Below are 72,089 nucleotides of genomic sequence, written 5' to 3'. Positions count from 1 at the left end.
AACCTTGAAAATGTAGTTTTCTAAATTGGGAATAGGATTCCCGGATGGGATTAAAAAATTTTTGAAATTTCGCCCAACCTTCCTGCAGAGTTGGGCCATCCATATGATGGATCTCCCATCCCTTCAGCACACCAATACAGAATGGTGTGGTGTAGTGCACTGCCTGGGCATAAGGTCTCCACACAAAGCTGTCGAGAGAAGCCAACCTCACAGTGCGGTGTAGCGCACCGCCCGGGCATAAGGTCTCCACACAAAGCCATTGAGAGAAGCCAACCTCACGGTGCGGTGTAGCGCACCGCCTGGGCATAAGGTCTCCACACAAAGCCATCGAGAGAAGCCAACCTCACGCCAATCTTGTCCATCTTAAAGTTCTTATGTCTCTTAGCTTGGAGCCAGTGCTTCCGCCAGCACACCTCAAAAACCTTCTCCTATGCTTTGTCACCATCAAGAGTAGCAACATGCACATGAAGTGGATGCAGACGTTGCGGCATCATAGATCTCAAACTGCTCATAGAGGAACATCTAAAGGAATTGAGCAAAAACATAGCTCACATGCCTCTTGCAACTCGGGTCATTAAGTTGTTGAACAGTGTCATCCAGTTACTCGTACAGATAACAAAGAAACATTGACACCAACGAACGTTGATGTCCACTGGTAGCAAGGACAGCCAGGGGAGTCAATACAGTGTGGACACCATAATTGGGAATTCTTGGGAATAAGAAACAAGATGCCACATAGAGAATATACGCTTCCAAGTGACACTGTGTGCCAGCACCTCGCACCATGACATCCCTACCGCCACGAGACTCAAACCAATAGCCCATCCACTGATTCAATGGCATGGCAAAAGTTCCTCACACAACCCCCTCAATTCCGTAGGAATGGACTCAATGTGTTGCAAATGTTGTGTGGACACAGTACCTCCAACTATCAACGCCAACAAGGCTGCCACATCCTAGACTATGATAGTAAATTCCACAAATGCACCCACGAAGGTGTGGGTGTGCCAACACCAGTGACCTAGAAGATAGTTGACATACTTGACACCCTTTCGACCCTTGATATTTATGTAATAACCCACAAATATGAGAAGCCTGGCATCATGCAACATTAAAAAATACATAGGGTTCTCAAGAATGTTTTGCGTCTAGGCGGTATAACCATTGGGGGATTTCGAACTATAAGTTCGGGATTCCTGACATTTGTATGACATAGACACTTCAACACGGTCGTAGAGGCACATTAGCTCTGTACCAATGATAACATCAAAGGAACCACCCTCACCCTTGGACACGGGCATGGGAGGCCAGAAACACCTCCCACCATCGACCGCTAGGGCTGCCTCCCTTTCCACTAGCAACTCGGCAGTATTGACTTCCCTAACGAAAGCAGCAAAAAGGGAGTCTAGTTTTCCTTGACGAGCAGCCATGAGGAAGAAATAGATGTAGAACAGAGAAATGGGAAACAAGAGAAAAGGACAGTAACAACTTAGGGCACAAGAAACTCTATGAAACAATAGCAAAGGGAACCCCACGAAAACGATGGCAAGTGGTAAAAAGAAAACCAATGCGGTTACCCTTCCCTAATTTTATAGTGAGTACCCTTCCCTCATGCATGTAGAACACCAAACAATGCTAAAGAAGATGAAGGGATGCTTGTATGAGACCTGACATGATGCTTACCGAAAAAGCAACTTATACGATTTACAAAAACACCCTCTATGAGGCGGGACAGAATGGCGCATTAATTCCAATATAGCACCATGTCAGCAACCATAATCTCAAATATATCGAGTAAGTTGTTAGATAGTGTATGCCCTTAGCTCCAATCAGATTGATGTAAATTATGAAATTTATTGTAAATGAATAAAGTACATATTTGATTCATGTTATAGTGGTGTGTTTCTATGTAATACCCTTAAACTGGAGACTCATGAGACTCGTGTTAGTTTAGAATGTTCAAAGTTGTTGGATAAGTCTAGGGAGATTTATCTTGCTAAGGCTGACACTAATGTGCCCCAAGTGTTCGGGTGGCCTGTCTCAGCTGCCAATGTGAGACCCGAGGTACATGCAGTGTAGGTTTACTTGAAACCCTAAACCGGACAAGATTTCCAATATTGCACTAGACCTTGGTAATTAGTGGGCAAAATTGGAAAGTTACACCTGACCCCTAGACTCGATTATGATACTGCACTAGGTGTCAGATTGGATTGTCTTTGATATGCCAATCAGTGAGATCCTTAGCGGGGGTCAAAACCTGGGTATGTTGGGATAGTCTGAGAATTCATCCGAGTGGATGATCATAGTGACAGGATCAGCCCCTTCGTCGAACAAAGGTAATGCCCCTTTGTCGAACAGGATCAGCCCCTTCGTCAAAACCTGGGTATGTTGCAAAATATATTTTATATTCAAATATAAATATATTTGATGAACTTACAATTTATCTATAATTTTTGAGGACTTTAGCATGGATTTTTATGCCGGTTTTATTAATTTTTGCCTTAATTTAGCTTAATGCTAAGAATAGGTTCAGGGATAATCAATCCAAGAGAATGAAGGAAAAAGGCAAGAAAAGAAGGTTCAAAAAGACCAATTTCAGTCCAGCCCGGTCGTGGAAGCAAGAGAGAGCACTTCGGCCCAAAAAGAGCAAGTGAATTCCTTGAGAAAACCCCAGAAAATAAAGCCTAGCTATGAGGAGAATTCGGCCCAGCAAGGAAGGCCCATTTTTAGCCCAAATAACAGCCTAGAGTGTAGCCCACATGAGCTCAAAAGCAAGCTAAGTTGTAGCCCAAATAGCAGCCCAAAGGGAGCTAGGGGCGGCAACTTCTAGGAGTTTCTTGAAGAGAAGGAGGGAGCACTCTAGAAGGTTCTTGAGGGGTGTAATACACCCCATTCTAGAGGCTTCAAGAAGGGGCAAGAGCCCCTTGAAAAACTATATAAGGAGGCCTCTAGGAGGGGAGAAAGTTGTTCAATTGCTTGAGAGAAAGGCTCTCCCACTCTTAGAGGTTCAGCCACCTTGAGAGAAGAGAAGAGAAGAAGGCTAGGCGCAAGGAAGAAGAAGAAGAAGGGCTGAAGGAAGTTCAAGACAAGCAAGCTAGAAGAAGAAGGTGAGTTCGAATTGAGGGATTGTGATTCAAAGATTTTTTGTAATAAATCATTTGTAGTTTCATTCTCTTTTGATTTGAATTCAGTTTCTTAGTTATATGTTCTTTCTTCTTTCTCCTTGTTTCCATTCTTCCTTGATGTATTTCAGCTTGTAAAATTTCAGTTCAGCAATCTAATTCTTTTTGATTCATTCAAATGATCATGCATTGTACTTGAAGTTTCTTGAATAAGGGTGTGATTGCAGATCAATTCGGCCAACTAACCTTCAAAACTCAGATCTGAATTCTCAGATCTGAGATTGCAAGATCTGAATTGCTTGAAAGAGAATTCAGATCTGCAATTTTCAGATTGGGCGAATTAATCTACAGCTTGGAATTCCTAGAGTGCTTGAGAGAGACTCTAGGAATTCAGATCTACTATTCAAGAACTGAATTGAGTGCAAGGTTAGAGATAACTTGCACAATTCAGTTGGTGATCAATTCAGATTTGAATTGATGCCTTAGAAGTGTTTGAAGAAATGCATGCATGAGGATTAGATTCTTGCTAGAGATAGAAGAACCGTCACTCATGCATAGGATGAACATGCACTTGAGAGAGGCTGTTCATGACCTTGGGGTTTCACCAAACCAAGGCTCAATCATGATTCATTCGAATGATCCAAATTGATAGATTGCTGAATTCTGAGATTGACATTTACTGCTTACTCTTCTAACCTGAATTGAAGGCAATTGGACCAATGATTTAGATAGATTTTAATTTAGGATTTCTTAGCTTTCATTAGAGTTTTGATTTATTTGTTGATCAGATAAGAAATGTTCAATTTAGTATTGGTAATTGTTTCCTAAATCCTCGTGGGAACGATACTTCACTCACTACTTTATTACTTGAACGGCTAGTGCACTTGCTAGTGTCACAATGAGCCACACATCAATATATATACATTATGGTTTCAAAATGTTTGCAAAAGGTTTTAATTCCTGGGATCCATGTGAGTAGAGAGTGCAGCACTGTTCCTTGCAGCCGAGGGAGATGTCCTCTCTTGTCAAGCAATGTATGATCATTATGGGCTGAGATGTTAAGTGTAAGACCATTGAGGGTAATACCTGATGGACTAATCTTGCATCTGGCCATAGTCCCTGGGTTTTTATAAGGTGGCTTGGCCCAAAGACCACTTAGTGTAAGTGTTGGGCCCATTAGGAGTCTATGTGATGGGCTTCAGGAGGTTCACTGTCTTTTCAGTGAATTCGGCCAGGCCTTGTAACAGAGGCTGGGCTGAATCCATGTGGCTGATGTGTAGATCAATGTTTGGGTCCCATGCCATACAAAAAAGCCCAACTGGGCAACAAGTTGGAAGTAGTTTGAGCACTTAAACTTATTGGGTCTAAAGCCCATTTCGAACTGGCCTAGTTTGACTAGTTAAATAAGGGGGCGGATCTGGGATTAAATCAGCAGATAGGATAGGATCTTACCCTATCCACTCAGAGAGTCTAGATCTGAATTTAGATCTGGAAACCTCCTAATGAGATTAGGAGGGAGCTGATCTAATCTGCAGATAAGATAAGGGCTTATCCTTATCTCTTAAAGAGAAATAGGAAACTCCTAATGAGATTATGAGCTCTCTTTAAGCCTATAAAAGGAGGATTGGGCGAACCATTCAGTTCATCCTTAGCATCCCAAGCTTCTCAGAGATCATATCTCAGAGCACCCAGCGAGAAGACAGCAATAGTGTGACTGCGCCATCTTCTCCCTGCGTTTCCTCTAGCTGCCGCCATACTACCAGTTCGATCTCCTTCCTTTGTAGGAGCGAACAAGAGGTGTCTTGATATCAGTGTTTGGAGAAAGGCTGATCAGAAGTCGTACTCACTGCTTCCATTGAATTCTTGCTGAAGAATTCGGTTCATTGGATGGACCCTACTGATTCTGCTCCACCATTCACTGTGTCATCATCAGTGGGAGCGGTCTTTGGAGTCTTTCCTTGGGCGTGAACACCTTTGTTGGGAGATATTGCATCTTCGTATCAGGTATATCCCTCTCCTATAGTTTTGGTTCAGATCTGGTTCGGTACTTGGTTCAAGATTTATCCTTGAAAATGCAGATTTTCTAAAACAGGGAATGTGATTCCCATATGAGAGAGAAATTTTTGAAATTGCACCCTATCTTCCTGTAGGGTTCGGCCATCCATATGATGGATCTCTCATCCCTTCATAAGCAAACATCAATGCATGAGAAACCAGGACTCATTAATTGAGGTCTAATTAATGACAAAGTTGCTAATCATGACCGCCACGTAGGCAATCAGCAACAGCCATCCTTGCGCCCATCGGCAACATAACATGCTAACAGATCAATCATGCACCATCAATCGTATAGCCCGTGCGCCATCACTCAAGAGGGGCTTCGCCCCTACCAAGCTAGTAACAATAGAACTAACCGCTTGTACCTTTCCGCTGACATTAATCAAGGGGGCTCAACACTCCAATAGATAGCCCTCGACAAACGACCAGGAGAGCCAAAACTTTACAAAGCAAACACAAGTACCACCATTAGCAAAGGGAATCGGGTAGGACCAGCATCTCTTTCTCCCTTCTCCTGATGTCTTTTGTTAATTTTCTTCCTGTCAATGGTCAGGGGGGCTGGAACACACTCATAAAGCATAGCATTGACCATCAATAGGAAGCAAACTGCCAAAAGACAAGGGGCTAAGCCGTAAAAGGCAAGAAACCACCACTAAGAACACAAGGCACACAAGATTTGTACAAAGCCACACAACAGGGAAAATCCCCAGACCCAACGCTGCAAAACCCAAAGATGAAGAACAAGATGCTTATCGATAAGCTCCCACTTACCGATAAGCAGGGTAGCTAATGTAGGTATACAGTGTTCACTTAGACCCTCAAAGAACATCAAATATCAAAACTAACACCACTATAGGTATGTATAGCCCACCTAGACCCTCAAAGAATATTCATACACCAATAGTAACACCACATAAGCACTAACGAGCAGCTTGCAATCAACCTCCACGCTGCGATGAACTTATAGTACACCGCTACCTTTGTGATGAACCTACAACACATTAAGCAAAATCGTGATAAACCTATGGTCCACCAATGCTAGTCAATGCCCGAACCTAAATAAACCTCAGAAAGACTCGTCCAAGAAGATCCAAGCACACCTAAGTGTGCGGTGAAGTCACACTTGCTATGACGTGCGAAGAACTCACAACCTGCAAGCCCATTCTGGATGACGAGTTAGAAAAGACAATAGGCCGAGCCCATGGCGAGGCCAGCGTGTGCCTGGACACGCAAACCCACGACAGCAAATGACTTTGTGAACCGCCATATGGAATTGACTAAGTACCAACCATCGAACGGTGATGTCACCATTGCCACATAGGATTAGTCATGACGCGCAAAAAGGTAGTAGTGAGTAATGAGGGATCTCAAGGATAAGGAAAGTCAATCCTTGAGAAGATCCTCATGAGACATGTGGCAATACTCCAGTGGTGCATCCAATAATTGATAGCGAATCAAATATTCCCTTCCCCAATGCGGAGCGAATATCTTCATCTTCTACCTTTTAGGATCTTGGGACCTCCTCCATAAAAAGAGATCCTCCTCACATTAGAACTCATCTGATCCTAAACATTTACCATCCAGTACTCCCGAGCATGCCCTAACACTCCTATCATGCAATCCTAACTTAAGAACCTCGCTCTTCCTTCCTCATGGGGCCTTCCTCTGTCTTTCAAAGAGACCACTCCTCACCTCAGCCTTACACCCTGCCTACAACCACAAAGTTGCGTGCAAGCAACCCACTGTCAACCCTCATGTTGTGATGGACCCACAACACACCACAAACCCTGCAATGAGCTCACAACACTTATTGCAAAACTGCAATAAACCCGCAGTTCACTGAGTTCACTCGGTGCCCAAACCAAAGAAAACCACAACCAAACCCATCCAAGGGCTCCAGGCTCGCCCGAACATGCGATGAACATACATCCGCTAAAGCACATGATAAACCCATGGCTCACGAGCTCACTCGCGAACCAAACTGAGAGAAGCCCGGGTTGAGTCCTTGGAGAGGCCCATGTGTGCCCATAGCCACGTGGAACCTACAACAACAAAAGACAGTGAAATTTCACGTGGGGTCAATAAGACGCCGCCCGTCAAGCGGTGATGTCAATAATGCCACATCAATTAAATTATATCACGCTAGAGGTAGTAGCACACGTGAGTAATGAGGAATCTTGAGGAGAAGGAATGCAGATCCTCAAAAAAATCCTCATGAGACGCGTGGAAAAACCCTAGTGGCGCACTTAATGATTGACAGCAAGTCCAATATTTTCTTTCCCGATAAGAGACAAGCACCTTTATCTCCTACCTTTTAGGATCTTGGGATCTCCCCTCATAAATAGGGATCCTCTTTGTATTGAAATTCATTCGACACTCAGCATTTGACATCCAGTACTCAAGCACTCTCTCAAACTTTGATTCCTTACCTCAGCATCCTTAGCCCCAAAAGCTTATTTCCTTACTCACCGACCTCTCTTTGTCTTTCAAGTTATGACATGCAGAATTGATGTGCGCAATTAACAACAAAAACAAAAAGATACTAAAAAGTATTCCAAATAACAAGGGTAGAACAAAGAAATCATAGAATACTACAATGAGGTCCACATGCCTCCCAAACACAAGCAAGACTCTATCAATACCGTGGAAGATCCCATAGAGGAAATAAACATGGCTGTAGAAGGAGCAAAGAAGAGGCCATTATATATCCCAGCCAAGCTAGGATCTAAGGAGAAACAAAAATTACTTGACCATTTGAAAGGTACATAAACCTTTCCTTATAGAAAACACTAGGCATTCATTAAAACAAAACTAAACTATGTTTTATCTCACAGAGTTCCAGGATGTCTTTGCTTGGTCATACGACCAGATGCTAGGATTGGACTTGGCCCTTGTCAAACATTCGCTATGCATAGATCCGAAATTCAAACTTGTGAAACAACCACAAAGGATCTTCAAACTAGAAATAGCTCTGAAAATCAAAGAGGAGGTCGAACGACTTCTAAAAGTAGACTTCATCGAGCCCATTGCAAATCCATAGTGGTTAGCCAACGTAGTTCCACTCAAAAAGAAGAACGAACAACTAAGGTTAGTATCCGATCTCTAGTACACTAGTTTTTGATTATCAAAACAGAAATTAGCACACTAACTTCTCCTACCCATACCCTAGGTGTTGTGTCGACTTTAGAGGGTTGAACAAAGCCTGCACCAAGGATGAGTTCCCTCTATCGATTATGGATATCCTCATAGACTCAACGGAAGGAAACCAGTTCTTCTCCTTCTTAGATGCCTATAGTGGATACAACCATATCTATATTGACCCTGTAGATGCACCACACACAACAATCAAAATGCCAATTGAGAACTTCTGCTATAAGATGATGCCATTTGGCCTAAAGAATGTCGGAGCCACATACAAGAGGGCAATGACGAGCGTATTTCATGATATGATGCACAAAGAGATATTTCATGATATGATGCACAAAGAGATAGAATGCTATGTAGATGACATAGTGGTTAAGGAAAAGAAAAGAGAATACCATTTTGGAGTGCTTAGAAATCTATTTAATAGATGTAGAACATTCATCCTGAGACTTAACCCATTAAAATGTGCATTTGGAGTACAGTCCAGAAAGTTCCTAGGCTACAGAGTAGATCAAACCAAGATCCACCTAGATGAGGTCAAGATGAAAGCAGTTCTAGACTTACCCCCTCCAAACACTGAGTCTCAACTAAAGACCATCCTAGGAAAAGTCTCCTACTTTAGAAGGTTTAATGCCAGCCTATCATAAATAGCGATGCCGCTTTTAAAATTGACCAAGAAGTCTACTGAGTATAAATGGTCGACAAAACATCAGGATGCCTTCAACCAGCTGAAATAGACTTTGGCCAAAGCCCCAACCATGTCACTACCTAAGAGTGTGAAGGAAGGTGAAATCCATCATATGGATGGCCGAACCATGCCAGATGGTTGGACGAAATTTCAAAAATTTTCTTCAACCTTCTGGGAATCGCATTCCCAATTTTAGAAAAATTGCATTTTTGAAGGATTGTTCTTGCACCAAATCAGACCAAATCTGAAACCAAAAGGAAGGGAGAAGAATACCTGATGCAGATTCCACAAATGTAGCTCCCAGAGTGGTAGTTCACGCCCAAATTGAATCCTAAAACTAGCCTCCACTGAAGATGGCGCAGCTTGAGATGAAGTCAGTTCAGCAACGCAGTTTTTAGCAAAACTACAATCCAACACCTTGGATCGTACAAGGGAGGTGAGCACGAAATTATTCTGATGTTTTCTTGCAAAAGATATCATAATTCAAGACCGGTCAAGATTAGCCACAAGATGGATAACGAACTAGGGTTTCTAGGGAGGTAAGAGTAGAGAAAGAGAGAGAACTGAGAGCAGTTGTGCAACTGGAGTAGTTCACCCTCTCCCTTTTATAATCCTTAAGAGAGCACCTCTCCTAATCGAATTAAGAGATTTGTTAACCAAATCTTTATTTAGATCTGGACTCTATCATCAGATAAGTCTTATCCTCTTATGATAATGGGTGCTCCAAACCCATATTTGCTCAAGTCACATGACTATTTAAGCTAACATGTGACTTTTTGATTAATCTAATTAATCATGAGCTTTAAGCCCATTAAGCAAGTGGCTCACGTCCCTAGGTAGTTATTGGCCCATTTAGGTTCAATTTGTATGGCGTGGGACCCCAACAATGACCTAAAATAAGCCCACACGGGTTTAGACCAGCCTCTGTTAAAAGGCCTAGCCGAAGTCACTACTAAGCACAGTGAACCCCTGAGTCTATCAGTATGGGCTCTTAATGGACCAAACATTTACATTAAATGATCATTGAGTCTATCCATCCTATGAAGGCCCAAGGGCAATGGACTTAAATAGGATATAGCTGATCAAGTAAAATAACCCTCAATGGTCTCTTACACCTAACCTCTCAACCCATAATGATCAACCACTGCCCGACAGGGAAGGACCTCTCCCTTGGGTGCAAGGTGTAGTGTTGCACTCCCTACTCGAATGGGTCCTGACCTTTTTGCAAACACTTTTCTTAAAACACAATATATATTATCATATAAATATATTTTGCAAACACTTTTCTTAAAACACAAGTTTGAAATCGACTATCGGTGGTTTTGGTTTCCATCAGAGAGAGTGCAGTCCCGATCATTCACTTTGTTCGACAAAGGGGCTGATCCTATCACTATGATCACCCACTCGAGTGAATTCTCAGACTGCTCCAAGATACCTAGGTTTTGACCCCCAAAGAATCTCATTGATTGGCATATCAAAGACAGCCCGATCCAACACCCAATACAGTACCATAATCGATTCTAGAGGTTATGTGTAACTTTCCAGCTTTGTACATCAGTTTCCAAGGTCTAGGGCATAACTGGAAATTGGTTTGGGTTCAGTGCTTCAAACAAACACACACTACATGTGCTTCAGGTCCAGCCCTGGTAGCTAAGGGAGGCTGCCCCAACCTTCTTGGCAGCACATTAGTGTCAGCCTTGGCAGGATAAACTCCCTAAGTCTATCCAACAGCTGAGAACGTTTTAAACTAACACAAGCCTCATAAGTGTTCAATTTAAGGGGTAATTACACAAAAACACACCAACCATAACATAAAACAATTATGTACTTTTATTCATTTACAATCAATGTATCTGTACATTAATTTGATTGGAGCTAAGGGCATACACTGTCTAACAGAGTGGCTGAGAGTTCAAGGTGTACATCACATCGAACTCAGAGGTCGTAGGATGCCTATTAACCCAGGACAATGATGAGGGCGTTAAGTGTCCGATATACTATGACAGTAGAACCCTGAATCCAGTAGAGAAGAATAACTTCCACATGGAGTAGCAGTGCCTGGTGTTAGTATTTGCAACACAAAATTTCAGACACAACATCCTAGTCTAGAAGGTGAAGTTGATCGCAAGGAGTGATCCCATCAAATACTTCATAGATAGACCTCCACTCTTAGGAAAGCTGGTTAAGTGGACGATGCAATTGAATGAATATAATATCAGGTACACCCAACCAAAGGTGATTAAATGATAAGTGGTTGCAGTTGCCTTTCCTACCAACCCCAGGCACGATCTCTTATACCATGGCAACCCTAGGCGTGATCTTTTATACCTTGGCAACTCCAGGAAGGCCCTAACAACCCTAGGTGTGATCTCTTATACCCTGGCAGCCCTAGAGACAATCTCTTATACTCTTGCAACCCCAGCAGGGCCCTAGCAACCCTAGGCATGATCTCTCATATCCTAGATTTTGGGTTTTGCGCTTTTGCAAGGGATAAGGGAGAAAGGAGAGAGGTTTAAGGAGAAAAAAGAGAAGGGGAAATGGGAGAAGGAGAGAACTACTGGACCTAATCACTTTATAATATAGTATAGATAGGTAGATAATGCAAATCCATGTTTGGGCTTGGTTATGAAAAGCCCATATTATATTTTTGTCCACGTGGCCTTGTAGGGAACGTGGCAAAAACAAAAGACCAGACTAAGTCATGTCATGTTCAAGAGAAAGGGTAAAATGAAAATAGCGCGTAGTCAACCTTACATGAGCTGGCCGGAATATTTGAAAAGTATTAGAGAGAACGAATTTGTGTTATTTTTGGGGGTAATAAAAATAAATTTGTGTTTCGACAACGTATTAAGAGAATAGATTCCAAACATCCACTACTGCAAAATTGTGTTTGTTTGCTTAATTCTCTGGTCAACAAATGTGTAGGCTTACGGGTCATTGGATCAGGATGGATCCGCTCTAAACTAACCCATAAACCTGGCAATCGGGTCAGGTTGAGTTGGGTTAAGGCAATTTTCAAGTCATTTCAGCTTGCGTCAGTTTTTGGGTTGGGTTAGTAAAGGCTACACCTTTACCTTAAATATTCAGGTTAGAGTTGACCCAGGGTTAGGTCAATTGCTTTTACCAAGTCAAAGCAAAGAAATGGATTTAATCATCCGATTCAAATGGTTTGACCGTTTGAATTGTTCAACTATCTGGGGTTAACACCAGTTTGAAAATAGGTGGCCCAGTGTGGCTCAACTCAATCCAACCCAATTCCAATTTTTTTGGTGAGGCCAAGCCGATTTCTAGTTAAGGTCACTGCACAGGGTCGGTTCGGGTTTGCAGGTACCCGAAGGAAATTAATGAGCCGCATTTAATTTGATCAATCTGGGAATCCCAACAAGAATTCGATTTGAATTTAAAACGGGTAAAAGCAGGCATGAAGAAAGGACAAAAATTTTGTGGTATATTGATCGAATAGTGTGGTCAAGAGTTTCGCGTTCAGAATGATTCAAAATTCTCTCGTTTAAGCAGTCAAAATTTAGACTAGACTCGAGGTTTTATACCATCTAGCGTTAACTGGACAAATTAACCCAATAACAAATCTATATATGTATTCTCTGGTTTTAGTTGTTCATCATCATTGGATCCATTCATACTTCATTCATATCCTGCAACAGAGAAAAAAAACAGCTTACTTGTTCATAAGAAAAATGGAGTCTTTCAGAAGAAATCTGTTGAGAGTTTTGATCACTCTGATCATCTTGTTTCCAGTTCTATTCTTGTCTCTTGCAGCTTCTCGCCCTCTTGATGGAGGTGAGTGGTTAATTAGAAAGGAAGATATCGTGCTGCAACTTCAATCCCTAACAGGCCCAGTACCACCTTCCGGGCTTTCATGTACCACCACCCGACCAAACAACAAATGTCCATAAACTGAATGAAACCAACTTCAGATCCAAGTATGATATCCGATGACTCGTGTGCTTCACAGAACACTGAAGATGGACCGAAGCTCAAAGAGATACAGAAAGAATAATTTAATTAAATTTTGTTTTATTTACTTTTAATTTATTCTTTTCCTTTGCTTTGGGGCATTCCTCAAAGGGTTGTGCCAATGTTGTAATATCTTCATTTACGTAATTAGCACATTCATTTTGGATAAAAAAAAAATCAGAATCAATGCCAATATTTGATGTTCGAATCTGATTAACTTTCATGGCAGCACCTGACAATTTAGGGGTATATTTTGATTAGTCAAAGCTCTTCTATCTGGTATCACGTCTTTTCGGTATTGTAGATTGATTTACCATTTTGTATATTAATATTGGGCTTAATTTTTCTATGTTTTCTGGCCTAAAAATCTTTTTAAAGTAAGGGCTTTCTTCAATTGCTCCCTTAATTTATTGGGTAATCAGCCCGAAATGGTAGAGGTGTAAAGTGGGTCGTGCCGGATCGGCATGGCACGGCCCACGCAAAAGGTGGGACCTGCCGTGTTGGCCCATGGGCCATGCCTCCATCCTCGGTGGAAATTTTGGGGGTCGGCCCAGGCCTGGGCAGGGCTAGGATGCAGACCTTGCTAGGCTGGGCCACATGGCGGGCCTTGGGCCTAGGCTGAACCGGGCTACAATATTTTTTTTTATTTTTTTGTCTTTTTTTTGAAAATTTTGATTTCTTTTCTAAGTAAAATTGTAAAACTAAAATACTTAACTTTTCATGAACTTTGGGAATTGGAAACTATTTAAAAAATTAAGAAATGAGAAATCTTAGTTATCTAATACATAAATGAAAAAAATACTTAACCAAATTGAAAGAAGAATGATGGAATAACACATTGGAAGAAAAATAGGAATTTTATTTCATTTAATTTTGAATGGTACAAATTACAAATATAATGATTGGATCATTGGATACATGGATGAATAAAATATGAAAATAGAATAAATTAATAAAATATAAAAAATACAATCTAGTTACAAATTGAAAATACAAAATAACATTGTTAAAAAATTAAAAAATATACCAAATAAATTAAATAAAATTAAAAAAATTTACGATAATTTGAAAAAAAAAATTCTATACAAGTAGTCAAATTCATGAGCCATGATTCATGACTTTCATCATCTGCTTCGGGTGAAATATCCAGTGTAGTATCATGCCATCATTTGTCTTGTAATCTGTTTTTTGCATCTAGCCAATCCTTGAAGCAGAAGCACATCTCTATGCTTTCATCATTCTTGCAGCTTCTTTTGTCATCTAGCACCCTGGTACCTACACTAAAACAAGGCTGATGTAACTATATACACCGAAGGGGTTAGTAAATCACGTGCCATGGCAGTGAGAGCTAGATAATTTTTTGAATATTCACTCCACCATGCTAAAATATCAAAATTATTTGATCATTCACCTAAATTAGAAAAATTTGCTTGTAAATAAAAAATAAGTTCATGAACTTGTTGTAGAAGTAGCAGATTTCTGTCTTCTACTTATTAAATAAAAATTTTTCTCTTCTACTATTGGGCTCAAGGTCAGAAGTAGAACATGTCGTACAAGTGTTCAGATTCATATAAACTGTACATTTCAAATAATAAATTATGAATTTCTTCTTTTTATTTCCTATATCAATATTCATATTTTCACAATATGATTCAAGTAAAATATCTAAACCATTTTCCTAATCCTAGGGTCTAATATTGTAACTAAACAATAAAGGGGAGAAATGTTCTCCCAATATTTTTTAAATTTATTTTTCATTATTTCAACAATACATTGAAATTATGGATTATTTCTATATTTTGCAAAACAATCATTAATTACCATTAATTGATAAGGTAAATTACAACTAGTTGGATATTAAATTCTAGATAATTCATTAGTTGCATCATAAAAATGTTTTAAAAAATCTCTTATACAAACTGCTATTTCCCAATCTTCCTCAAATATCATATCATTAGACATTTTTGAATTTTAAAAATCAATAAGACTTTGTTTATGAGAAATACAAATTTCTAACATAGTATAGGTAGAATTTCACCTATGCTTTACATCTAATATAAAATGTTTATGTTTTAAATCATAATTTGACATAAATATTTAAATTCTTGTTTCATTAATGGTGTCTAATTTCATTAAAAATAACCTCCATGTTGGTCATGACATGCATATATATGACATACTCTCTCTCTCTCTCTCTCTCTCTCTCTCTCTCTCTCTCTCTCTCTTTATATATATATATATATATATATATATATATATATATACACTAAAACAAAGCGGTCAAGAAATTTTCTCCTTTTTTTTGAACTTTTTAGTTTTTACTCCATGTCATTTTTGGAACAACCAATGAGATGGACTTTCCCAATAACCTAAATAATCTCTTCTCCTAAACTACCTCCCCCACTTTTTCCAAAATTATCTCTAATTCCCATTTAACTTCTAAATTATCTCTAAATGCTAATTATCCCCAAAATTATCTCTAATTCTTATTTATCCTCTCCCCTACTCTTTATCTATATCTATCTAAAGAAAGCTTTGATTAAAAAATTTAAGAATTACTTAAATATTCTAATAAAGTTATATAATAAGTTTAAAATATTTATTAAAAACACAAAAAAATAATTTTATATTTTTATGAAATATATCACGAAATTATGTACTAACAATTTAAATTATTTTTTTTCTAGATTATCAATTTAAATGTTTTTTAAATATATAAAAATATGTAATATCTTTAAATAAATAAAATTCAAATAAAATTTAAAAAGCTTATTCAATGTACAAAAATAATTATAATATAATACTGAAATTAAAAATAATTTAATATATTACAAAAATAATAATGAAATTATGTAATAATAGTATAAATTATAATTTTATGGATAATTAAATTCAATAAATAATTAATATTTTAAAAGTTAAATATTTTATAGATTATTTACGTAATTAAATAAACAAATATTTTAAATAAAAAATATTTAACATAACTATATTTTAAATAGTTAAAATAAAAAAAATAATGTAATAAATTTTAAAAATTCTAAAAAGTAAACAAATAATTATAACATAATATTGAAAAATAATAATTTAATATTTTTACATAATATTGTAAATAATTAACTTCACTTATATCAAGTAATAATTTGAGAAAATAACTTTCAAAAAAATTAATATTTACAAATAATAATTTTAAACTCTTAATATATATTTATTATATAATTTATTTCCAATGATTATGTATAAATTTATTTTGTTTTGTTATTTAACAGAAAACTTTCAATAATTATTGGATATTAGATTACTATTATTGAAATTTTTAAATTTAATTTATTATACTTATTGTATTTATTATACTTTTGTTATAAGTTATTGATTAATATTTATTAGAGATTAAACTCTTATTTGAGATTATACTATTTATTGACTAAGTTAATATATTTTTAGTACTTATTGTATTTTTGTAATTTATGTAATTATTGTACTTTTCATTATCAATATAATTTCAATAATTGTGTATTTTTTCTATAATTTTTCAATAATTATCAAAGATTAAACTATTGTTATTTATCAGAGATAAGACTGCTAATTTAGCTAAAATAATGAGTGTTCATGAATTGGTTCAATTTGGCCGTAGGCTATTTGGCCAACCAAATTGACCTAGTTAGGTTAGGGAGTTGGTCAGCTAAAACCGACTAACCTTTAGTGAAAACTGACCCACTCAAGTTGTATCAGTTTGGGTCAATTTATTGGTTTGGTCAGTCTGTTCAAAAGACTTAAACTTAAAATTTTCATTTAATTTTAAAAATTATAGTGCAATTATTAAAAAATAAATTTAAAAATTAGATTTATGATATAAAACAATTTAGACTAAGAAATATGGAAAATTTTCCACTTTTTTATATTAAGAATTATATTTAAAATATAAAATATTAATATATATCCATGGTTAGGTCATTCGATTTTGGTTGGTTTACAAATGGCCAAAGTGAAACTGATCCAACTTGGTCGAATTGGGAAGTTTTTGAACGAAAAACCAACTTGGGTCAAGTTAATTAGGTTGGTTGGTTTCATCAATTCGATAAATAAACCTAACTGAAATTAATTATTTTTATTTTTGTATTATAAAAATTTTATTAAAAGTAGTATATAAAATATGAATAATTATTAATTATTTAAAAAGTTAAAAATATAAAACAATTATAAACTCTTATGTGTTTTGTTCGGGTCATGGCTAAGCTGGTCCTGAGAGACAAGTGGCCGCCCAGTCATCGCCAGGCCACATCGGCATAGCTCGACCGATCTACACTATTATTGTGGCCCATCTTATCCTTTCAGCCACATCAGCTATACATCACATGGATGAGCACAACTACGGATAAAGAGGAGTAAGGAAGACGACTCCACTGGGGAATGGGACTCTATCCCGAATACTTCGGCGGCTAACCTCATCCCGACAACCCCGGAAGCCCAATTTGACCAGAACATGAATCTCCAACTATAAAAAGGTACTCCATGCTAAAGGTAAGGGTTCCCAACTTCTGACACCCATACTATTACCCTGCTCGGACTAGCACCTACGTAGCTTGGCCCGACCATCCACTACTTCATACTGACTTAAGCGTTGGAGTACCTTACCCAAGGATAACTCCTCGGGCCTCTGACTTCTCCTTTCTTGATCACAGGTCTTGAAGCGTGGCTTCGTCGTTGTAGCTTGCCCCTGCCCTGTTAGCAAAGACTATCTGGTTGCTCTCCTCAATTTGTGCACTCGGATTGAGCAGCATCAGATTGGCGTCGTCTATGGGAAACACACAAAAAGCCTTTCCCAAAAATCCTTCCTTCCTCACCACACAATCAAGAAAGTGATCAAGATGCCTAAGAACCAGCTTGAATGATCAACAGGTCGATCCCCATCTCAGGAGTCATGACATCGCAACCCTCCACATCAAGAAATTCCATAGCCACCAGTCGCGATTGATCCTATGCAGTTTCGAGCAATGCAAGAGAAGGTCAACAAGATCTTCGAAATAATGCAGAACCTAGGATCCGTGGCACCGCTCAATAAGACCATCCCCCCTCATGCCCCGACGCATACAAAGGATGATCCTCGCCTCAAGGACCCCAAAGCACTCCAGGTGGACAACGGTGTAGTGCAGACCAACCAAGAAAAGCAAGATACAACAAGAAGGCCGGCCCCCTCCATCCGCTCTCACAATAGGATGCACCAAACCACACGGATCCCCGCCAAAGAAAGGCTCAGTAGACGAATGCCACCCTGCATGGTCTCCTTCGTCAAGTCTAACTCCTTGAAAGACTGCACCACACACCCTAAGAAGGAAAGAGCAACGTACACCGCAGCCTCGGACCCTAGGGATAATGAGATTTGAGAACTCTAACAGCGCTTGGAAGAGCTGGAGTGCAGCCAAGGCCAGAGAAGTACGGCTCTGGTTGTAGATCAGCCCGTGCAACCAGCTGCGCCAATTGCCAAGGAACCACCTTTCACTCAGGAAATTGTGGACGAGGTACCTCCTACAGGATGGCGAGCACCTCAGCTTGACGAGTATGATGAAAACAATGGTCTTGCCGACCACATCGAGCCATTGAAGGCTCAACTAATGTTGCATGGGTCTTCCAAGGGCCTAATGTGCAAAGCCCTAGTGGCCACCCTCCAAGGTCCAGCCCTAACTTGTTATTCCTCTCTACCTCCACGCTCAATAGCATCTTAGGAGCAGTTGGAAACCTAGTTCCGTGCACAGTTCAGAACAAGTCAAAAGCACTAGAAGACCTTGGCCAGCCTCATGCTGGTACTACAGAGGAAAGTCGAATCTCTCAGGAACTACCTGGTGAGATTCAACAAAGAGGCACTACAAGTCAAAAACCTGAATCAATCCATGGCAGTCACCGCTATTCAACATGGCCTCCACCCATCGCCATTCAACTTCTCCATCTCCAAGAACCCTCCACAAACCTTGGCTATGTTGATGAGCCATGCACAGAAGTACATCAATGCAGAGAAGTCGCAAACACAGCTGCGGAATGAGGAAGAAAGGCCCGACAAGAAGAGGAAAGATATTGAGGAGCGGATATCAAAAAAATTAGACCAGGACCATAAGAGGCAAGATTGCCGACCCGATCATAGACCACAAACACCCCCGCCGACCTATTGGAACTTCACACCGCTCAATATACCGCGGTCTGAAGTCCTTATGAAAATTCGTGACCGCAATTACATTTGTTGACCTAAGAAGATGAAAACCATAAGCAACAAAAGGAACTGCAACAAGTATTGCGAGTTCCATAGAGATCATGGCCACGACACGGAGAACTATTGCAACTTGTGCAACCACATCGAAGACCAAATCAGGCACGGGTACCTTGGCGGGCTTGTCAACAAAAGCGAGAAGCTGGCATAGGAAGAACAACGTGTGGAGAATGCTCAAACACCGCTCAGAGCCCCTCCTACTAGTGTGATCCACGTCATATAAGGAGGAATCACCGTAGGAGGGGAGAGTAGCTCGAGGCACAAGAAGTATGCACAACTGTGCAAGATCGAAAACCAGGGGCACAAGAAGAAGCGTGACCAATCTATCATATTCACCGACGATAACCTTTGGGGGGTGTAGACCCTGCATGAAGACGCCTTGGTAATCACAGCCGAGGTTGCCAACTTCAAGATACGGCGGATTCTGGTTGATACAGGCAGCTCCGCCAATGTACTCTTCAAGGACGCATTCAAGAAGCTCGACAACAACAAAGAGCGCCTCACCCCCGTCAACACTCTCCTGATGGGCTTCTCTGGGGAGTCCCTCCTGCCCATTAGGAGGATAACCCTTCTCATACTGACCAGAGATGGTGACTTTAATGTGACAAAAATGGTGGACTTCATTGTGGTTCGTTGCCCCTCTTCGTTGCCCCTTTGATATATATATATATATATATATATATATGAAACATTATAATTTAAAAATTTTAATTGTTTTAAATAAATTTATTTAAAAAAGTACTATTATCTTAAAACATTTTGGGGATTGGGTCTCCACGGGGAACCCATCACCGTCAAGGATCAGGGATGGGGGTTAATTTCAGAATTGGGGTTGGGGATGCAGAATATGATCCTCGCCTCGTTACCATTCCTACACACCTTATAGTTTTACATATTTACTTAAACCTACGTTATAGTTTTCATTTTACTAAAACATCCCATATATTTTACAACTTATTTACTTAATCAACCTTTCATTAAGGAGTGTTTGTTTTGCCATTAGGCCCATGATTTTTATTCCAAAAATACCCTTAACACTTTTTGTATAAAAAATAAAATTGACCAAATATAGCCAATAGAGTGGTTGCTAGTGTCTATTAAGGGAAAAATAGTATTTTTATTTTTATTTTTATTTTACTTTGATTAAATTTATTTAAATGAACATTAGGGTCAACACTATCATTTTCCACTATCATCTAATTGAAGATTGATTAAATCCATTGCAAATTGTAAGTGGTGTTTTAGTAAAATGCTAACTATAGGGTAGATTTTAGTAAATCCATGAAACTATAAGGGGTATTTTAGTATATGACCATTTCTATTATTTAGCTTTCTCTTAATAAATCCCGTGCACAGGTCCTTGCTAATATATATATATATATATATATAGATAGATAGATAGATAGATAAATATAGATATTAAAACAAAGCGGTCAAGAAATTTTCCCCTTTTTTTTGAATTTTTTATTTTTTTATTCCATGTCATTTTTGAAACAACCAATGAGATGCACTTTCCCAAAAACCTAAATAATCTCCTCTCCTATAATTTTTCCTAAACTACCTCCCCCACTTTCTCCATACTATCTCTAATTCCTATTTATCTTCTAAATTATCTCTATTTCCTATTTATCTCCAAACTTATCTCTAATTTAGTAGAGAGTGTCTCTCCTAAATTATCTCTAATTCCTATTTATCCTCCCCCCTACTTTTTATCTATATCTATCTAAAGAAAGTTTGGATTATATATACTAAAGTTTACTTATATCAAGTAATAATTCGAGAAAATGACTTTCAAAATATTTAATATTTATTAATAATAATTTTAAACTCTTAATCTATATTTTTTTATAATTATATATACTAAAGTTAATATTTAGTGTATTTCAGTAATTATTTATTGTTTTTGTGATAAAATGTATTTTCAGTGGTTATGTATAAATTTATTTTATTTTTTTATTTAATAGAAAACTTTCAATAATTATTGGAGATTAAAGTACTATTAGTGAAATTTTTAAATTTAAATTGTTGTACTTATTGTATTTATTGTATTTATTGTATTTATTGTATTTTTGTTATAACTTATTGATTAATATTCATTAGAGATTATACTATTTATTGACTAAGTTAATATATTTTCAGTACTTATTTTATTTTTTTAATTATTATATTTTTTTCATTATCAATATATTTTCAATAATTGTGTATTTTTGCTACAAAATTTCAATAATTATTGGAGATTAAACTATTGTTATTTATTAGAGATGAGACTATTAATTTATGTGAAATTATGAGTTCCAAATCCCTAATTTTTTTTAATTAAAAGTTTGTTTTCAAAAAGGTATTTATTTAAAATGCAAATAATATAATATAAATAATATTATAAATAACATAATAATATTATATATTTAATAAAATATATATGCACACATATTTAATATATACCCTTTCGGGGATGGGGACAAGGAGTGAAGTCCATGCCCTACACAACCACACCTAGTCGAGGAGGCCGAGTACTCGATAGGGCATGGGGAAAATTGCAATCCCTATCCTTGGATTGTGTAGCCCCATAGAGCAATAAATTTAAAGTCCTATAAACCCTAACATTTTTTCCCATGCATCGTATGGGGGCCTGCTAGTACTATATTAAATAGTAGTATAGGCCATGTAGCAGCCCTCTCCTTGGTCCATTACCCTAATCATGGCTTCTCCTTAACTCTCTTTCCTTCCTCCCTTATCCCCTTCCCAGCCCTTCCATATGCACATGGCAAACCTCTCCTCTTCACTATAGTTCCACTATCACCCCCTCTCTCTCATGCTCCTAATCACTTAACTAATCCCCTCCTAAAATTTCTCCTAAACTATCTCTCCCACATAAAATTCCTCCAAAAGCACATCTTAATCTATCTTCCATGTCCAATTTAGCCACATGGCACCACTATCCCCTATTTTCTTCTAAATTATCACTGATTATCTCTAATTCATATTTATCTCCTAAATTATCTTTAATCTATTAAAGACTTTCTATTCTAAATTATTTCTAATTCATTTTTATCATCTCCCTCACTTTTCATCTATATTTATCTAAAGAAAGTATGAATTAAAAATATTAATCATTATTTAAATATTATAATAAAATTATATAATAACTTTAAAATATCCAAAACACAAAAAATAATTATAATAGATTAAATAATTTTCAGATTATCAATAATTTTATATTTTTATGAAATTATGTAATAAAAATAAAAATTATAATTATATGGGTTAAAAATTATGTAATAACAATATAAATTATACCTTGATGGATTAAAATTTTCAATAACAAAAAGTTAGTAGATTTTATTTCAATAAAATTTTAAAATATTATTTAAATATTTCAATGACTAAATATTTTAAATAACAAAATAGTGAAAATATCTGAATAATTATATAACAAAATATTTAATATTATTTAATCATTAAATAACTTTTTAAAATTTTCAATAAAATGATTATTTTAATTTTGTATAATTAATAAAACTTTACAAAATTAAAATATTTTTAAATGTTCCAATAAATAAATTTTTTAAATGAAAACTATTAAAAATAACTAAATAATTTTATAACAAAATATTTAATATTATGTATTAACTTTAAAATAAATAAAATTTAAATAATGAAAATTTTTAAATATTTTATTGTATCCATTTTTAGTTATTGTAATTATTGTATTTTCATTATAAATTTATTTTCAACAATTGTGTATTTTGGCTATTAGTTATTGGAGATTAAGCTATTGTTATTTATTGGAGATTTAACTATTAATTTTTTTACAAAAAAAATAACTATTAATTTAGCTAAAATTATTCATGGGTTGGTTTGGTTTGGTTGCAGATTGTTTGGCCAACCAAACCAACTTGGTCGGATTGGAGATTGGTCTCCCAAAACTAACCAACCATTAGTGAAAATTGGCCAACTCGAGTTGTATTAGTTTGGGCCAGTTTTTAGATTGGTTTGTTGGTTCAAAAGATTTAAACTCTAAAAATTATATTTAAACTTAAAAATTATAGCAGTATTATTAAAAAATAAATTAAAAATTTTAAACTTACAATATAAAATATTTTTGACTAAGAAGTATGGGAAATTTCACACTTTCCCATTTCGTAATTATTGTATTTACTGTATTTTCATTATAAATTTATTTTAAATAATTGTGTATTTTGGTCGGTCCACAAATGACTAAACTAAGATTGACCCAACCTGGTTGGGTTGGGAAATTGTTGGACCGAAGCCAACTGGAAATATTAGAAAACCGGCCATTTTGGGCCGAGTTGGTCAAGTTGGTCGGATTCATGGGTTTGATGAACAACCCTAATTGAAATTAATTATTATTATTTTTGTATTTCTAAAAAATTATTAAAAGTAATATATAAAATATAAATAATTACTAATTATTTAAAAACTAAAATATAAAACAATTGTCTACTATTATATGTTTCTATTGATTAACTTTCGCTTAACAAGACTTGTGCACAGGTCCCCACTAGTGAGATATATGAGCTTAAATTTTCAAGACCGGATCTCTTGAAAGCAAAAATCTGGTACACTCTGAGAGCACAGTATCTGATCGCACATAATGTTCAGGTAGATGCTATTCTCTTAGGCTATGTTTGGTTTGAAGGAAAAGGTAGGAAAAGGAAGGGAAAGGTAGGGAAGCCTTTACAAACCTTGTATAGGTTTCCCTACTTTTTCCTTCAAACCAAACACGGCCTTATGGTGTTTATATGATTTATGCTTTCAGGAGATCCAGGCTATAAATTTTCATCTAAGAAGTTCTATTTCTGGTAATTTGGTATTTTGGTTGCACCCTCTGAGGACATTCATTTGGTTTCACGATATCTAGCAAGAAATAAGCTAGAAACAAAAGATGGTGGAGATAAAAGGCTGAGAAGTATTGATTGCTTTTGCCATTGGTTCCTTATGTATGGTTACTTGTATATATTAGTAAACATGAAATTGTATACATCTTCAAATTTAGGAGGCATTCTTTATGTACATGTTCCTTTGGATAGAAAGCAAGCCAAGTACGATAGACACCGTTCAACATATTTTATTTGATCCAGCATTTTATCATTTCATCTTGCATACTGATGATTGAGGGAAAATCTATGGTACCGGAAAAATATGGTACAGGAAAAGCTTTGACCAATCAAAGCGCCCCCAATAAACTTTTCCAATATAATATCTTTCTGGTATCATAGTCCAAACCTTTAATTAAAGGCATGCAATGATTTGAAATAGTTTGTAAAACAAGCTTAATCAAAGATTGCAAACCAACCTAAGAGAAACATATGACACTCAATATATTTATTTTAGTTCCAAATTTATCCAAAATGAATTTCAAAGAAACAACTTTATTTTTCCTCCAAAATCCAAGTTAAGCGAATCCCCAAATACTTAGGCTATGTTTGGTTTGAAGGAAAATGCAGGGAAAGGAAAGGAAAAGACAGGGAAACCAAACATTTTTCTTCAAACCAAACATAGCCTTAGTGATCAATTGGCCCCATTTTAAGATCTCCTTAACAACTTGGAACCCTTTGAAGACATATTACAACTAAGTGTATTTTTGGCGAAAAAGTACCTATTTCATAAGTACTTATTAGTGTTTGAAGGTCTTTTTACAAACCATTTATGCTTATTTTAAGTATTTATTTGTGTCTCAGTATTTGGTGAACCTTTTATTCCATAAGTAGTTATATTTGCAGAAATGATAATTATAGCCCCAACTTAACAAAGGCATATATATTGAGTTTCACACACTTGAATATGTGAGAGCACTAAGAAATTTGTTGTTGCTCTTGGAGTTTGAATGGAGTAGATAATAGGTTTCTATCGCCCTTTAATTTGAAAATTACAGAAATATTTGGGGATATTTTTGTCTAAAAAAAAAGAAATAAGTATTTGTTGAATAAGCACTTAAAAAAAGTCACCCACTTCTTGCTTATTTTCAAAACACACACTTATTGTGAGCGTTTTTGCGAAATAGGAATTAAGCACTTATTATCCATTTATTGTATGGTGCCACCATTTAAAATAACTACTTATTTTTAAGTGTTCCCAAACAAGGATTGTGCCTGTTTGTTTCCTCTTAACTCTTATTTCTTAACAAGAAAATGGGTATTTGTTTCTTTTTATCTTATCTCTTATAGTGGAATCTTAAACTTTTTTTTAATAATACCCTCAATACACAAATAAAAGTTCTCATATATAGGTTTAAAATGGACATTTGATAATTTTTAGAACTCAAAACAACATTCTCTACACTCAGAGTTTAGAGAAAAGAAAAGTTCATTAATACCAATATATTTCTTAATGTAACTATTGCACTTTCAAATATTAGACATCACGAACAAATGCTAAAACACTGCAAAAAAATATGCTAAGAACACAAGTGTGCAAACGTGATTATTGTATAAACATGAAATAAAATATGCATGCCATTATTGTATAAACATCTGATCGAGACACATGTATGAAACACTGGTATATTCACTCATGGTCAGTAAAAATAAAAAATCTAGTATTAAGTGTTAACATGGTTAAACGTTGAAATTTCTTGATTATATCAGAAAACGTGCAGTCTAAGAAGAAGGTTGACCTAAACTCGGTGGATTAACTCATATTCAATGGAATAGCGTGTAGCCTCATGAGCTGACCATAATGCTAAAAATTTTTACAAATCTTCTCTTCATTTCTTTTTAAATTTTTTATCACTTTTTTCTTCTTTCACATAAATTGCCTGTAGTTTAATATAAAACCGAAATGATATAACCCGATACTACTTTCTTTTGGTATTTAAATGACCCGATACCATGAGCCACTACATATTAGTCCAAATAACACTCATTGGTAATTCTAAAATCATTTATTAGTTTAATTAGTTTTTAAGAAAATTATGGTCCAAATAACTAGGTCCATTTTTCAGTCAGATGATCTTAAGGATCGACCTTAATCTAGCTGCTGGTTCATCTCTCTTCTAACTCAAATTAAAATGGAAACGGGAAGAAGAAAAAGGGAATCCCCAATCAATTTAAATTGGGTCGGAGCTAATTTAATGGCTGTGTTTCAAGAACTGAGAGACCCACATATCCAAGTCTACGCAGATATATACTTTTATAATTTTTTTGTTTATTTATTTATTTTTCTTAATTTTTTTGGTTGATTCAAAACATGGAGAAGACCTGGCCTACTACTGTCTTTCATTCAATTGTTTTATCATTCAGACACTGAACCCTATTCTTTTACCCAGAAAATCCACATTATAAACAACCCAAGACCCGGCTTATTTGTTCAGAAAACAGATGGGTTATCATAGAAGATCTCTCTTCAGAATTGTTGCCATTCTCCTCATCCTAGTTTCAGTACTTTTCCAGACGCTTGTGGCGACAAGGCTTCCGGACGGAGATACAGTTCTTCAGCTTCAGTCCCTCCAGCGAGGCCCACTGCCACCTTCTGGGCGTTCAGGATGTACAAACAGACCCAACAATGGCGGTGGCATCTGTCCACCAATCAAATCCAAGAAAGTTGCAGGTCATGTCCTTGTTGCACCACCGGTGTTTCCCGGTGTGGTTTTCGACTTCGGCACTGCTGTTTCGGCCGATAACGAGACTCGCCATGAACACGAGGTGTCTTGATATCATCATGATATATTCGATCTATTCCAATACCCAAATGTTGAAGATGAAGAAAGTTCAAAAGATCCTACAGAATTATCATCATTAATTCTTTGTATTTCGCTCTCTTTTATTTTGATTCTTTCCTTGGCCCTATCAAAGAGTTGGGCGTGTTGTTAACCGGTTTTGATTTATGTAATTAATAGATAAGTGTTTCATTTAATTAATCATTTTAGGAAACAATGCCAACACCCAAACACAATACTGCTCAAAGCACTGCCTAGTTAGTAGTATAAGTTTCAACAAAAAGAAAGTTTCATGTCAAAACGCCCATATTGGTGTTTTGACATAAAATCGCATTACCTCTCTGAACATTTAAGCCCGAAATGGCAATTAATGAAAGTAACCAAACACAACCCGACTAAACCTGCTTCCAGAAACCGGTAAAACAAGGAACACTCTAGCCAGCTAGCTAGACTCCCCTTCTGATTCTTGTATCATTTTGTCTGCATATACTAAGGCTATGTTTGGTTTGAAGGAAAAAGTAGGAAAATGAAGGGAAAGATAGGAAAACCCATACAAGGTTTGTAAAGGTTTCTTTATCTTTCCTTTCCTTTCCCTACTTTTTCCTTTAAACCAAACACAGCCTAAAGGACCTATACACAATGCATGTTTTACATGCATGTATGATTTTTTTGGTAGAATTTATGTACGAAAATATGCACATTAGCATGCAATATGATATAACATCAAACTCTGCAATGTATACAAATATAGATGAATATATATTACAAGCATATTCAATGTTGACCGGTAAAGCACATAATCTACATCAAAACAATACAAGCTTCTGATCTGGTTAATCTGATGAAGTTTGGTTTTAGTTTATATACATTTCCGGTTTGGAAGGTTTGTGCCACATGAAGGCCCAGAAGGGGGTACTGGGCCTCTTTGGAGGGATTGAAGCTGAAGCACCCACTGATCTCCATCAAGAGGCCGCGCAGCTACAAGAGGCAAGAGAACTGAAAGCAAGATGATCAGAGTGATTGAAACTGTCAACAGATTTCTTCTGTAAGAGCTCATTCTTCTGATGAACAAGTTAATTAGCTTTTCTTTGGTGCAGGAAATGAATCAAGTATATATGGATGGATTTAATGATGCTTAATTGGAGTGTAGGATGATGAACAACTGAAACAAGAGAATGCATATATATATAGATATAGATCTGTTGGGTTTTTAGAAAACTGGGTCCAGTCTAAATGTTGACTACTGAAACAGAGAGAATGGTTAGGGGCTTAAGATCATTTCCTCGTTTTCAATCCTACTGAACAACGCGAAACTCTTGACCCCAATCGATCAATACGACCAATTAATACACAATTTTGTTCTCTCTTTGAAAACTTTTCAAATATTTGGGTCAGTTTGTGTAAAGGTTGACCACGCGCTATATATTTCCATGTTTTTGTTCTCTTTAATTAACATGACTCAGTCCGGATTTTCATAATCGAGACCAAACATGGTTTAGTGTTTTCAATTAAAATTTCATCAGAAAAAAAATGTTTTCGGAAACCTAGCTACTTTAGCCTATTCGATCAAATTGAATCTGATTTATAAGATTTATATAAGACTAATTGAAATATCAGATTAATTCAGATGTTATAAATATTCTGGGAAAATCTATGATGCGGAAGAGACATGAAAAGAATTTTGATTAATCAAAACCCACCTTAATTTTGATAAATAACAACTAATTCATTACCGCATTTATAATTGCAGTTGATTGATTACAAGTTTTTCCAATATCATGAGTCTTGTCGAACCCCAATTGAAATGTTGGGTCAAGGTCAGAATTGGACAGGAAAGCTTGTAAAGAAAATCAATTGAAAATGCCCTCAATTTTTAACTAATTAGGATTACATTGATCAGCGAGATGACTTTTATTTTTTTGAAGTCTGATAGGCAAAAGGCTTTAATTAATAGTGCTCAACAATACAATCCTCAAGAAAGATGGAGTAAAATGAATTGAGCAACAGAAGAATGATGAGATAAGAGCTTTGCAATCAGCAAAATGAACTGACCAGCGAGATGAATTAGAATTGCGATCTGGTTATAAATCTAACAGTTATTCATGCCGGATTAGCTTTGAGCCCCATTAACATTTTGTGATTTTTAAATTTTTAAAATAGAAAATACATATGAAGCTATTTAAAGCTCATCAACAACCAATTTAGGGCCCTTTTGGTATGTCTTTCCGTGCGGTCTTTCGGCTGTTTATAAGCTGGGAAGATCGAAAGTCGTCTATTTTCGTTTGGCACGCGGAAGATCTAGTTGCCAAAAGATGAGATACCAAAAAGACGCGAGAAGCCCATTTTGGGCTGATTTTGGGAAGCTCCAAATGAAGCTTTTTGCATCTTTCGCGTTTTAATCTCGCACGAAAAGACCCGAAACGATGCACAGAAAAATGCACGTCTACCAAACGGTCTTCGGGCTGCCCAGATCTTATGTCAAAAGCTCAATGTGTCTTTTGATTGTCAAAGCTAGAAGATCTTCTCAAAAAGACTTGCTAAATGGCCCATTAGTTAAGAAACTGAATGTAACGAGACGTAGGAGTATTCATGAGTCGGGTCAGGCCAGGCTTTGTACCTGTGACAAGGGATATGCATTGGCTCGGGTTCTAGGCCTAAAACATAATCTTGGGCCTGGGCCTGGCTTTGGGCATATAATATGCATATGAAAATGAAAAATATGGATACAAATAATGCATGGATAACGCTTTTGAAACACATAGATACAAATGAAAAATAGGGAAAATGCTTGGATAGGTTAGGGAAATACATGCAAATTTCATAGATACATTAATAACACTAAATTTAAGGTCAAAATAGCCACACCACAAATAATATAAAAACATATGAAAAATTTATAGATTAATGATATATAATAAGAAATATATTACAACTAATATAGAGGGAAGCATAGATGTCAAATAATTAATTGATAATGCATCAATCAAGAGTCCAACACACATATTATGTATGTGTTTGGAACCATGGGTGATTATTCACTAAACATTTGTACTTGATTTGTTTGCAAAACCGAAGAAAGCAGTAATGAAGCCGTTTATTGACACTTAGGCACCACTAGGCGCCATTAGACACCACATCAGCAAAACATTGAATAAACACCTACCCGATGGGGAAGCGCTAAAATAAAGCTTCCCCCAATGGTAGGCGTGCACATAAATCAAGGCCTGCTTTTGCAATTTCTATGCGTGCAAATCCACATAATGGGGGAATGCTGAAGTGGTGCCTATGTTGCAATGCTTATTCAATAAACATCCACGATTCCAAACACCACCTAGATAGATTTTTACAAATTAATGCATGCACAAAGTTATTATTTTGTTACTTTCTATTTTAAGTCCAAGGCACAAAAATATATACAACTATTATATTTTAATTATTATATCAATTCTTTTTTACTTTAATATTTTTACTTTTTAACATTAACAAAAAAATCAAGTAAATATTAAATTCATAAATGTTTGGTGAACACTATGTTCATTTTTGTAAACAACAAATATGTTATCAAAATTGTTAAAATTTCTAAGGAATAGATCATATGCAAATTTATAATTTTCAATTACTAATATAATTATTTCATTATCAATATTTCTATTTCTATATTCTTTTTGAAATAAAAATCATTTTTTGATATAAATGTAGATTAATAATTTAATAGATTCAATTTAATATTATATTCTTGAATATTTATAAACAATATTTATTTTTTGAAATAATAAATATGTTATTATTATTATTTAATGTAAATTAAAATAATAATTTATGATTTTTAAAAATATATAAAATTGTAAGATACTTATCATGTACAAATTTATAAATTTTAAGTACTAAAATAATTATTCTACTATTAATACTTTTATATAAATTTCTTGAGATTAAAAATCATTTTTAGATAAATGTGAATTTGATAGATTATTTATTCCATTAGTTTACAAAGTATCAACTTTGAATGTCATTCTTTTTAATTTTTAGTTGTTGTTAAAAATAAACATATGCATTCTCCCATGATCCATCCCATATTAATAAATTCAACTCATAATACATAATTACATATACCTTACAACAACATTATGCAGGTCAAGAAGGGTTGAATTCACCCCAAGTACCTTAACTATACTCATATAATCCCATGGCCCATTCCAATAGGCTATATCAAAACATACACATACACACACACACACATATATATGTAGAGAGAGAGAGATGATAGTCTGGTCATAAAATGATTATGCATGATGATCATCATGTATGAACTCCATTCTAGAAGCAAAATATATCTTAGAAAGAAGTCATTAATGGTTTATCATGCATGAACCATTCCATCATGTTTTATCATTTTGAGGATCACTGAGGCATACCTATATATATATATAGATAGATATAGATATATATAGAGAGAGAGAGGATAGTCTGGTCATAAAATGATTATGCATGATGATCATCATGTATGAACTCCTCCATTTTAGAAGCAAAATATATCTTAGAAAGAAGAGTCATTAATGGTTTAACATGCATGAACCATTCCGTCATGTTATATTCATTTTGAGGATCACTAAGGCATACCTAATTATATATATATATATATATATATATATATATATATATATATATATATATATATATATATATATAGTGGTAACCAAAGGAAAATGTATATCGAGTTACTTGATTGATGCATTACTTCCTTCACTTTCAACACAATGGGACGAACCCTAAAAAAAAATGCCACCTCCATTCTATTGCAACAGATCTCTCTCTGGTTGGATCCTACATCATTTTGGCTAAAAGGGTAGAGTGGCTACACTATTGCAATGACATACTAGGATCTTTTCACAAAAAAAAGCTTCAATGTTGTCAATGGCAAAAATTCATCGACTTCCTTGACCCGATGGTGTCAGGGATGGGGATTGCTTTGGTGGGGTAGGGACGAGGATTAATAGGAATCCACGATCGGGGTCAGGGTCAAGGATGGGGATAGAGGTCCCCACCCCGCCCCAACCTCAATTATATATATTAAATATTACTATATATATTAAATATTACTATATATATTAAAATATATTATTATATATATGATATTATTTATATTATATATATATATATATCAAAACATATATAAAATATTATTTATATTTTATAATTTTTATTTATTTTAAGCAAATTTATTTTCAAAAAATAGTGTTATTTAAAAAAAATTCAAGGATTCGGGTCCTCATCGAGGATCGGGGATGGAGGACAACTTTTATCCCCAGCAGGGATCGGAGATGAGGATTAATTTTAGAATCGAAGTCGGGTCGGGGACGTCATTGCCATTTGTAAAAATTCCTGCATATCCAATAGATTACAGAGTTCATCGGGAAGATCTTCAAGAAAATTTTCAAAAATAGTACTGACAAGAGTATAACCAAGAAGAAACAGACCTCAATCTTTGCATTAGCCAAAACAGTTTCACTAAAAAAAGTACAATTAAATAAGAGAAATCTAATTATTTACAGTACCCTCAAGCCTGAGCAGAGCTAAATCACGTTGAAAGGAATGCAATTCATTAATTACATCCCCACAACCATCCCTCCAATCGGTTTATGCTCAAAGTTTTTAGTATTTGGTTTGTAAAATAGTTTCCATTATGTTACTTGTAAACCATTTCTATTTGCCTATTCTGCAATATCTTGTTTTTCTCCTTTGATAGATAGATTAGAATAAAAAAAAAAAGAATTGCATTAATAAATAGCCTGTGGCAAAGCAATATAGTTTTTCCAATATATTGACAACTCTAGAAGTGCTTAAGTAATCCAATGAAAATAATCGACAACAAATTCACTCACTTTAAGTTAATTTAGATATCAAACATATTAATCATTAAGTAATGGTTTCGGAGATCTATATGCCCGGTGCTATATAACAGGAGGATCCTGCTTCAGAAGCCACCGTTGACTGATAAGCAAACTTACCAACAATTTGATCAAGTGCAAAGTCGATGAGTTTTGATTCAAAGTCCATGTCCAGAAGAATGTTCCTTGATTTGATATTCCTATGAAGTGTGGACTGTAATCCTTGTGAAGGCAAGCCAGTCCTTGGGCAGCTCCTACAACAATCTTCAATCTAATACTCCATTTTAATTGAAAGTCTGATCTACATATCAAATTTCCTAAACTCCCTCTTTGTATAAATTCAAATACCAAGAGAAGTGAATCATCATAATAGAAAAAAAAACCCAAAAGCTTTGTGATATTCTTATGCCTGATCTTGGCTAAAGTCTTGATCTCAGCCTTCAAAGTTTTCGAAGATTGACCTCTTACTTGGTAGTACATTCGGAGATTCCTTGTTTTCCAACTTCTTTGTATTGGTCGGCCATTGAGGTCTTTGAGTCTATACGTGCTGGGTCCAAGGACCCTAGTGATTTTGTATGGCCCTTCCCAGTTTGGTTCAAGCTTGCCTTCTCCCGGCATAGGCACAATGACTTTGCGAAGGATGAGGTCACCTGTTTTGAACTCCCATCTTCGAACTTTAGAGTCGTAATATTTGGCCATCCTCTGTTGTTTTGCTACCATCTTGACGTGCGCTCGGTCCTGTGCTTCTTCCACTAGGTCTACCTTTGCACGGAGGTACTCGTTATTCTAATCTTTGTCATAAAGCTCGATCCGGAGAATTAATGAGCTTATTTCCACAGGTACCATGGCTTCGACCCCATAGGTCAGGCTGAAGGGTGTCTCTCTAGTATCCGTCCGTGGAGTAGTCCTGTATGCCCAGAGTATGCTCGGCAGCTCTTCAACCCACCTTCCCTTGGCCTGGTTGAGTCGGGTTTTTAGACTGTGCAATAAGGTCTGGTTGGTTACCTCAGTTTTCCCATTGCTCTAAGGTCAATGTACGATGGTGGTTCGGTGGTCAATCTTCAGGTTAGTGCAGAAAGCTTCCAATTTTTGGTCGGTGAACTACATCCCATTATTTGTGATGAGGACCCATAGAATACCAACCCAGCAGACAATACCTTGCCAGAAAAAGTTTTGGGCATTGTGCGTGGTTGTGCATGCCAGTGCTTCGGCTTCCACCCATTTGGTGAAATAGTCCACTGCCACCAAGAGAAACTTTTTCTATGCAACCGTAGTGGGGAAGGGGCCGAGGATGTCCATGCCCCACTGCGTGAATGGGCACGGGCTAGTGATCAGCTTCAAGGGAACCATTGGCTGATGATGAAGGTTGGAGTGCTGTTGGCAACTGTCTTACTTTTGCACGAGTTGCATTGCATCTTGCTTCATGGTCGGCCAAAAGTATCCTTGTCGGAGTGCCTTGTGAGCCAAGGTTCAGGCGTCGGGGTGATCTCTATAGAAGCCTTCATGTAATTCTCGGAGGACATATTCAACCTTGGTAGGGGAAAGCCATTTCAAGTACAGGAGAGTTTGTGAGCGGCGGTAGAGTTGTCCCTAGATGTGGTAGTATCGGGCTGATCTATGCTGGAGCTTCTTAGATTCTGTCTTATCTTCTAGGAGTGTGCCATTCCAGAGGTACTGGATAATGGGACCCATCCAAGATGGCCTGTGCTGTATCGAGTGAGTACGATCATTGGTGCGATGCTCAACTGGGCCAAGGTGTCTACCCACACTGTCGAACTCAGGTCTGCTTTCAACGAACTAGCTAACTTCGATAAGGCATCTGCTCAGATGTTCTAGGTTCGAGGAATCTGCCTTTGGATGAGCTCTTGTACCTTCTGTAAGTAGCTCGCCATCGTAGGTGTCCGCGTCTTGAATTGGCCATGGATTTGGTTTACGACCAGTTGAGAATCGCTAAGCGCTTCTATCCTCCATGCACCGAGGTCCAGGGCAAGTCAAAGTCCAGCAATCAGGGCCTTGTACTCAGCTTCGTTGTTGGATGCTTTGAACTCGAACCTAAGGGTGTGCTCCAATACTGTGTTGTCCGGGCTGAGGAGGATGAGGCTGGCCCCACTGCCTTGCTGGTTTGATGAGCCATCCACTTGTAGAGTCCACACATGTGGTGCCAGGGCCAGGTCTTCGGTTGTGAAGGTGCATTCGGCGATGAAGTCAGCCAAGGACTGGGCCTTGATCATAGGTTGGGGTGCATAATCAATGTCGAACTCACTCAGCTCCACGCTCCATTTGATTAGGCGGCTAGATGTTTTTGGCCTTTGGAGTACCCGTTTGAGGGGCTAGTCAATGAGCACCCGAATGTTGTGAGCCTGGAAGTATGGTCTAAGCTTTCTTGCCGAGGTGACCAATGCTAGGGCTATCTTTTCCAGGTTGGGGTACTGGGTTTTCGCGCCACCGAGCACTTTGCTGGTGTAGTAGATCGGCCTCTATACCCGGTCTTCCTCCTTGACCAGCACCAAGTTGACGACCTCATCCCCGGCCGAGAGGTAGAGCAACAGCTCGTCCTCGGGGCTCGGTTTGGTGAGGAGAGGGAGCTCAGATACTGCTTCAGTTCTTGAAAGGACCGTTCACATTTCTCAGTCCATTGGAAGTCCTCCGAACACTTGAGGGCTTTGAAAAAGGGCAAGCACCGGTCTACGAATTTGGATATGAATCTGCTAAGGGCGGTTATTCTAGCGGTGAGACGTTGCACTTCCTTGTGAGTTTGAGGTGACTGCATGTGAAGGATGGCCCGTATTTTCTCTATATTAGCCTCAATTCCCCTTTGTATCACCATAAACCCCAGGAATTTGTTGGAGCCGACCTCGAATGCGTATTTGATCAGGTTTAACTTATCTTGTACTTCCTAAGGGTGCTGAAGATTTCCTTTAGGTCAGCAAGGTGATGCTCGGACTTTTTGCTCATCACAAGCATGTCGTTGACATAAGCCTCTACGTTTCGACTGAGTTGATCCTTGAAGACCTCATTCACCAGCTGCTGATAAGTAGCATTGGTGTTCTTGTGGCCGAAAGGAATCACCTTGTAGAAGTATAGCCTGCGGTCGGTGATGAAGGATGTTTTCTCCCGGTCGTTTGGGTACATCTGAATCTGGTTGTATCCTGAGAAGGCATCTATGAAACTCAGGAGTTCATGCCCTGCCGTTGCATCGGCAAGCTAGTCGATCCTCGGTAGGGAAAGATGTCCTTGGGGTAGGCTTTGTTTAGGTCGGTGAAGTCGATACATATTCTCCACTTCCTGTTGGCCTTCTTCACCATCACCACGTTGACCAACCAATCGAGGTATTTTACTTCTCAAATGAATCTGGCGTTAAGAAATTTATGCACCTCATTGGTGATCACTTGCCACCACTTTGTAGCGAAGCTTCTTTTCTTCTGCTTGATAGGTTGGTAGTGAGGTTCGGTGTTCAGGCGATGTGTGATTACTTCGAGTCAACCCCCGACATATCTGCTGCCAACCAAGCAAACACGTTGGTGTTATCCCTTAACAGTTGTAGCAGTTCTTCCCAAAGGCGGCTATCCAAGAGAGAGCCAACCTGGACTGTTTTCTCGGGGTCTTCTTCATTGAGTGGCACCTGGATGAGGTCTTCGACAGGCTGGCTGCACTACGTCTTTACCTCGTCCCGCAGATCATAGGCTTCAGCCAGTAGAGTCTCTATGGCGGGGCACGGGCCTCGGCAGGAGGTCAGGTAACATTGTCGTGCGGTCCTCTGATCTCCACGTGCTATTCCCACGCCATACTGGGTCGAGAACTTTACCGTGAGGTAGAAGGTCGTGAAAAACGCTCACAGAACGTTGAGGGTCGGCCTTTCAAGGATGAGCAGCGGACCACTATGAAGTCTACCATGACCGTTGCAGTGATGTCACCATCTCCGATTAGAAGGGGGAGGGTTATCCTCCTAGTTGGCATGAGGGACTCCCTAGAGAAGCCCATCAGGGGACTATTGACGGGGGCGAGGCGGTTCTTGTCGATGCCAAGCTTATCGAATGCTTCTTCAAAGAGAACGTCAAATGAGCTACTTGTATCAACCAGGATGCGTCACACCTCAAAGTTGGCTACCTCGGTTGTGATCACTAGGGCGTCATCGTGTGGGGTCTGCACCCTCGAAGGTTATCCCCTGTGAAGGTGATTGGATCGTCTCGCCTCTTCTTCTGTCCTCGGTTGTCAATTTCGCATAGACACGCATACTTCTTGCGCCCCAAGCTTCTCTCTTCTCTCACAGCGATCCCTCCTGATATTACGTTGATCACGCTAGCAAGAGGAGCTCGGGAGCCGAGCATTCTCTACGTGTGGTTCTTCCTGTGTTGGCTTCTTGTTCTTGTCGATGAATCCGCCGAGGTACCCGCACCTAATCAGGTCCTCGATGTGGTTGCGAAGGTCAAAGCAATTGTCAGTGTCGTGGCCGTGGTCCCTGTGGAACTCGCAATATTTGTCATGGTTCCTCTTGTTGCCTTGTGTTTCCATCTTTTAGGGCCACCGGACGTAGCTACGGTCGCGGATTTGCATCAGAACTTTAGACTGCAGTGTGTTCAGCGGCGTAAAGTTCTAATAGGTCGGCGAAGGTGTTCGTGGTCTGCGATCGGGCCGGCGATCCTGCCTCTTATGGTCCTGATCCGCTCTTTCTGACTTTTGCTCCTCTATGTCCCTCCTCTTCTTGTCGGGTCTTTCTTCTTCGTCCCGTAGCTGCGCTTGGGCTTCTTCCGCGTTGATGTACTTTTGGGCATGGCTCATCAGTGTGGCTAGTGTCTGGAAATGGTTCTTAGAGATGGGGAAGTTGAAAGGCGAGGGGCAGAGCCCATCCTGAATGGCGGTGACAGCCACAAACTAGTTCAAGTTCTTGACCTGTAGTGCTTCTTTGTTGAATTTTGCCCGATAGTCTCTTAGAGATTCTGTCTTCCTCTATTGCATTTGCATAAGGCTGGTCGAAGTCTTCCAATGCTTCTTGCTTGCTATGAACTGTTCTTGGAACTGTATCTCCAACTATTCCCATGACGTTATGGAGTGCAAGGGTAGAGAGGAATACCAAGTTAGGGATGGGCCCGTGAGGGTGGCCACAAGAGCTTTGCACATCAAGCCCTCGAAAGATCCATGCAACATCAGTTGAGCCTTCAGTGCTTCAATGTGGTCAGCGGGGTCGGTATTCCCATCGTATTTGTTGAGCTGAGGTGCCTGCCATCCTGTAGGAGGCACCTCGTCTACAATCTCTTGGACGAACATTGGCTCTTTAGCGGTTTGTACGGTTGGCTGCACGGACTGATCTACAGGCAGTGCTGTGCTTCTCTAAACTTGGCTGCGCTACAACTCATCTAAGCGCTGTCGGAGCTCCCGAATTTTGGTGTCCCTATTGTCCGGTACCGCGGTACGCATGGCTCTCTCCTTCTTAGGCCGTGTAGAGGGTCTTTTACCGAACTGGACTCAACGACGAAGACCATATGGGGCAACATCCGTTTGTCGAGCCTTTCTTTGGCAGGGATCCACGTAGTTTGATGCGTCCTACTGCAGTTGTCGGGTTCGAGAGAATGGGCTAAGGAGACAGACTTCCTTGTCGTGTATTGCTTTTCTTGATGGGAATACGCCCTTTTCTTGTTTGGCTGACGTGTTTTGGGGTCCTTAGGGCGAGGATCATCCTTCGTACGTGTCGGGGCGTGAGGGGGGCAGCCTAGTGGAGTGGTGCCACGGAACCCATCGTCTACATCATCTCAAGGATCTCATCGACCTTTTCTTGCATTGTTGAAATTGTGTTGGGTCAACTGTGGCTGGGGGCTGTGGGATTTCTGGGTGTAAAGGGCTACGTCAACAAGATTCCTGAGATGAGGATCGGCTTGTTGATCGCTCGGACTAGTTCTTAGGCATCTTGATCACTTTCTTGGTTGCACAGTAAGGAAGAGATTTCAAGAAAGGCTTCTTGTGCGTTTTCCATAGACGGTGCCAATCTGATGCTTCTCGATCCGAGGTGGTGCACGAACCAAGGAAGACAATAAGATAATCCTTGCCAATAGGGCAGAGCCGAGGTGAAAGGATGGACCATACTTCAAGACCAATGATTAAGAAAGGGAGTCAAAGGCCTGAGGAGTTATCCCCGGGTAGGCACTCCGACGCTCAAGTCAATGGAAGGTGGTGGGTGGTCGGGCCAAGCAATGAAAGTGCTGGTCCGAGCAAAGTAACAGTATGGGTGCTAGAAGTTGGAATCCCTTACCTTGAGCGGGAGATATCTTTTTATAGCCAGAGATTCATGTCCTAGTTGGATTGGGCTTCCAGGGTTATCGGGTTGAGGTTAACGCTGAGGTCATTGGGATAGAGTCCTATTCCCCAACGGAGTTGTCCTCATCCCTCCTCCTATCCTTGGTCATGCTTATCCGCATGACGTGTAGCTAACATGTCTGAGTAGATAAGATGGGGGGCTACGATAATAGTGTAGCACGACCAGAGCCACGAAGCTAGCTGGGCTGTGTCGGCATGGCCAGGGTGATCGGGTGATGACTGGGCGACCACGTGTTACCTAAGGCCAGCTCAACCTTGACCCGAACAAGATCTTATTCGTAAACAATAACCCACTTTATTTGCTATTTACTATTTATCTAATAAATCTATTTTAAGTTATTTATTTTTAAAAGTTAAATTAGGTTGCTTCCTAAAAGTTAAATCAAGTTTGTAATTAATAAAGTTTTTTTTTGAAAAATATCTTTTAAAAACAAACATAGGTTTATGGTAATCTTTTAATGGGTCCCACCATTTGTATTTAATAGATTGTGAATAAACATATGTTAAGCTAATAAATAACTGTCTATTGAGAATGTTTAGGAGTGAAATTACTCACTTTTTGAATCGTATTTCTTGAATTAATAGGATGCCATGTATCTAAATGGTGGTAGTGGATTATGGGCTTTACCAACAACTTCTAAGAAAATGCCGCATGTCTATCTTTTTCATAAAAATGAGAATGCCACATGTCTAAGTGATAGGGGGTTATAGTTTGGTAGTGGGTTGTGTGTGGGCTTTAGTAAGAGTTTCTTAGAAATTGCCACATATCTAGCTTTTTAGAAAATGAATAGGCCACTAGTCTAAATGGTGGGAATGGGTTGTGGAGTTTAACAACAACTTTTCAAAAAATACCAGGTATCTAGATTTCCAAAAAAAAAAAAGAAAATACCACGTCTAAATGGTGGGGGGCTCTAGCCCGAAAACCTTTATATATGTATATTAGATATTACATATAATAAAAGCCCTGCATTACACGAACCCAAGTAGCTCCTTGGGACTCTATAGATGAATAAAAACAGGATTAATTTCTTAAATTATCCTTATAATTTTTAGCTAATTTCTTAAATTATCCACTTTTTCTAACAACTACCTAAAACTTACCCTACCGTTAATATTCCGTCTAATAATATATACACATGACATCGCATGATCGTTATATTTTTAAAAATCCCTAATATACCCTTTTATGGTCGAAAACCCCTAAACCCTTCGTAGAGGTTTCTCCGACCAAACCCAGTTTCGGACCTCGTCACCAACTGCTGTGTTCAAACTGTAAGCATCTCATCACCGATTAAATCCGAGATCATCACCGACTGAACCCGAGATGAGGTAGTCGAGGCGAGGTGGGGGAGGGAGGGTTTGGCGGTGGCAACTGTTGTGTTGTAGTACCTCATCACCGACTGAACCAGAGATGCAGCGGCGAGGCGAGGTGGGGAGCTTGCAATTGAACAAATCGAATGGGATTTCTCTCTTCTTCTCCTTCTCTGCAATCAAACAAATTGAACAGGGATTTCTCTCTCTTCTTCCCCGTCTCTGCAATTGAACAAAACCGAACCCTTGTCCCCTGTCCTAAAGCGATTACAAGTTCTCTCTTCTTCGTCTTTATTTGTCTTCTCTACAATCGAACAAACCGAACAAGGCTCTCTCTCATTGTTGAAGATGCTAGATGTTTACAAGTTCTCTGATCAGGGTCAGAGCGAGAGGTGTAGGGGTGGGCAACTTCTGCCGGCAGTGCGATTTTGTCGGTGGTTCTCATCGGACACAAGCGACTGAGACTAACTCTGGAACCCTAGAAGGAGAACGAATTAGAAACCATGGTGAAGCTTGGAGAAGCTTCTTCACCTATAAAGAGTCATTCCAGAAATAATGGTGCAACTTCTAGAATAAAACTGATCGAATCATGGTGAAACTTCTTCACCTGTAACCATGATCGTCTGATCACATCTCAAATCAACGATACAAAGACTTGAATGGGCCTTTGTAAAGAGTCATTCCAGAAATCTCTTCGGACACATCAAAGACTATTAGCCAATATAATAACCTCTTCTCTTGTCATTAACGTGATCTCTTCCTCGATTGATCAGCCTTCTTTTCTATCCAAGTCAGACTACTAAACCCCTGTCCTAAAGCGATTACAAATCCCCTCTTCTTCATCTTCTATTCGTCTTTTCTACAACCGAACAAACCGAACGAGGCTCTTTCTCCTGCTTCCTTTCCATTGTTGAAGATGCCAGACGATTACAAGTTCTCTGGTTAGGGTCAGAGCGAGAGGGGTCGGGCAACTTCCGGGGGCGGTGCGATTTTATTGGTGGATCTCCTTTCTCTGACACAAGTGGCTGAGACTAACTCCGGCAAAACTTAGGAAACCTAGAAGAAGAACGGAGGAGCATCGAACTTCGGTGAAGTTGGAAACCGAGAAGAAGAATGAAGGAGATTTTGAATTTGATTTAAAGGCAAAATAGACATTTCAACGCTTAATCAATTAAGTAAAGGGTAGTTTAAGAAATTTACCCTAAAAAAAAGTAGTTCCTTGGGAAAGAGTTATTGGGTTTATATTTGGCAAACTTAACGGGCTAACCCTCGCGGCTCGCCCCTCTCGACTTTGGAGAAATAAGAATAACAAGGTCCTGCAATGGCAGTAAAAAATCAAATTCCTCCACAGTTCGACCTAAATGCGAAATGGGATGAATGCCTTGATCTAACCGTCCGTCGATTTGTCTACTCTTCCTTAGCTGGAGCTTTTGGCGGTCTCCTACTCTTCAGTAAGTTCTGATTTCTCCTTTTCTTCTCTTCTGCAAATGGTTTCATGCTGTTGATGCTTGAAAAATTCCAAATGTTTTTATTGGAGTTGTTTAGTTTTTAATTTATATTTCTCCATTTCATTTATGCTGGAATTTTGTTTTGGAATGATTTCCCCTCCCAATGGTTAAGCATTTTGATCGAACTTAGGGGATGAGATCCTTCCATTATCAACAGAAAAAAGGGCGAGGGCTTCTGAATGTCTTATTTCCAGTAAAGATGTAAATTCTTCTCACTTCTCAGTTACTTCCAATATGCAAAGTGCATTTTAGATTGCTTTCCAAATTATTGAGGATATCTTCCGCTTATGATATACATAGAAAGGGCTACTCATAGCAGGGGGTAGCCTGTCCTCAGAAATCCATACAGTTAATGTACCACAGTTCGAGGGGAGAAAAAATTGAATTTATTCTATGGAAAGATCCTAGGTGATCCACGCTGGCGAGCTAGTCAGCAGCTTGATTGGCCTCTCTATGAACATGATGGTCTTTGATATCAGTTCCAGCTTCATGAGCGATATTTATACTATCCTGAATTATAACACTTGGTGGACCATTCAATCGTCGATGGTGAGCTTACTCCCGTTCAATCCAAATTTTTTGGTTTGTATACTGAGTAGCCATCAGTTGAGCCTTCCTATTATCAAGTGCCTCTGTAATGCTGATTCTTGACACCCCTACAGATCTTGCAGAAATTTGAAGAACCCTCCATCATTATCCCTAGTTATGCAGCCAATGGCCACTTTGTCGTCATTTAACCTAGAGGCATCAAAATTGATCTTTACCTCCTGTGCATGGGGTGGTTTCCATTTTACCCAAATCCAATTTCTTTTTCCTTCATTCTCCTCATTTGTATCCCTGGCTCCCTGCCAGGCCTATGATTTGAGGTAGATGTCTCCTGTCTCCTCTTATTTTGTAACAGATTTTCATTTTCCTGATAGGGAGCATTGATAGTTTATGCCCATTCCTCTTTGTCTTAGTAGTTTCTTTGTAGGCAGGTTGTTAGGGCTGTCAATGGGTCAGTTCCATCCGACTTACCAAACTGATTATATCAGTTCTGCTTCTGTGATTTTGTCCCAATAAATGATTTGTTTGGTTCTGGTTCCTGCTTGCTTCAAACTGATTAAGGCCCTAACCGATTATTTTCTTAATAACATATAAAGGTTTCCTAGTTTTCTTGTACTTTTTGTTATATTTTGTGTCAAATGGTAAATTTGATAGACAATATATAAGATAATTTTTATTAAAACACTTGGTTTATTAACATATAAATAACTTACTATGTGATGTCATTTTATTAAGATTATATTATCAAAAATCAAGTTTTAAGTTATTATTTATGTAAAAATAATGTTATCTGTCAGTATAATTGGGTTGGGCCTGATTATCTAATTATTAATCGAGACAATTTTGGGTCTATGATTTTTGTCCCAATTAATAATAAGTTTACGATTGGGACACCCTGTCTTGATCCAGACCTGATCCATTAACAGCCCTACAGGTTGTCCTTTAGAAGGAACCAAATAAAAACCCTATTGTTTGAGCCCTTTGGGATGTTATTGTATCTTCAAAATCTTGTTTAGCTCCTTGTTCACATGATTTGGTAACGGTTGGTTGTCAAGGGCCATCCTATTTGTTGGTTTTGCTGTGAATCTCCTATTTGATACTTTGTACAGATTGCAAGGTGGAGAAAAACAGTGAACATTTGAGAGTTTCAAAACAGAGGAAAGGCCACTTTAAAGAGTAGAGAGATGAACATGCCAATGGTGAGGCTGGTAGGAGTTGAAGCGGTAGAGTGGTTTCAAAGCTTTGTAGGAGCTCTACAGTTAAGAAAAGAGATAGCGTGGAAGAGAATTTAAAGCAGAAAGGAAGAGTAATAATACTAAGGGGAGATTCATAATCCTTTATGAATATTTTGGGAAAGGGAATAATAGGTGGTCTGCTTTCGTAAAGGCAGAAGAAGTGAAGGGTGGAAGGAGCTACTTAGGGTGGTACAGGAGTTCTTGAATCAGAAAGAAGAAGGTCAAAGCTTGAGAAAAGGAAGCTTAGGAGAGTATAAACCAATGTTTTAAAACGTGGAGGTGTGACGCAAGGCGTTCCACTACCTAGAGGTGTGAGGCGTAGTTCAAAACACTAGAGGCGTAAGCCTCCTGCTCACAAGGAGGCATAAGCCTCCTTAAGAGGAGGGGGGTTAGGTGGAGGAAGGGGCGGAGGATGAAGAGGAAGGGGGATCTCATTTTTTATTTATTTTTAATAAAAATAAAAGGGAGGTCTTTTTGAAGCGGAGGTGAGCGAGCAAAGCGAGAAAAACAAATTGGGCTGCATCAAAAAGGGGACTCGGGGTCTAGGGGATAAAGCCTCCCAGCTGAAGGGGCAGGGGGCAAACCACTTTTTTTTTTAGCTTTTCTTTTCTTTTCTTCCCTTTCCTTTTCTTTTCTTTCCTTCTCTCTTTTTTTTCTTCTCTTTCTTTTTCTTTCCCTTCCCTTCCCATTCTTTTCCTTTCCTTTCCTTTCCTTTTTTTCTTTTTTCTTTTTTTTTGTCTTTTTTATGTAAGATGTGCATGGGGTGCATGAGGCGTATGCCTCTAGCAGCTTCATGAAAAAAGTGCATGAGGTGTATGCCTCAGAGGTGTCAGCGCCTCTGGCATAAGCCTTAGGGCATTTTGGGAGTGCCTCGCTTGGAGGCGCGCCTCCAGGCGTACGCCTCCCATGCCTTCTAAAACACTGGTATATACAAACCTAAAGAATTGGAGGATGAGAGTAGAAAGGATCAAGGAAGAGATACAGAGAAGATCTCCTTTTGCTGGGGAAGGATGTTGGAAAATTGAACTTTGATGGAAGTAGCGAAGGAAATCCAGGTCCTTTAGGTATAGGTGGAGTGTTCAGGGCTGAAGAGGGTCAAATTATTGCCATGTATTCAGGTCCTATTGGATGGGAGGATTCTCTGAGAGCTGAAATGTTGGCAGTCTTGGAAGGGGTTAAAAGAGCCCAACAACTGAATATCAGAAAATTGATGGTGGAAGGTGATTCTAGGCTGGCTATTAGTTGGTTACAGAAGGAAGAGTTTAGTTTGTGGAAGTACTCAAATGAGAAAAAGAAAGTTAATCTGGTATCTCAAAACATGGAAATCAAGTTTCAGTGGACTAAAAGGAGTGCCAATTCTTTGGCAGACTCTTTGGCCAAACAAGGGGTGGGAAGATATTAATAAAGAAAAGGGGGTGGGAAGAGTTAATCTTTTTTGGGCAATTTTGTAATTTGAAGTATACTTTTAGGGAGAGTTAAGAGATTTTAATGCTCCTTCCTCTTGTATCTTACTTCCTTACTCCAATTCTTAATAAAAGTTTCTGTTACTTATAAAAAAAAGGATGCGGGAGGATGGGGGAAAGTGGGACTAGCACCGTGTTCCCTCGGTTCAGGGTGCAGGCACCCATCATCATCACATTTTTCTTAAACAAGGAGACGTGGAAAACAAGGTGAATGCGAGAGGATGGGGGAAGGTTCAATTTGTAAGCCACCTCCCCTACTTGGCCCAAAAAATCTGGGTGCAAACTTAGGCCACTTTTGGTGGACTATTGGAACTGGCAGTAGGGCTGGAGTTTTAGATAAACAAACTTCCCCACCTGATATGATACCGGTCTGTGCTTCTTGTCATACCAGGCCTTCATCTGCCATTGGGCCCGGGTCAGGTGCTCTTTCAAGGATTTCAAAATTTCATCTCTTTGTTGTAGCACTTCCTCAACCTCTGCCACAGATGTGGAGCCAAGTTCATAGGGTAGTATCAAGGGCGGTTATCTTCCATACACTGCCTTAAATGGGCTCATCCCCAGCGATGAGTGGTAGGTGGTGTTGTACCACAACTTGTCCCATGGTAACCAGCGTACCCATTGCTTGGGCTTCTCCCCTGTAAAGCACCTTCAGTAGGTTTCTAGACATTGGTTTACAACTTTGGATTGATCATTTGCTTGGGGGTGGTAGTTAGTAGTGTGGTTTGGTTGGGTCCCTTGGGCCTTAAAATATTCAGCCTAGAAGCGGCTCATGAAAGTCGGGTCCTTATCCATCAAGATGGAAGATGGAACAGGGTGTACCATGAAGACGGGTCACTTCCTATACAGAAGTGTGTGCCACTTAGGCTGCTATATATGGGTAGGCCAACCCAACAAAGTGATTGTATTTGGTCAACTTGTCCACTATCACCATTGTCACCGACTTACCCATGAATATTGGAAGAGTTGTCATAAAATCCATGGTTATGTCCTCCCATACTTGTGCCAGAATTGGAAGAGGAGGTAACAATCCGTTTGGGGACCAGTTATCATACTTGTTGCATTGGCAAGTAGGGCATTGGGCTATAAACTACTAAACGACCTTCTTCATCCCTATCTAAAACAAATGTTGACTTACCCTTCGATAGGTCTAGAGTATTCCAGAATGGCCTCTTAAGGACGAACAATGAAATAGCTGCAACAACTCCGAAAAGAACTGTGAATGAGCTGCAATTACTAGACGACCCTTAAAAAAGAGATCTGGGCCCACTAAACGAAACCCAGGGGCCATGGTGGGGTCCATTTTAAGTTTTTGAACAAGCTTCTAAAGGGCTTCATTCTGATGGGCTTCTTCCTTTAGCTTGGATGGTAAGGGAAAATTGGGCCTGGACTCGCTCAACATGGTCACTTCATGGGTGTGGGATAGAGCATCCATTGCTTTGTTCATTGGGCTGGGCTTGTACTCTACTTTGTTGTCAAACCCCAACAACTTATACAACCATTTCTGCTGCTCCGGGCTGTGCACTGGCTGCTCTAATAGGTGTTTGAGGCTCTGGTGGTCTGTATGGATTACAAAGGTGTGGCCTAATAGATTGGATTTCCATTTCAATACTGAGAAGACAATTGCCATCAACTCTTTGTGATAGGTAGATTTTGATTGGGCCTGGGGAGATAGCACTTTATTGAAGTAGGCAATGGGCTTGCCAGCATGCCAGGAATTCCTTGAGAGCCCAGATGGAATTTGGTATGGGCCAGTTCATCACCATTGCAATCTTGTTGGGTCGGCTCTAACTTGACCTTGAGAGACAATATAGGTAGTGCACCTCATTTTGGCCAAACAGGCATTTTTGTTTCCTTAGCATAAAGCTAGTGTTGCCTTAAAACCCCCTAAGTAATATTCATGTGCTGTAAATGGGATTCCCAACTATCACTATACACCAAAATGTCATAAAAAAATATGGGGATAAACTACTGAAGGTAAGGCCGGAATATGTCATTCATTAGGGCTTGGAAGGTAAACGGTGTGTTGGTTAATCCAAAGGGCATAACTAGGAATTTGTAGCGCCCGTGAGTTCGGAACACAGATTTAGCTTTGAGAACACAGTGGCAGCCTCCAATTCATCCAACAACTCATCTATCACTGGTGTGGGAAATTTGTCCTTCACGGTGATGTGGTTCAAGACCTGGTGATCCACGCATAACCGCTACATGCCATCTTTTTTTTTTACTAATAGGATAAGAGAGGAAAAAGGGCTGGAGCTGGGCTGTATCCTTCCCTTTTGCCTCAAGTCGGTTACAATTTTCTCGATCTCAAACTTTTGAAAATGGGGGTATCGGTATGGTTTCACATTGGTTGGCCCAGTCCTGGCATGAGGGGGATCTTATGGTCTATGTCCCGCTTTGGAGGAAGGCCTGTGGGCTCTTGGAAAACATCTCGGTAAGTTTGTAGCATCCTTTGTAGTTCAGTGGGGTTCATTCCTCTAGGCCCATTGGGCCTAGCTGATTGTGAAGGGCTGGACTAATTGGTTCCATTCCCAAATAGAGAATGACGGGGGGGGGGGGGAGAAGTGGTGGTCTATTTGAAGGTCAGTCTCAATTCTTCTTGTAGTCAGGCACAATTGTAGGTAATTGGGCCCAATTGTCGTATCCATTGAATGCCCAGAATCACATCGGGCCGCATCAATTCCAGTGGATATAGATTGTCTTGAAGTTGGTGCCCCTACACCTTGATCCTCACAACTTTGCATATTCCATCACAACTTAGTTTCTGTCCATTGGCCACATGGATCAAGAAGGGGGGCACGGGTTCCACTGCTAAGTGGAGCTGGTCGACCAACTATTTTGATACAAAATTCAGAACTCCCGCTATCCACTAATATAGCCACTTGATTACCCCCAATCACCGCCCTAAGTCTCATGGTGCAAGGTGAGGAAGAACTAGTCAGAGCATGGAGAGAGTCCGGTTCCTTCTCTACATATTCCTCGACCACCACAACACCACTAGGGTCCGGTCTTCAACGGTGAGACCCCCTTCCTCGGTGTCATTTGGTTCCAATAGAAATAATTGTGGCTTTTTGCAACGATGTCTGGGTCCAAAATTTTCATCGCAGTTATTAGCAGAGCCCATGCTCATGACGTGATTGCATCTTTGCCCAGGTAAGACGCCTAAAGGGTAAACCATTTGGCCAATCGGTTTGGGAGGGATCGGTTCAGTTTTGGTTGGAGGGGTCTTGAGGATGGGTCCGGTCTGGCGCAGCTTAGTGACCTACTTAACCGATTGCAAGGCCTTCACTTCATATCTGGTCTCATCCCTTAGCCCCCCGCCACTAGCGCTAGCGCTGGTTCAGGCCACACTAGAAGCCAACCTCTCGAACTCATTCTAATACTCCCTCACTGTTCGCACTTGTTTTAGTCTAGATAGAGCTTCGTCAAAGTTCTCAAACCTCGATGCTCCAAAACGGTGACATATGGCCTTCGTAAATTCCGACCACCCAATTTGGGGGTTAGAACATCGCTACCACTGTAGCCATTGGATGGCCTCCCCTTAAAAATGGATCAAACCATTGGTGCCTAGCGATTTCATTTATCTCAAAGAATCTCTTTGCCCTAAATATCTAGGAGATAGGGTCCTCACTTGAAAACTTGGGAAACACCAGTTTGGCCACCCTTCTGAATCTAGCTCCTATGTGTGAGTGGCTGGAATGGCTCGAACCTTTGCTATCCCCTTCGTGCTGGTTGAAGTGAGTCGACTTCAGGTATTGGCTAGCCACCACCGAAATGGAGTCCTTCAGCTTCTTTAGCTCTCCGAACACCTTGTGAAGTTCTTCAATCTTGTCAATGCGACCTTCCATATCTGACGATCTAGTGTTCATCATCTTGTTGTTGCTTGCAACGGCTCTGATACCACTTTGATGGGATTGCCCACTGCTAGAGGTCTCTTCGAGGGGGACCTAACCTCCTAACGATAGAAGAAGAAGAGGAGGGAAATGAAATAAGCCAGGTCTGCCTTATTCCTTTATTCTCAAATATTTATAGTACTCGCAAGGAATTCACGAGACATGTGCATGGTACTATTCACTGTTGATGTGTCTTCCTTGTGTACAGGAAATGAATGGGAGGGTGCTTGGCTTCTATCATTGGGCTTGGCTGCTTGTGGGCCTCAAATGACAAGTTGGGCTCAGCCTTTAGCTGGCTGATGATCTGGTCCTGGGCTTGTTGGAAGGGTTTTGAATCCATCATATGGATGGACGAATAATGCTAAATGACTTGGTGAAGTTTCAAAAATTTTTTTGACCCTTTTGGGAATTGATTTTTCGGTGAATTTGAAAACTGAATTTTCTGGATCAATCTTGCACTGAACCGGAGCAGATTCGAAACCAAATTGAAAGGAGATTATACTTGACATGAAGACCACAAATCACAGCTCCCAAGGTGGAAGTTCACGCCCAATATCAGTCCCAAAATTGGGCTTCAATTGAATATGGCTCAGCTATGGGAGAAATTGATTCAACAACTCTGATTTCAGCAAATCTGCTATCCAACTGGCTTGGATCGAGTGGAATGAGTGAGCCTGAATTTCTTAAATGTTTTTCTTGCAAGAACACAGAAGAAAACTGATAGAAATCAGTTCTTGAAAGCTTAGGTCAAAATAGGGTTTCTTGAGAGATAAGAGAGAAGAGGAGAGAACAAGAAAGTGGAGTGAGAGTCCAAGAATGGTTCACCCCCACTTCTCTCTTTAATCTCTATATGGAGCAAACTCCTAATCTTATTAGGAGTTGATCTAAATCTGATTTGGATTAGAACTTTTCTTTTCTTAATTGATAAACATAATCCTCTTAAGAGGATAAGTGCTCCATACCAGACCCATACCCAGTTTTGACACAAATCAAGTTGTCATTTGACAATTTAACTAGTCATATTAGTAATGGGCCTTAGGCCCATTTCTCTAGGCTCACTCACGTTCCTAAGTGTTGCATGGCCACTTTGAGCCTGATATTGTATGGCGTGGGACCCCACAAAGGTCTCACACAAGTCCATGAGGGTTTGGCCCCAACTCTAAAAGAGATTGGGCTGAATTCATTACTTAGGGCAGTGAACCCCTAAGCCAATCAACATGGGCTCAGTCTGGGCCCAACATTTACACCTAAATGATCATTGGATTCAGCCACCCTATGAAGACTTACGGATAATGCATTTATGTTAGATAAAGTCCATAAGGTAATCAGCCCTGTAATTGTCTCTTATACTTAACCTCTTGGCCCATAATGGTTAGAACACTACCCAACAGGGAATGACTTCTCCCCTGGCTGCAAGGTGCAATGTCACACTCTCTGCGCAGATGGGTCCTGATATTAAAACCTTTTGCAAACATTTTTGTTAAAATAATAATATAATATATAAATATATTTTGCAAAACCAGATTTCAAACACATGTGAAATCCACTACCAACAGTTTAGGTTTCCATCAGAGAGAGTGTAAACCTTGATATTCACTTTGTCTGACAAAGGGGTTGATCTTATCACTATGATCATCCACTCAAGTAATTTCCCAAATTGTCCCAACATGCCCGATATTTGACTCTTGATGGATCTCATTGGTTGGCACATCAAAGGTAGTCTAGTCCACTACTTAGTAGTATTATAATCAGGTTTGGGGTTATGTGCAACTTTCCAGTTTTGGCCATCTATCTCCAAGGTCTAGGGCATAACTGGAAATTGGTCCGGGTTTAGTGTTTCTTCCAAACAACCATTGTCTGTGCTTTGGGTCTAACCCTAGCAGCTGTGACAAGCTGCTCCAACTATTTAGCAGCACACCAGTGTCAGTCTTGTCAGGATAAACTCTCCAAGTCTTTCTAATGGCTGATAACATTCTAAACTAACACGAGTCTCATAAGTGTCCAGTTTAAGGGGTAATACACAAAAAATATACCAATATAAATATGAAACAATAATGTATTTTATTCATTTACAAATAAATGTTCATGTACATCAATTTGATTGGAGTTAAGGGCATACACTATCTAACAGGGCCGCCACTTGGGCCAGGAACTCAACACGTCCCATTAAGACCCAGTAGCCCCAACTACCATTCCTAATCCCATATACATCTTTTATCAACACAAACTGGCTGCCCAAGTCTCTTACTCTCTATTTGTCACTACCCAATAGCTATATGCCTCCTTGGGTGTCCATTGAGCTTGAGATCTTAACTCCCTCTTTCATTTTTCTTTTATCCCATAGAATGTTGCTGTAGCTCCATAGGCCTGCATTATTATTTGATAGGCAATTCAAAGTTATTCATGAATTGCCTTCCACCAAGATGTCTTCAAAGTTTAATGACTAGTTAGCTTTAAACCCTTGGTGTAAAGTCCTCATAGATTTCAAAATCTTATAAATCTGCTACAACAGGTACTATGGTATGCTAATTAATTTATTCTTGCTTCTCAAATCAGGGAATCCTGTCACACGATGGGCATCTGTAGCTTTTGGTGCTGGAGTGGGTATTGGATCAGCATACAACGAATGCTGTCATAAATTTGAAGGTTCACCAACGTTGGTGTCTCCTACAACTTCAGAGGCTGCTACTGTGCAGGTAATGTTAGGATTAATTTGTACCATTTTGTTACAATACTTAAACAAAAGTTTTGCAGTTACCGGTTAGTTTTCTATCTGCATTTTTTGTGCCATTATGTATTGTAATTTGTAATAGGGCCATTGGTTGGTGCAATGGTAAGACCTTAGGCTGGCAAGTATGATAAAATGGGTTTGAGCCTGAGAGTGACCACTTCATGCAAGAAATTGGCATAGGTTAGGTCCTTAACCAGTCCACCCCTCCCAAAACATTTGATAGCTGGGACCATCAGTGGGTGATGGGCCTTTTTTGTTTTGTTTTATCGTTTTGTAGAAATTTATTGGTCATCTATTAAGGTCCATTTTTTACTGAAAAGTAGCTTGGTTTTCTGTCTTATACTGAAACATTAAGTTTTAATAAACTTGAGTTTAAAATACATGCCTACATTTGAATGTGCAGACTAAGGTGGGGTTCAGTTGTTTTCAAAATAAGGTGTGGTGTGATTGAGAATTGGTGTTTTGAACTATTGGTATCACTTGAGGGTATTTATCCTGTGGTGTGGTTGTCTTTTGAACCATGCAACTTCAAAGAGTGTTTTTACAGCCTGTGGTATGGTTGAAAAAGCATTAGGCCCCACTCCAAAATAATAATCATTTATCATGTCTTACCATATTTGATGAAATTATGCTATATAAGCAAAAAGAAAATGATATTTTCAAGTTTCTGGGTCTGAAATACATAAATTTAATTATTCAGAAGGCGGGAGGATTGTTGAGTCTAGAACCAGCAATTTGTGGTTCTAGAACCACAAACCTTGCCAAAGAACACTTTTAACTGTCATGTGTTCCAGTGCCAATTGAAAAACAACACACTATGGTATGAATACCCATAAAGTCTTCATGTTTGTCTCTGGTAAAACTTATTTAATCCTGGAAGCCTCTTTGAGTCTTTTCTCTAAAGTGGGTTTTAGGTAATGACGGCTATGTGGTAATGATGGTGACATGGTAAAGTGGAGGAGGTGATGGAGGAGTGACCAAGAGGAGAGAAGCTGGAGGAGAATTTTTTGCCAGTGATGGGGTGGAGAAGAGTTCTGCTTGTGGAAAAGAAGAGATTTATCCGTGAAGAAATCGGTGGAGGCTCAGCAGTTAAAGTCAGAGAAGATAAGAGGTCGTTGGTGGTTCTAAGCAGGGAGGGGGTGAGTTGGTTCAGAGGTTTCCTCGATGGCACAATCTATGCCATCACTAAGGCTGGGTGGAAGGGAGAGCTGGTCCTATCCAAGAAAAGGCTCTCGGTGGAGAAGAAATTCAATAACAGGGGTGCCTTCGTCTAGTTAACTGAAATCTTTGGGAATGGCAAAAAGCAAGTAGTTTGCATCCCAGAAGCGAAGGCTAAGCAAGGCTGGATTCAAGTTGCTGAAGCTTTAGAAGACTTCGAACATAGGAGATGGTTGCTTGAAAGGAAATCGAACAGTCCTGTTACGGTTCACGAAACTTCAGCTTCAAAAAATATCTCTTTTTCACATGGTGGGGAGGAGAGGGTAGAAGAGACCAGAGGAGTGACTGCAGCCATTGCTTGCCCAAAGTTACTGTTAGAAGGAGGTTTGGAGGACTGGGGGAAAAGGAAGGTACTAAGATTAGAAAAGAGGGTGGGCAATTAGAGCAGAGTACTTGATGAGGTGTTCCCTGCAGTAGAAAGGGCTATCTTGGTTCTGTTTGGGTGGACAGCAGCTATTGTTGACCTTGGTTGCAGGTTTGCTGTTTGAGGAAGTGACCAGAGCACAGACTCGCAAAGGTTGGGTGATGCTGGAGAACTGGAATCTGTCTTGCAATGAGCTCGAATGGGAGGAAGAAGTGCTGCAAACAAAGTTGGTAGGGCTCCTGTTCAATCTATGGAAGCAGGAGATTTTCTCCCAAGTGGTGTCTCTCTGTGGGGGATCGCTGGTAGCGATGAACACCTCATCCCTCAGAGCGGCCAGGATCAAAGTGAAATGCCCCCAAACCAGATCAGATTCCAAGGTCAATGGAGATTTTCTCTGAAGGGCGCTGGCAAAGAGCTTGGTTGGTGCTGGAAGCTGAATTGTTGCTGTGGGAGAAAAGTAGGGAGGAAGAAGATGATGATGAGGTGTCAAGTGGACTAGTGGAAGGGGATTCTTTTAAATCACCTATTGCCCCTTTTTTGGAAGGAGGACAGTCGAATAGAATTTCGATCGGCTTCAACTTGCCTTTAAAGTTCGGTATTTCAATATTTTTTGAATTTAAGAGGCTGGATGAACTGAGAGGTGGGTCATCCTACGTGGAAGCATTAAGAAAAGGGTCTAAAGAAGTGACAACAGCTGAACTGGGTTCGAACTGCCATACTCATTCGCATGTTAAGAACACCCCACGTGCTGTGTTATTGGGCACGTGCAGGCGTGTTTGTGAGTGGTTGGGGGACAATAGATTCGGTTTATCGTCATCCCCTTTGACCTTTGACAATTAAATAGAAGTATCTTCCTCCAAGGTGAATTGGGCGAAGCGATACAAACCTAATCCTTGCTATGACGGGGCCAAAACAGAATGGAAGGAAGTGGAAGAAGATGACTGGTAGGTTGATTGTGAAGATTCTAGTGATGACCTGACCTCTGAAGACGAGTCAAGCATTGGTAGCGTTAAAGGCACAATTCAGATCTGTTTGGAGAACGAGGATGACCTTCAATTAGCTCCTCTCTTTGATGAAGGAAAGGTTGCCGCTGATTTCAACTTGGGCGTACAAAGTGGGGGCCATCTCTACTCAACAAAAGACTTAGAAGGTGAAGTGTGGCTATTCTCAGGGAGCGGGTTAAAGAACCTTCCTACGAGTCGAGAGGAATAGAGATTTCCAAAGGGATAAGGATTACAAGCTAAACGAGCGACAAAGACAAGACAAGCAGTTGGTGTTTCGGTAGGGGAACTGGGAAATTGCAGGGAATTTGTTGGTAGGGGGCAAAGCTCCAGATTTGGTTAATTCGGCTACAATTTTGGTACCTTCCCAAGATGTTAGAATTGAGAACAGGGGTGTGGTGAGTCAATGACAAAGCTGGGATATGGAAGCTTCTTCTACTCCGATGCTTGCTTTGTCTTCCCCATAGTTGTCAAGATGACTAGGTGACTTTTAGAGGTCACCTCACCTAATGCCAATATGGTTTTCATATTATGATAGGGTACTACCTACCTAAGGGTTCTTTCGAGGGGAAACTGACCTGAAAGAGAGAGAGGGAGAGAGAAGAAGGATTGTATTCTTGTTAGAGGGCTCAACTTATATAATTGTGGTTGGCCGTTACACTGCAAATTCTAACAACTCAGTTGGTTACGATTTCTTCGGTCGTGGAGTTGGTTGTGATTCTCTCGTTCGTGGTCTGGATATGCTCTGATGCAGGACGAGGGTTCTTCTTTCGTGTGTAAACCACCGTAAACGGTGGTCATGGGCTATTAGCATAATAGGCTGGGCTTGGGCCGGTCCTTGGGTTCTCATCATCTCCTCCGTCTTTCAGAGCGACCTTGGCCTCGAGGTTCTCATTTGTTGTAGGTAGCCCATCCCACTCTACTAGAGCCTCCTGGATGACCCGCTTCCCTTTCTTAATCCACCTGAAGTCCGTAATGCTTTTGGGCTTAGTAACTAGACCACTGATGCTTAGTAACTAGACCTCCAGCATCAGTGAATGTGGGTAATGTTGGGCTGACGATGGATTGTGGGCTGGTGCATTTCTTGAGCAAGGATTCATGGAAGATTGTGTGAAGGTGGGTGGTGGGGGGAAGCTCCAATTTATAAGCAACCTGACCAATTCTTTCCAAAATCTTGTAAGGGCCGAAGTAATGGGGCCCCAATTTTGGCCAGACCCTCATTGTGACTGAGACTTGACAGAAGTGTTGAAGCTTCAGGTTAACATATTCCCCGACTTGATACTCTACCTCTCGATGCTTCTTGTCGTAGTAATGCTTCATCCTTTGTTGGGCCCAGTTCAGGTTGTACTTAAGCTCCTGTAGCACTTCATCTTTGTTGATCAATTGTGTCTCCATGGCGGCCACACTGGTGGATCCCACTTCATATGGAAGAATGGCGGGGGGATCCCTTCCATACACGACCTTGAAGGGAATCATGGCTGTTGCCCCTTGGTACATAGAGTTGTACCAATACTTGGCCCCCCCACTGGACCCATTGTCATGGTCTATCCCCTGTAAAACATCTCAAATATGTCTCCAAGCACCTATTTACCACCTCAGTTTGGTCGTTGGATTGTGGATGATAGCTGGTGGACCGATGTAGCTTAGTCCTCTGGAGTCGGAAATACTCCCTCCAAGACTCTCTAAGGAAGGCTGTATCTCGATCCGAAACAATCGACTTGGGAGTTCCATGTAACTTGGCCACATCTCTAATAAAAACTTCAGTAACCATTGCAGCTGTGTAAGGGTGCGGAAGTGCATATACTTGCTAAGGCAATTGACGACCACCATTATAACTAAATGTCTGTTGGACTTGGGCAACCCTGTAATGAAGTCCATAGAGATTTCCTCTCACACCTGTCTGGGTATTTTGAGAGGCTGCATCAATCCGGGAGGTGCCTGGGAATCATACTTCTGCTGCTGGCAAATGGAACAAGCAGCCACATATTGTTGGACCCTCTTTCTCATACTAGCCCAATAGTAGTTTGAGGACAACCGTTTATAAGTCCTTGGTACTCCAGACTGCTCCCCTTGTGGTGAGTCATGAAATAGTTGTAAGAGAGCAGTAATGTGTTGGGAGGAGGAAGGCAACACGTACCGTCCCTTGTATAGCAGATCTGGGCCCTTCATGGTGTATCTTGGTATGGCGGCTGGGTCTTGCTGACAATGGGGCCATATTTGGGCCAACTCTGGTGCCTCACAGGCTTCCAATCTGATTGCTTCAAATAATGGGTGAATGGGTTGGGAGCCCGTCAATTGATGTAACTCGATTACCCTGGAGAGGGCATCTGCTGCCTTATTAGTGGGCCCAGGTCTGTATTCAATAGAGTAGTCATACCCAAGAAGCTTCGAGATCCATTTTTGTTGGTCCTCTGTGTGGACTCGTTGCTCTAACAAGAACTTGAGGCTCATCTGGTCTGTTCGAATGATGAAATGCCGGCCCAAAAAATAGGCCCGCCATTTCTGGACGGCCAAGGCAACAGCCATAAGTTCCTTTACATAAGCGAAATAATTTTGTGTCTGGGCTGTCAAGGCCTTACTGTAATAGGCAAGGGGCTTCCCTTTTTGCATCAAAACTGCGCCTAAGCCAGTACCCAAGGCGTCGCACTCTAGCACAAAAGTCTCATTGAAATCTGGTAGGGCCAGAACGAACGGTATGGATATGGCCCTCTTCATGTTTTCAAATGCCTGATGAGCTTTGGGTCCATAGATAAAGGAGTCCCACTTCAATAGATGAGTTAATGGGGCTGCCATCAACCCGTATCCAGGAATAAAATGCCTGTAATAGCTTGTGAGACTGAGAAAACCTCTGAGAGCCTTCACCGTAATGGGAGTGGGCCAGGCTTGATTACAGGAAGTTGTCTTTGGGTCGGCTATAACCTGCCCTTCTGTGACTATATGGCCTAAATAATGGACCCTGGTCTGGCCGAATATGCATTTGTTTAATTTGGCATAGAACCCATTCTCTCGCAACACCTCCAGAGTTCTTTCAGGATGCTGCATGGACCAATCATGGCTGTATACCAGAATGTCATCAAAGAACACCAGTATGAAATGCCTTGGAAAAGGCCTAAATATGTCATTCATAATGGACTGAAAAGTAGAAGGCGCATTGGTTAGTCCGAACGGCATAACCTGGAATTCATAATGACCATTGTGGGTGCGAAAGGCCGTCTTGGGTACATCTGGGTTTTAGAAGGGGAACCAGGGATTCAGATCTAAACAGCCTTTTGTCACTTCATATCTTGCAAGATGTCTGTTTGGAACCTTAAAAGGTGGATTCATGTATTTGGACCCCCTCTTCTTCTAGTATTTTTTCCTGTGCTTCCTTCTTTAGAGCTTTAACAGTTACTGATTTTGTTGGGCAGACCTTTCCTTTTAAAGAAGTTTGGGGTAAACCAATTCCACCTAGGGTTGGGTTTTTTTGTTGGGAAGCTTCCTTGGGAAGGACTAACACTGGTGATCTCCTTCAAAGAAAGAAGCCTTTTTAGTGCTTATCTCCTAACTGGTGTGTTCTCTATAAAGCTGATGGTGAGTCCTGCTTTCACTTACTAATTTTCCTGTCCTTTTGTCTCTTTTGTTTGGGAATGGTTTCTCTCTTTGTTTGGTTATAGATGAATTCCTCCACCAAATGTTCAAAGCCTTTTTGGTCCTGCCACGGGTAGCTGTACAAAGAAAAGTGGGAAGGATTTATGGAGATATACAAGGGCTGTAGTATGTTGGACAGTTTGGGAGGAAAGAAATCAAAGAGCTTTTGCTGATAAGGAAAGATCCAAAGAGACAACAATTGAAGTAATTACGACAAGGGTAATACATTGGGTGAAATCTCTGAAGTTATTTGAAGACATAACCACTTCAGCCTTGTTGAACAACTGGAAGGAAGTGGCCTGTTCATCTCCTGACAAGATTGTCACTTTACCTCAATGGACTCCTCCTGATCCCGGCTTTATAAAGCTGAAATTTGATGGAAGCAGTGAAGGGAACCCTGGCCCTTCAGGCATTGGAGAGGATTTTAGGAGTGAGATTGGTGAAATTATTGCTACATTTTCAGGCTCAGTTGGGGAAGGAGATTCACTTCGAGCTGAAGTTTTGGTTGTCTTGGAAGGTGCCAAAAAGGCTAAGGAGCTTAATGCAGAAAGGTTAATAATTGAGGGAGACTCGAAGCTTGCAATAGATTGACTACAAAAGGAGGAGAGGAGCATGTGGAGCTACCTGAATGAAAAAAGAACTTTCAAGAGGTTGACTTGTGATATGACAGTGAAATTACAATGGGTAAAGAGGTGTGCCAATTCCTTTGCAGATGCACTGGCCAAACAAGGGGTGGGAAGAAATCAGTTCTGGGCTAATTTGTAATCTTTCCTCTTCCTTGGGGGAGTTAACAGAGTTTATCTCCCCTACCATTGTACTTTTCCTTCATTTTTCATTAATGAAATGAATCTGTTATTGATAAAAAAAGACTGACAAGTGAGAAGAGAAGACAGAGAAGATCGATGACTGAGAAGAGTTTCCATTGTTAAGACCGACGACTGAGAAGAGAAGATAGAAAAGTCTGACTACTGAGAAGAGAAGACAGAGAAGACTGACCAAATCGTCCAGGACCTCCAGGTAAGTTTATCTTCTTCTTCTTCTTCTTTAAGTCGTCTTGTGCTCCTATATTTTTTTTCTTACATTTTTTTAAGAAGTTTTGTTTGGAACAAACAAGGGCTCCAGCGCCTCCTCCTTCAAATGGTCCTATTACTCTTTTATTTCATTAGTTTTGTTTAAATACTTTTGGGAACAAAACTGGGGCTCCGCCCCCTTCTACTTCTGCAACAAGGCTGCACCTCAACTTTCTAAAATTTTTCCTGTATTTTTGCACTATTTAAATGATGTATTTGTGATGCAATTTTTATGTTTTTAAATGAAATTTATAGTTAGTTACTCATTTGAATGGTTTTATTGCTAACAGGTAGTATATAGGTATGTTGGTTAGTACAAAAAACCAATAAAGTAGTTTAGGAGAAGTGGGGATCTTTAGAATTTATGCTTTCAGGTTCCATCGCCTAATAGGTGCCCTGACAACCATGGTCTGCCCCTCTGTCAAACTCTCTGTGGGTTTAGGTTTTGGTACTAATCCTTCTTCTTTTGGTTCTACAGATATTTCAGCTCCCATCCATGACACTGATATGCTTTTGGATTGGAAGTGTCTATAGAAAAGGAGTTAGGTGAATGTTTAGGAGAAGAACTTGCTGAGAAGGTACTAGTGGGAGACAAGGAAGGTTGGTTGTTCTGGAGACTAGGGAGAATAGGTTGTAGGAAGCCGAAGAGGTTGTGGCTTTGGGTTCGGATGGGGAATTAGGGCTTGCGAAAGAGAATTAGTCTGAGGAGAGACCAAGAGGGGAGGAGCTAGGGAAAGGACTAGTGAGAGAGAAGGAAGAAACCAATGAGGTTGAAAGGAATACAGGAAGTGGGGAAACCCAGAATGTAAAGGATCCGATGATGGATCTGGCTGACAAGATGGGTTTGAAAATGGAGAAAGTTAAGGGAAACCCCAAAATAAAATGGCCAAAGATAAGGGAGGTAAGAGGAGAAGAAAATTGAATGAAGTGGAGAAACTTATTAGTAATGTGGAAGGAGATAAGGAGTTTGGTGCTAGAGGAGGTAGGAGGAAGGGGGGATTATGGGGGGGGGGGTGATTAGGGTCAGTTCTTGTTGTGATTTTGAAGATCATCAATTGGAATGCAAGGGGGCTTGGGAGTGCCACGAAAAAGAGAGCAATTAAAGAGGTTTTGAGGAAGGAAAGACTAGATTTTGTGCTGATCCAAGAATAAAAATTCAGGTAGTTGATAGGAAATAGATGAGAAGCATTTGGGGAGAGAGGAATATAAATTGGAGTTTAACTCTTTCTTGGGGTGCTTTGGGGGGAATAATAACAATCAGGAAAGAGGCGGTTCAATGTATGGAAAAATTAGTGGTTAAATTCTCAGTGTCTATCAGGTTAACGAACTTGCAAGATGGGTTTGAATGGGTCTATGGGAAGGGCCTTGGTGTATTGGGAAGGGCCTTGGTGTATTGGGGGAGATTTCAATGTTATAAGATTTGTGGGTGGGTCAATTGGAGGAAGGCAAAGGGTTATACATCAAGCATAAGGAAGTTTAATTCCTCAATTGAGGAATTCTAGTTGAGAGATTTTCAATTGGGATAATCTTGTTTTACTTGGTCAAACCTCCAAGAAAACCCCATTTTGTCCAAGATAGATAGGTTTCTAGTTTCTCTAGATTGGGAAGAACATTGGACAGGTCTAGCTGGGAGAAATTTACCTAAAATCACCTCAGACCACTGACCCATTTGTTTGTTCCAGAGAAGCAGTGAGGGTGGCCCAATCCCTTTTAGGTTTGAAAACATGTGGCTCACTCATTTAGATTTCAAAGAGAAGGTTAAGATTTGGTGGAATAGCCTGGAACAAACATCATTGTGGTATGGCCAAAAATTCCTAAAAAAGCTTCAGTTGCTCAAAAAGAAATTAGAAAGTGGAATAGGGAGAAGTTTGGAAGCTTGGAGGAGAAAAAAGTTGATTTGGTTTCCAAAATTGAGGTAATTGATAGCAAGGAAGTGGTGGGTTCTCTTGGTGTGGGTGATAGGGAGTTGAGGTGGTCTTTGAAGAAGGAGCTTGGGGAAACTTTGCTAAGAGAGGAAATAAGTTGGAAGCAAAAATCAAGAGAGAAATGGATAAAAGAATGGAATGGTAACCCAAAATTTTTCCATGCCGTTGCAAATGGAAGGAGAAGGAAGAGCTTGATTAACTCTTTAATGGTGGGGCAAATGAGGTTATAGACTAGATAGAGATTGCAAAGGCTTTTTCGGAGCATTTCAGGTCTATTTATAGAAGGCCTCTAAATGAAAGGTGGTCGACTGAAGGGTTAGATTGGGAGACTTTGGGGGCAATGCAAGTACAATTTTTGGAGAGAAGGTTTGAAGAGGATGAGATCAAGTAAGCAATTTTCTCTATGAATAGATCAAAAGATCCAGATGGATTCACATTGGCATTTTATCAAGATTGATGGGACATAATTAAGGAGATCTCCTCGTTAGATGGTGTATGCCTTTAGCTCTAATCAGTTGGAGGCCAATTTTGGGACAGATATTGGACATGAACTACCACTCTGGGAGCTACGTTTTGTGGTCTCCATATAAGGTATGATCAGTTTTAATTTGGGTTTTAAATTTGGTTTGGTTCAGTGCAATATCGATCCAGAAATTTCAGATTTCAAAATTACCGGGAAATCGGTTCCTGTGTTTGGTTAGAAAATTTTTGTAAATTCGGCCAGCCACCAAATCTGGTTTGGCCTTGTCAAACTTGTTTTCTAATCCTTCCAACACTCCTCAGGGTGTTTAGTGAATTCTATAGAAGAGGGGTAATCAGCCCGGGGATGAATTCTACTTATTTAGCGTTGACCCCAAAGAAGAACAATGCTATCTGGCCTGGTGATTTTAGGCCCATTAGCCTAGTCACCAATATTTACAAGATTATAGCAAAAGTGTTGTCTTTAAGGATTAAGAATGTGATCCCCCCTTTGATTTCGCAGTCTCAAGGGGCGTTTGTCCAGGATAGGCAGGATCATTGATCAAATTTTTATTGCTAATGAATGTGTGGAGGCTCAAAAAGATTGAAGAGAAAGGGAGTGGCAATCAAATTGGACTTGGAGAAAGCCTATGATTTGGTGGATTGGAATTTCTTATTTGATATTACGAGGAGTGGTTTTGGAGATCTGTGGTGTAGATGGATAAAGGGTTTCTAGCGGTCTAGTCACTACTCAATCATTGTTAATAGGGCGGTGTGTGATTTCTTTGAGGGATTTTATGGACTTAAGTGTGGTCCCCTCTCTCCCTTTCTATTCACTTTGGTTGCTGAAGTTCTAAGCAAATTGTTTACAGCTTTTAGGGGCTGGTCAGTAGGGAGAGAGAATATTTTGATCACTCACTTGCAGTTTGCAGACAATATTCTAATTTTTTGTGATGGAGACTGTAGTGAAGGGGTGGAAAACTTGAGGATTAACTGGTCCAAGAGCCTAGTGGTTGGAACCATCATTGAAGAGAATCTATTGAGGAGCATGGAAGATTCCCTAGGTTGTGATAAAGGAGATTGGCCAATGAAATACTTAGGTTTACCCTTAGGAGATAACCCTAGATCAGCTAGTTTTTGGTCCCTAGTGGTGGAAGTGAGAAGCTATGGCACAAGGTTGTGGAGATTTCCCAATGAAAGTGAGAAGCTATGGCACAAGGTTGTGGAAAGTATTCATAGCAAATCAAGCAATGGATGTGATGATGGGTGTCTTCGTAGAGCTACCTTGGCTCCCCCTGGAAGGCCATCCATCGTGATTTTCTTCCTACCTTCTTACACCATTATCAGGTATGATTTGGCATCTGGTCAGAAAATCAGGTTCTAGGAGGATGTGTGGATCAGGGATACTCCTTTAGGTGACAGATTTCCTTCTCTTTTTGCCCTTTCCAGGTTTAAAGGTAAGCCTATTTCTAACTTCCTAGACCAGCATCACCTTTCTTCAGGACTGAACTGGAATTTTGGCTTCATTAGGAACCTTAGAGAATCTGAACTTTCTATTGGTGACTGACCATTTGAGCTTGTTGAATTCAGTTTTCTTCAGTGAAGGTGGTTCGGATTCTAGAGTCTGGGGTTCTAACTCTAATGGGTTGTTCTCTTGTAAGTCCTTACATTCTTTGGTAGCCACCTCTATTTCCCACTCAAGGAAATCTGGTGTTCTCCCATTCCCCCTAAAATCAGTGCTTTCTGTTGGGAAGTGTTTCATGGTCATAACACCTTTGATTTACTCCAAGGAAAAAGACCAAATTGGTGTTTCATGGTCTGTTTAACCCTATTGGCATTAGCTGTACAAAAAAAGACGTGTGGGACTTTGTGGAGATGCACTAGAGCAGCACTACCTTGGACTGTATGGGAGGAAATAAATGCAAGAATTTGTGAAGAAAAGGAAGGGAGCAAGGAAGCTTTGGTAGAAACACTTACCTTGAGGGTGGCACATTAGGCAAAGAGTCTGAAGCTGTTCTCAAATTTCAAGATTGAAGATTTCTTCAGAGCTTGGGGTGTTATTGCTGCATCCTCAACTACAAGACAAAGATCTGTTGAGGCTTGGTCTCCAATAATTGGCTGGAAGAAACTGAATTTTGATGGGAGCTGTTTGGGTAGTCTGGGCCCCTCAGGTATGGTGAGGCCACTAGGAATGAAGAGGGGAATATAATTGCTTTATACTCAGGCCCTGTGGAGCAAGGTGATGTGGCAAGACAGTTTTTTGCTGCAGTTTATGGGGTTGAGAAGGCAAAAGAACTGGATATTAGTAGGTTGATTATTGAGGGAAATTTGAAAACTGTGGTTTAAGTGGCTGGGTAAGGGGGAGGGGGTGGCTTGGCATTCGAGGAATGATTTTGGAAATTCAAATGGCTGTCACAGGATATGTCAATCCGAGTGAGATGGGTGAGAACTGCTAACAGCTTGGTAGATAGCCTAGCCAAACAAGGGGTACATAGAGCACATATGCTTTGGGCTCAAATGTAATTTGTATTGGGATAGCTCCTAAAGCTGGTTTCTTTCACAACTTGTTGTAATCCTGATTTCTTTTAATTAATGAAATCTTTTTCTGTGTTTCTGATCCAAAAAAAATGGTGACATGGTAAAAGCTATTGATGGCGGTGATTCAGGTTTCAGGGTTGTCTGAGGTGAAGATGCGAGCCTGTTAGGGTAAGGGACAGAACTGGTGGAGGTCTGAGAGAGCTAACAAGGAAATGAGATGGTCTGTGATTTTGTAGGGTTTCAGAGGCCAGAGAGGTGCAGGTTATATTGGTTCGAGTAGTGGGCAAAGAGCAGACAATGCCCAGGTTGGCTGGAACACAGTACTGTCTAAACAAGGGGAAGGAAAAGGACGGAAGATCTCCTTCTCTGAGTTAGAAGAGTGGAATGGATGACAGAGGGAGATGCGAAATGGAGAACGAGCTTAACTAGTGGTATGTGGAGGTGAATAGGGAAGGAAGCCAAACAAGGGGTACATAGAGCACATATGCTTTGGGCTCAAATGTAATTTGTATTGGGATAGCTCCTAAAGCTGGTTTCTTTCACAACTTGTTGTAATCCTGATTTCTTTTAATTAATGAAATCTTTTTCTGTGTTTCTGATCCAAAAAAAATGGTGACATGGTAAAAGCTATTGATGGCGGTGATTCAGGTTTCAGGGTTGTCTGAGGTGAAGATGCGAGCCTGTTAGGGTAAGGGACAGAACTGGTGGAGGTCTGAGAGAGCTAACAAGGAGATGAGATGGTCTGTGATTTTGTAGGGTTTCAGAGGCCAGAGAGGTGCAGGTTATATTGGTTCGAGTAGTGGGCAAAGAGCAGACAATGCCCAGGTTGGCTGGAACACAGTACTGTCTAAACAAGGGGAAGGAAAAGGACGGAAGATCTCCTTCTCTGAGTTAGAAGAGTGGAATGGATGACAGAGGGAGATGCGAAATGGAGAACGAGCTTAACTAGTGGTATGTGGAGGTGAATAGGGAAGGAAGCCAAACAAGGGGTACATAGAGCACATATGCTTTGGGCTCAAATGTAATTTGTATTGGGATAGCTCCTAAAGCTGGTTTCTTTCACAACTTGTTGTAATCCTGATTTCTTTTAATTAATGAAATCTTTTTCTGTGTTTCTGATCCAAAAAAAATGGTGACATGGTAAAAGCTATTGATGGCGGTGATTCAGGTTTCAGGGTTGTCTGAGGTGAAGATGCGAGCCTGTTAGGGTAAGGGACAGAACTGGTGGAGGTCTGAGAGAGCTAACAAGGAGATTAGATGGTCTGTGATTTTGTAGGGTTTCAGAGGCCAGAGAGGTGCAGGTTATATTGGTTCGAGTAGTGGGCAAAGAGCAGACAATGCCCAGGTTGGCTGGAACACAGTACTGTCTAAACAAGGGGAAGGAAAAGGACGGAAGATCTCCTTCTCTGAGTTAGAAGAGTGGAATGGATGACAGAGGGAGATGCGAAATGGAGAACGAGCTTAACTAGTGGTATGTGGAGGTGAATAGGGAAGGAAGCCAAACAAGGGGTACATAGAGCACATATGCTTTGGGCTCAAATGTAATTTGTATTGGGATAGCTCCTAAAGCTGGTTTCTTTCACAACTTGTTGTAATCCTGATTTCTTTTAATTAATGAAATCTTTTTCTGTGTTTCTGATCAAAAAAAAATGGTGACATGGTAAAAGCTATTGATGGCGGTGATTCAGGTTTCAGGGTTGTCTGAGGTGAAGATGCGAGCCTGTTAGGGTAAGGGACAGAACTGGTGGAGGTCTGAGAGAGCTAACAAGGAGATTAGATGGTCTGTGATTTTGTAGGGTTTCAGAGGCCAGAGAGGTGCAGGTTATATTGGTTCGAGTAGTGGGCAAAGAGCAGACAATGCCCAGGTTGGCTGGAACACAGTACTGTCTAAACAAGGGGAAGGAAAAGGACGGAAGATCTCCTTCTCTGAGTTAGAAGAGTGGAATGGATGACAGAGGGAGATGCGAAATGGAGAACGAGCTTAATTAGTGGTATGTGGAGGTGAATAGGGAAGGAAGTGAAAGAAGGCTCTCTTAAAGGCATGCTTGGTAGGGAACACCACTTCAAAACTATCGACTGAGTAGCTTCAGGCTTGGGCTAAGAGGAGATGGATGCTAGAGGTTGGAGTGAGGACAAGGAAGTTACTAGAATCATGACTATTATTTGTTTTCCTCAACAAGGAAGAGGTGAGAAGGGTCTGGACTCTGGTGATAGGAATGTTAAGGGCAATATTCTCCACCTTGTTTGGACTTGTGCAAGTAACGCTGGAATTTGATCGTCAGGAATTTATATTGGGTTCACATATTTGGTTTACCACTTCATCTTTGGAGGTGTGGTGAAATAGATAGGGGAGGTGTGTGGTGGCTATGTTGAAATGGATAATTCCTCCATTCCCAACATGAGTATCGGTGTGTAGATATTTTAATCATTGGTCTAAGTTGCTTAAGCAAGGTCATGATTCAACAGTTAGGCTCAACTTGAGAGAAATTAAGCATTATGTGAGATGGGTATTTTTTTCCCTTTCAGTTTTCATTATAAATAATAGTAATGGGTTAAAAGCCCTTCTTTTTTCTCACATATTGGCTTATTTCCTTCTCTCTCTCTCTCTCTATCTCTCTCTCTGAGCTTAACTGTGATGCAATTACTTTCTCTGCTTGATCTAGAGGTATAGTATCTAGGTGTTGCAGTGCAAATTGCCATTGATTCCATTGCAGGATGGCCATTATTACTTATCCAGGTCTTTGCCTTGATCAATTGTCAGCTTGTTTGTCATGGTGATTATTAGTTTTCTTGGTGCTCGGTAGGAGTCCATCCTGGGCATGTTGCTTTCTTAACTTTAGTGTATATTGCATTTTTCTTATTCCTTGATAAATAGCTTATGCGTATGAAAACATATAAACTCTGCTGTTGAATTATTACAACCACCAAGCTCACAAATTTAACGGAGTCGATTGACTGGATGTTTTTAAAGCAACCAGAAAAGCACTTGATATTTGTGTTTGTGGATGATTTATGAACACGGGTTATTAATCGTTGCTTTCTTCCTTCCAGCACGAACAGGACTGAGATAAGAGGCTGGTGGAGTAACTCCAGAGCTGTCAGCGTTTGTCAATTAATGTTGTTTTTTTTTGTTCATCTTGAGAATGTCGGATTTTTTAATGGGTTCTGTCCGGGTACCCTGATGGGTCAACCGTCACTGGATATGCCTAGAAAGGTCTTACATACCCTAGCCCTTTTTTAAAGGGAAAAAGCAAAAATGTATCCTAAATGTCCAATTTAAGCGCCATAAATTTAGAATGCATTTTGGGGTATTTTACGTAAGTTTTAAAGCATTGAGCCATCGATACATATATCGGCCTATACAGTCCAATATGTATTTTTTTTTTGTTAAAACGGTCCAATACGTATTAGATCTAGAATAACAGACACTTGGCATAATAGGAAAATAGGAGTTTCGAGAAAGTTATTTAGCATCGACACGGTATCAATGTGTGTATCTCTATGTATCACATTCCTGTTAATGGAAGTTGGTTGAAATTTTGTCAATGAGCGTGTATCATGTATCACATGCTTGTGAATGGACGTCGGTTTAATTTTTAGGGTGTTTTATTGTTTTAATCCTTCTAACACCATCCATCCAACCCCCCTCCCCCCTTCCCTTAAAAAAAATAAAAAATAAAAATAAAATCCATGCAAGGTATAAAATCAAAGCACATCTTGGATTAATGGATTTGTGGTTTCTCTGTTATTATTTCTCATGCATCTAATCTATTTGTTAATTAAAACTTGCATTTATAATTACTACTTAATAATGTAATTTAAAAATATGAACATGTTATTGTTTAAAACTTTAAATATTTAACACGTAATTTGCAGGAAGTTATCATTTAGCATATTATTAAGAGGTTTGACCATTTTGACTGAGTTTCATTTAAATATACTAAAACAATTAACTTAGCAATTTTTATTGTTTAAAATTCAATAGTTGGTTTTGAAAATTTGAATATAAATGTGATAACTTTCTGCGTTAGATTTATGAATTTTATCATTCTAATTTTTATGTATTCAATATTATATATAATCATTATTAATTCTTAAATAAAATTGCAATAAATAATACCAAATTGATGGTTTATGCATTTAACTTATATAGTTCATTACTTTGACGTAATGTTTTGATGGTTTATAGAGCGAAATATAAACTAAAATAGGACTTTGACTTTAATGATTGCATTTGCGTATGTTGTGTTTTGGTTAGGGGTGGTCACGAGTCGAGCTCTTTATGAGTTACTCGAGCTCAGCTTGGCTCGGTTTCAATGAAACTTTAAGCTGAGCTCGACAATAACAATAACAATAATATTTTTCTATACAATAATAACTAATTATTATAATTCTTAATTTTTTAAATATTAAATAATATATATATATATATATATATATATATATATTTTATTATTTTTATAAAACATTTTTTCTCAAGTCGAGCTCGAGCTGAGATTGAGTTTACGTGTTTTTGACTCGAGTTGAGCTTGAGCTCAAGGTTCTAGCTTGAACTAAGATCGAGCTCAAGCTCGAGCCTCATACTTCCCTGGCAAGCCGAGTTTAAGCCTTGTATTATTTGGTTTGGCTCGGCTCAAAACCACCCCTAGTTTTGGTTGATAAATGTACGAGCCGAGCTTGAGCTTACGAGTTTTTGACTCGAGTTGAGCTTGAGCTCAAGGTTCTAGCTTGAACTAAGATCGAGCTCAAGCTTGAGCCTCATACTTCCTTGGCAAGCCGAGCTCAAGCCTTGTATTATTTGGCTCGGCTCGGCTCGGCTCGAAGCCACCCCTAGTTTTGGTTGATAAATGTAATATTAAGTACTAAACTAAATATAATTTTTAGGTTTACTATATATTTCCTGTGGTTACTACTATTTAATACAAAATAAATACTTTACTAATGGGTTGATGCATGTAGTAGTTGATTATAACACCAGAGTATATAATGAATTGATGATGATAAGCACATTATAGTATACTTTGATTGCTAGGTAAAAGGATTAGATGATGCATTATCCTTGAGGGTAGGGGTGTCAACTGGACTGGATTTGGTCCAACGACTCCAATCCAATCCAGTTTAATGTGAGTCCATTACAAATGGATCAGGTCCAATCCAATCCAATGAATATTTTGAACTATTTTGACCGATCCAAATCAATGTCTGGACCGTCCAATCTGTTCAAATTCGTTTTAATTAGATTGGTTCCAATGTAAACCTAGTCCGTTGACACCTATATTCTTATCATATATCAATGGATCAGATATTGGCCCAATCCAACCCAATCCAATATAAATTCATTACAGATGGACAAAGTCAAATCCAATTTAATATACTTTGGACCATTAAGTCTGGATTGATCCAATTCAATAGGTCTTGTTGATCCGTCCAATCTGTCCATCCAAATTGATTTGGTTTAGACGGGTCCAACCCAAAACCGGTCCATTGACACCCCCGGGGGGAGGGACAGAAGAGTCTTACCCCTCTAGGATTTTCTAGATCTTAATCGCAACTAATTCTGTGCAGTTAAAAACCTTGTTGCACTGGCATGTACAAGAAAGATTAGCCAACCCAGCAGCAAATCTATTACCCTCTCGGGTAGTATGCTTAGAGGATAGCTCCATCAAATAAAGGGCTTTACTCGTTGCCCACCAATACTAGATGCCACCAATACTAAGTCAATTAAATAGATTTAATCCATTACCATAGTAAGAGGAGAAGGTAACCAATATATTATTCCTTCCATTCCGAATCAAACCTCATCCACTTATCCCTGGATTCCCTTTGAGTGGGTTGTACATAAACCAGTCTCACCTTCCTAGGTGTTGAAACCTGTTGTTTTAAGCCCAATATATACAGAGTTGATGAGATGGAGTTAAACTATTCTTAAAAGTACATGGTAAACGCTAAATAATACTCCGAATAACAAAAGCTTGAAGAACGGGATGTTCTTAGCCCAAAAAGATTGAACCTTGTTGGGTAGAAAGGTATAGGAATTTCAAATCTTGATCAGCCCAAAAAAGGTGGAAATCGAATTTTCATGAGAGAAAATTCCCAAAATGCAAGATACCATCATATTTTATTTCAGAGATTGAGTATAATGTTACTTAATTTGGATACCACAAATCAAACTCCCAAATTGTTGTAACATGCCCAAGAATTCAAAGTTGAACTCCAAGCTGAAGATAGCACAACCCAAAATTGCAAGAAGTTGATCCTAGTCAATAGTGTGAATTGGTGTGCATTTCAATTGTCTTGTTGAATGCAGAAGTTGATCCCTCAAAAGGTCTGTATTTCTGCTTGAAAAATTCAGAGAGAAAAGAAAAGAATGTCCCCTTTCAACCTTGGTCAAACTAGGGTTTGGAAGAACAATGCTTGATGTTAATGTCTCTAAATTCTCCTATACTTTATCTTATAAGCTGAAGTCCTATAATCCTAAAAGGACTGTCCTAATTGATGTAGGGATACTTGGCGGACCGCAGATTACGCCATGTGGCGTCGGCCAGATCAAATCCTGGCCACACATGAATTGGACCAAAAAGTAAAATTGGATGAATTTGTGAAGTGGAACCCTGCGCTGGTAGAAACTGATCCCCTCCCAGTTCATGCCCAAGGGGGAAGAATTAACGTAGTATGAGCATCGGGTCAATACCAACCAGGCATGTTGATAGTGAAACTTGAACAAAGCCTGGAGCTCCAACACTTTTTTAGTAAGCAAGGGGCAAACACTTCGGCAATGAAATTAGTCATCAAGGCACTAGAGGAAGTCTTCAAGAGACCGTTGGAACCTTATCAACCTAATTGAACCAGTGTAGAATTTACCCTGGAAGACATGCTAGCCACGAACCCTCACCATAATCAACCCTTATATGTTACAACAAGGGTGGGAGGTTTCGAGATGAGAAGGTCCATGGTCGACCCTGGGAGTTCTATCAATCTAATCTCTGTCCATACGCTGAAGTTGATGAACATTCAGCAGGAGACAGTCAAGGGCTTACCTATGGAGGTGACCGATGTGTCCGTTGCGAAAGGATCCATCGAACTACAAGTAGCGATCAGACCGTTCTCCATCACGTAAGAGTTCCAAGTCATCTCAAGAATGGCCACCTACCATACCCTCCCAGGACGACCTCTGATACACAACCTAGCCTTGGTCCCATCAACATACCACAATGCATAAAGGCCAAGCACAAGGGACGCATGATAAAAATCTCAACCACTAAAGTCCCTTTTGATAGATCGGAGGCTCACCTACAGGATGCCATTTATTACACGGAGCTGGCAGACAAGGGAGAAACAAAGATAGCCATAGTAGAAGGACTGCAGCTACTAGACCTTGTGCGGGATGAGCTTTCAGCGGCGGCAGAAAAGAAGAAAAGGACCAGATGTGTACGGGTGACCGGTGGCAATGGAAAAAGCTACTACGCCATCGTCACAAATTATGAAGACGACGGACCATCGACAACTAAGAGATCCATTCCCGAGGTATAAGTATACGGTATTTCCAAATTATGATTTATCTTATGATATTCTGAGCATGATATGTGTAACTTTATCGCAAGTCATAGTTACTGCCATTAAGTTATTTCCAAGACATATATGCATACTTTTCTTTGTACATATGAGTGTGCCACAAGCTATCCTCAGATAACATAAGCAAGACAATTGTAAATTTCCCCTAACAAAACTCTAAGTAATGTTTCAACCAGAATTATTTCACTGGGCCATTCCCACAGAAGGACATTGTCATAGTTTCATTGCATAAAGATGCATCGCAACCTGAACAAGTACTGCAAACACTAGAGGTACCGCAGCGAAATGTACTAAATTCATGATTAATAACAGAACCATAAAACTTTAAGTGCTACTTGTGATAAGAGGAACAAAGAGAAGGGACCTTAGAGTATTGCAATGAAATCCAAGAACCTCCCAAGTGCATGACTGATTCCACCGATGCGGTGGAAGAACCTTTAGAAGAAACCAATATGGCTGCGGAAGGAATGGAGAAAAGGCCATTGTACAACTAAGACTCAACCCCTT

General features: G+C 39.6%; 1 protein-coding gene across 1 annotated transcript; it reads left to right on the top strand.

Annotated features, from left to right (window-relative positions):
• Positions 1–40,346: 40,346 nt before the first annotated feature.
• Positions 40,347–67,311, top strand: LOC148852701 (MICOS complex subunit MIC10-like). The gene is made up of 3 exons (XM_088944192.1): positions 40,347–41,883; positions 51,634–51,773; positions 67,062–67,311. The coding sequence occupies exons 1-3, from the start codon at positions 41,754–41,756 to the stop codon at positions 67,074–67,076; spliced, it is 285 nt and encodes a 94-aa protein (XP_088800318.1). The 5' UTR covers positions 40,347–41,753; the 3' UTR covers positions 67,077–67,311.
• The last annotated feature ends 4,778 nt before the right edge of the window (positions 67,312–72,089 follow it).

Source organism: Nelumbo lutea, chromosome 5 (genome assembly GCF_056320005.1).
Source record: "Nelumbo lutea isolate HS-2025 chromosome 5, American lotus-T2T, whole genome shotgun sequence".
NCBI classification, from domain to species: domain Eukaryota; kingdom Viridiplantae; phylum Streptophyta; class Magnoliopsida; order Proteales; family Nelumbonaceae; genus Nelumbo; species Nelumbo lutea.
Note: the sequence above shows the minus strand (reverse complement) of the source record. Positions and strands in the feature narration are given on the sequence as shown.

Excerpts from the sequence above, each read along its gene's own strand:
- LOC148852701 (XM_088944192.1), top strand. The coding sequence starts at position 41,754 with ATGGCAGTAAAAAATCAAATTCCTCCACAGTTCGACCTAAATGCGAAA. Across the intron at positions 41,884-51,633 it reads TGGCGGTCTCCTACTCTTCA|GGAATCCTGTCACACGATGG; the intron begins GTAAGTTCTGAT and ends TTCTCAAATCAG.